At 34.1% G+C, this 72,089-nt stretch overlaps 2 protein-coding genes across 4 annotated transcripts; both read left to right on the forward strand.

The window, feature by feature from the left end:
• The first annotated feature begins 21,559 nt into the window (after nucleotides 1–21,559).
• Nucleotides 21,560–28,211, forward strand: LOC137398864 (uncharacterized). 3 transcript variants are annotated; one of them, XM_068085036.1, is made up of 5 exons: nucleotides 21,560–21,602; nucleotides 22,542–22,592; nucleotides 22,930–22,977; nucleotides 23,231–23,311; nucleotides 27,657–28,211. In XM_068085036.1, exons 2-5 carry the CDS (start codon nucleotides 22,574–22,576, stop codon nucleotides 28,121–28,123), a joined length of 615 nt encoding a protein of 204 aa, XP_067941137.1. In that variant the 5' UTR covers nucleotides 21,560–21,602; nucleotides 22,542–22,573; the 3' UTR covers nucleotides 28,124–28,211. The 3 variants fall into 3 exon arrangements, with proteins under 3 accessions (XP_067941137.1, XP_067941139.1, XP_067941138.1); XM_068085038.1 differs by having other exon boundaries at nucleotides 23,237–23,311; XM_068085037.1 differs by having other exon boundaries at nucleotides 21,582–21,602; nucleotides 22,933–22,977.
• Nucleotides 28,212–40,948: 12,737 nt separating this feature from the next.
• Nucleotides 40,949–44,696, forward strand: LOC137398304 (uncharacterized). Its single transcript, XM_068084412.1, has 4 exons — nucleotides 40,949–40,971; nucleotides 41,534–41,584; nucleotides 42,504–42,578; nucleotides 44,230–44,696. The coding sequence occupies exons 2-4, from the start codon at nucleotides 41,569–41,571 to the stop codon at nucleotides 44,694–44,696; spliced, it is 558 nt and encodes a 185-aa protein (XP_067940513.1). The 5' UTR covers nucleotides 40,949–40,971; nucleotides 41,534–41,568.
• Nucleotides 44,697–72,089: the final 27,393 nt, after the last annotated feature.

Genomic DNA, 72,089 nt, shown 5'->3' on the forward strand with positions numbered 1-72,089 from the left:
ACACTCACACACCTACCCCCCAAACTTTCCATCAGACAACACCATTCTCCGAGGTTCTCGGGCTAAAATGTACCCAAAATCTCACTTTAAGTGCAAACGTGTGTAGATCTGCTTTCTACATACTACTTATGTATGATCAAATAAATCTTGTATGATCAAGAAACATAAGTCTGAGAGCAAGAGTTGGCCGACTTATTTGACAAGATTGTCTTCTTAGCTAATCGTCAATAAGATCACGGACAGTGATAAAAAGAAAACTATGTTAATTGCTGGGATTGATGGAGAAACCATCAAACTTTTGGTTAACTTATGCTGACCTGATAACACAATAGATGATGCAGATAACTGCTGAGAGTTTATAAGGCAACAGGTAGAATTGCATGTACATCACAACAAGCGTGTTGTCTTATGAAATCTGGTGCACTTTGAAACCTGCTGGTTGATCATATACTGTAATCAACTCTGATCCCTTTTCAGAACATGAATGTTTATTAGCAAGATTAATAGCCAGCTACAGGAAATGAACTTCAACAACATCTAAAAGTCTAAAATAAAATATAGTTGTTATGCACACATAGGTAAATCTATTCAACTAATGCTGCCTTTTTAAAATTAAAATTGGACTTTGAAAGCAACCTAACATTAAACAAAGATTGAGGTCAGTTTAGATTATGAGGAACAAAGCTAATATTAGCTGCTGGTTTGCTTGAAAAAATTCATTCATCATGTATTTGTAAAATCAAACTTCTTAAAAAAATTAGAGAAGAATTTTTGAGACAACAAAGTTTAAATCATAGATAAACATTAAAACTGCACTTTATACATGACAATAATAATGAAGCATCATAGCTAAATTAGCTCAATTGGTAGTTAATTTAATTGCAGATCAACAAACATTGTCAAATGAAGTTTTTGCAATAGAGCTAGCTGCATTAGTAAATTAAAACATTACAAGATACTACAGAAACAAACAAGAAACCAAAGATGGTGGTAGAGGTAACTCTTTCACTGTTATCCAGCATAATCATGCTTTTGAGCATGTTAATCCTAGATGGGGTTGACTCGCTCACAAACGAACGTTAGTTCACTTTTGCATGATTAATCATTTAGAAAAGTGGCTCGGCTAGGTTCTGAATTTTGGATAAGACTCACACACGCTCCATCTCCGCTTGGCTGACCTTTGCTCCAATATTCTTCATCAATCGGCTTTGTCTTTTGTCCGGTCCACATCCATTTACCATTGGATTTTTCTCCACCAATCCAAAAGTGCGGTGTCTGAGTTTGCTCTAAAAATATACCATAGTAAATATTTTTTAGGCTACTTATAAGACTCAGTAACTAATTTCATTTACCTCATTTAGTGAAATCATAAAAATCTAATGTTGTGGTGTGCTTCTTGCCTTTGTAAAGTCACTCCACAGCAAATTTATAATTTTATAACAAATTTTTGCTTGAAAACTTGACTTATGCTGTGTATTTAACAATCCAACAATTTGGCTGGCAACATCAATCGTGTAACCTGATGAACAGGAGCGAAACCTTTTTGGCATCACATGGTGACGATCTATTCACCGCCCTTGGCAGTAAAAAGTGTTAATCACCACATCACTAATACCCCTTGTAAACATTAGGAAATGACACCATATTAACATAGAACTTTTAACTATGTGATCATTAGTATAAGCAGATACCTAGATGTATGGGAAGGTAGGAAAACATCCAGAGTAAAGCTTCCAAGTTTTGGAAAGTAAGCAGTTCTTCTTCATCTTCTGAACGAATCATTTTGGCATCGTCCCATGTTGCCTTTTCACTAACTAGTCTAATACAGGTCTCAGAGTACGGATTATAGAAATAATCTTGTGGACACTCAGAGCAGACTAAAAATAAACACAATAAATTTAGTAATAAAAAAACAAAAATAAAATGTAAAGCTTTAAGAATATTTTGAAGCAAACTAATTATGAATGCGGAAAGCTTGTTTTGAATAAAACTAGCACCAGACTTTATGTGTATGGAGTATATTTATATTCACGCTTTTGTACCAGGAAATCGGTAAATTTTTTCTATTTACTCATGTCACAACATCTTGCTAATAGAAGGCTTTGTATTACTAGTAGAAACATCAATTGATTAGTAACTTTCAAGGTTCCCATATTCTTCAGAAAGTCCTAATGATTGATTTTTTAGGAAGATGACCAAACTTTAGAACCTGATCTCCAAACTTTAGCCAGGTCAATACATTAAATGATGTAGCAACATAAACTGCTTACCTACAGCATTTTGTTATTATTTGCAATTAAATAGGAAAGTACCTGCCATCTTAGAACCTGTCCTCAGACTATCACTATATCAATAATAATGCACTCAGAATACTTATAAACTCATATGCCTGCTGAAGTTCAGAGAACTAAAAATATCATTAATATATTATAAATAATTACATGTTTTGATATCGATAACTATAATGTATTATATAGCAAAATTATTTATTATTTTATAATATATTACATACTATAGTTATGTATTATATAAACATAATAAATATAATATAAGTTACAAATTTTCAGATACCAGAGAAAAGTATTTTAGACGCTATCTATCTAACCATTGTATTGACTTGATTGACTAACTATCTTATTTATGATTCTTTCATGGCATGTTTTGGAAATAATTTCTGCCGGAAATGAAACCATATCCGATGAAACAACCACACAACCAAGCAATTCCTTTAGTTCCGGAACATTTCCATTATTGGTGTTTCATTTCTAAGAGTTTGATGGGCACAGCTGGGTGATGATTTACATGTAAAATAGATGGTTATTTGAACCCCACTATACAATTTTTATGGTTCCAAATTTAAAGGTATCCAGTTCTCAATTCTCTAGCAAACTTTGCACAAATTTTCATTTAACTGTATTTTTACAGAAACATTGTCTGAAATGGTCACTTCATACAATCAATTTGTCTTAGTCATGAGCTAATTAAACGAGCTCATGACTAAGATGATTTGATTGTATGGAGTGACCGTACAATGTCATGAGCCATCTTGTCATGATAGATGACCACATTTCAGGCAGGCCAGTATATCAAACGATATCGCACAATATACTTCTACCCTAATTTTATATTACCTTCATAGATTAACGTTGTTGCCAGCACTTCATTGTCGTTCTGATTGGCTACAAGAGAAGCCGCATACAGTTTACAAAGATTCTCCTGGTTATCATATTTATATGCTTTGCAGTCTCCTTTCTTTGATGTCACACAGAGACCGGCACAACGGATTGAGGAACTTGTCCCATACTCAGCAATGGAAGCAGATCTACGTTGAAGGGCTTTTCGATGCAGAAACAGTCTCCCTTGCACCAACAAGCTACAAATACAGTGAAACATGGATAACTCATACTTCGCGAGACCGAGCGAAAGTGTTTGAGTTATCCGAGCGTTCAAATTATCAGAGCACAGTCACAAGTGAATGTATTTATCAGTAGATACATATACAAACTACATGTGTATATAAAACTAAAGTATATGTTGTTTGTTGTAAGTTAAAGGGCATCTGTTGTAGAGTTTTAAAGTATTTATCAGAAAGTATAGATATTTTTATACACATGAGATTTGTGTGTTGTTTTAGGTGATGTGACTGCCAGAACTTTTTCAGATTAAAATTGGCAAAACCTAATCGCGGTTAAAACGCTATGAAGACATTTTTTTTTCTGAGTGTTTCACTCGAGATCAATTTTGCCAATTTTAATTTTAAAACGTCTTGTCAGTCACATCACCTAATTTTGCAAACAAATCTCAGCCCAATACAAAAATATCTATTCTTTTTGATAATTTTTAAGACTGGACACAGGTAAACATTTATGACCAATGCAAAAAAGCATGCTTTGTACTACTACTAGTACACTACGTACTTGTCAAAACCAAGTCAATAATACACCATCCAAATCGTCGTGCGACGTTGAACGATCTCTTAGCCTTGATGAATTTTGGTCACATAACGATCTTATTCTTTCTTTTTGTTTAATCCATGTTGACACTGTACTTTTTGGGAGATTTTATCTTTCTGATAATGCTGATAGCTTTTGTCCTGCTTCGATTTCCTCGAGTATTTTAAGTTTGTCAGAAGGTTTCTATGCTTTTCTTTGCTCGCGTGATGCCATCGTAAAGCGGATGTCTGTTGTAGTGGACGCCAAGCCACGAGCCTACTCGTGACATTTTATCTTTATGTATCCGCATATAATCACTGTTATAATATGTATTTTGCATGCTGTGTCTATCTTTATTAAATTTTTTTCGCTAATACCTTCCAATGTTTATAGCTTGGCCGTAACTAAGCGAACGTCTTAGCGACCCTATTAATCATTTTTATACGATTTCTTTTTCGGTTCCATTATGCGGTACGAGGGAAATTATATGTACACTATACGCGTATAAAAAGCGCTTTCGTTAAGAAAGCAGAGCAGTCTCAGCTCCGCGACTAGTGGAAACTCTTTCGAAATAAATTGAACGGAAACCACGTTTGTGAATTCGGCAAAAAACTGTTCGAGTCAACGGTGCCGAGGTCGAGTTATATAAAGCCATTTATCATTGGGTGGGAACGGACCAAGCAAATCCATTCGAGTTAACCATGTGTTTGATATATCCGAGGGCGAGTTATCCATGTTTCACTGTAGTATATGTAAAAATTTAGAGTAAAAACAACAAAGTGAAACTCAATTTTGAATTTTCTTTTGCAAATAAGAAAAAGGTTGTTACCAGAATCTTCATTGAAAAGTTTTGGAAGCAGTTTTACTTTGCTCAAAAATCTGTTGATCTCCCCAAATGTCTTCCTTGATACGTAGTGGACAAAAATAATTTAAACTCACTATGTAACAATTTTAAACTGGATTTTCTATATCATGGACAGTGGTTGGTCAAAAAGTAGGTTAACTAGTAACTATTTACCACAATTGTATAAAAAAATAAAGTTTTGTATTAATCTCACTTGAAGATAAAATACCAAAAAGATCCAAAATCTGAGAAGCATGCTGACGAGACAAATACCCAGCAAAAAATACCAACGATACAAGCTCAGATGCAGTTCGCCTCAGTCGTTGGAAACGTAACCTTATAACAATTGATTAATCTAAAAGGCACGGATTCAAGCCAGTGCTGCATCGTTAGTTGATAACATTTTATTAATTTGTACTGTAGCTAGACTATATACAGTAAAACTAATTTTTTGTAAATGAAAATAAATTGAATGAACTGACAGAAATAGTAGTTGTAAAATAGTTGGTCTAGATCTCATGTTGCTCACATCGACGCAAGTTTTCAATCCGCCCTTTGTTTCTAATCTTTGCATTTTCAAATTAATTATTGTTTGTAATACGCGTAAATCTATTTTCGTCTGGCAAAATAAACTGGTCATTTAACTTTCAAAGATTTCAATCAAACGCTCACTAGTTCTTTGAAATATGAAAAACTTATATAACTTTTCTTTTCATATTCCTTTCAAACAACATACTCTAGGTCACTTATGTATTCGCGGCATCTAACTTTCGCGTTTTTGTGGCAACAGCCTCTCGCGAAAATTTCATGAGCGAAACTAAACTATCATAACGAACGAGCGAAAACGCGAAAATAAATGGCTTTCTTCATTGATATTCACAATAGAATCATCATATTAGAAATGCAGGCAATTTTCGTGTGTAGTTGGCTCATTGGGCAAGTTTTTATAAACTCATTATAGCTAATACACCGACTGAGCAGCTTGGCAAAACAAATTAAGATAATAAGTTTTTTTTGGAAAAGCCTAGACAAATGAAGAAGATGATGATATTAGTTTAGTCATTGAATTTGTAGCTGATGAGGATGAAAGTCTGGTAGGGAAAGTCATAAAATTGAATAATAATTATTGTGGTGATGAAGTTTATTACCAACCAAAAACAATAACAACCCGGGACCATGGCCACCGCGGCACCGCGTGCTATTGTGTTGGTTTCCGTGACCAACACGTAGAGGCGACTAGGTCGGCTTACTCTACCGGTCAAGCATTAACCACTTCCCAGGAGGTTGTGTGCTGGTTCCTTGTGACCAACACGTAGAGGCGACTAGGTCGGCTTACTCTACCGGTCAAGCATTAACCACTTCACACAAGAGATTGCACAAGAGGGTTTGCACTAGGTTGGCAGGGTCGACAGGGTCGACAGGGGTCGACAGGGGTTGACAGTGGTCGACAGCGTTTTTAAGAGTCTTTTCCAACAGCACAGTCCATAGACCAAATCTTTGGAGATAGCTATATGCCGTGGTGATCCTTATGTTGCTAAAATAGCAGAAGGAGTGTGATTCAATCGCAATGACTGTATTGAATGAACAAAAAGGGCCGAGACCCTATCTTATATACACGAAGTTATGTAAATTAGGTATAATAAGCCATCCTCCCTCAGGGCGTGGCTAAGCAATTATAAAAGAAAGAGAGCATAACCCTTTTAGAAAAGTATCATAACTATTCAAGAGAGGTGGAAGTTATGTTTTCCACCACACTATAAATACTTGAATTCTAATATTGGTACAACATCAGTCACTGTGGCAGGGACCTTGACGTCATTGATAGTCCAGGAGACAAACTGCAGCAAGCGATCAAATTGCATTATTGATCTCGCCTACACATTTCTACCTGCGGTTCACAAATACAAACTACCATACTTTTGGGACGATTAGCCGCTACTTTTTTCTGATGATTTGAGCCATGCGGCTTATAGGTAGGCCTACAAGGGTGCGGCTAATCACTGTGGCTTATTCTGTGGCTTTGTCTTTCACCGCTAGGGCGCACTAACGGGAATCTCCAATTAGTGCACTTCTAGCTGTGAAAGAAAATACGAAACAATGCCTCACGGTACTGTCCCGTTAGGCACTAAGTTAGAAGCGTCGGATAATACGAAACTGTGCCGTTCTGGACTGTTCCGTTTTAAATGGCAAAGTTGCTGCCGCGTTTAAAAGCACAGTCCTTAGTTCTGCGGCCTATAGTAAGGTGCGGCTTATGTATTGTTTTATTATCGTTTTTGGAAAATAAAGCACATGCAACTTATATAGAGGTGCGGTTTATAGTCCAAACAGTACGATAGTCCCAAATTGAAAAATATTTCGTACCAGTGAACTGGACCTGAGGAATATAATGTTTGTTCCACTGCATTTATTTTCACATCACTATATTTTCGCACTCATCAGAGCTGCGAAATTAAGTTCTAGCGAAATTTTACTCTGTATGCTACTCACGAAACTAAATACTAGCGAAATATAAGTGTCCTAGGGTATTTGAATAGAGCTGAAACTGATTATGAAGGTTTACTCTCACATTCTAATCAGTTTTGAGTTCAACAATCTATTGATTATGTCTGGGTATCACAAATATTAGATGTCTGAAAAAACACACACAGATCATCAACATCTTCTATATCCCTTACCATCACTTTTACTTGCGAGTTCAAATGATGCAGGTCGATGAATAAGTTGTCATTTATTGACCAGTGCTTGTTTCCGATCTACAAAATATAAGACGATACTTTACTATGTTAGTCACTTAGTCTGTTACTAGCAGATATATTTATTTGTGTCAAGTGATAAACATAGCAAAACATGAAATGTTTAGTAAAAAGCAGGCATTTCACTAAATGCTTCAAAACAGACTAAAATAATTATTATGTTTTTACCAATCAGCTAATGTACAAAAACAATCTGTATCTCTTTGATTTCTCAAATCGTGACTAATTTATATTAGTGCTTGTAATCATGTATTATACTAATATTTAAAACAGGTACTTGTGCCTCCTATTGAATAACCTTGAAGACTGATGCAAACCACATCATGTGTCAGACTGTTGGTGACTAAACTGGCAACAACAGCTGTAAGCCGGGAGTGAATTTGAGCGGCTTTCATAGCGAAGTCAATACCCAAAGTTGAGTCTGACTGGACTTCCCAGAAAGTTTGTGGTGCCCATACTCAAAGGCAGCAATAGGTAAAATTAACTTCTGTTAGCTGCTGCAGTTAGTTCACACTGTGGTGCTCCCTCTCTTGCACCTAATGAAAAGTCAGCTAGGAAGCAAATTGAAAAGTGACAAGTCACCTTAAACGTTGCAGAGTAAAATGTAAAGACACTTCTTCTCAAAGATCACTTATAAAAATACCAACCTAAATGATTAATTTCACTAGTGGAGCAATTTCAGAGATGCTTGGTTGATATCTTATAGCTCTGCCATACCTATTTAGTGATCTCAAGGAATGTGGTGGAAAGTGGCTACAGTAGCTAAAATTCGCTTTTCTATAAGAAATGACAAAGAAAAATAACAAGGTCTAATTGCAGTGATTGATAAGATCATGACTCTGCGCTTTCTACTAAAGTAGAATGCATCATTGTTTATTATAAGCATCTATTTCAAAACTATGACTAATTTTAACAGAGATAAAGGTACTGTTACCATCAGTTGATATGTGTCATAAAAAATCATTTGCAGAGATGGGTTGCTCATTGTAGGTGACTTCAGTGCAAGGGTTGCACACAATCACCAGAGTTGGAAAAGAATTACCGAGTATCAAAGTTTAGAAAAATGTAACTCTAACGGAAAACTTTTACTGGTTTTTTGCTCAGAGCATAACCTCATCATCACAAACGACATCCTCAAAAACAATGATCATTATAAGACAATATGAATGCATCCAAGATTTGGGTATGCATGGATACTTGCAGTGTAGACTATGTAATTACAAAACAAGTGGACAAAATTGATGCTTTGTATTCTTATAGAACATTTTCTTATACAGAAAAATAAAATGTTTAAATCAAGCCAACAGCTATCAGCCCTTTTCCATTGTTCCGAACTAACCTCAACCTCAGTTAAAACCTAAACTCTGTTTTTCATGACTTCATTTTAATTAAAAATATGCATTATTGGTTGACTAGATTTAGTCATGTGTACACAACAACTAACTACTGCCTTAAACTTGTATACATTGTCAAAAGCTATTGTCCGTGCTGACCATTCATCTTACAAATAAATGTTTAGGTATTCAAAAATAGTTGGTGTTGACTGTATGTATCTACAATTAATCAACTCTCTAAACCCTATTTCACATTTGTTTATTAGGCAGGTTTAAAGTGCAGCTCATTTTAATTTACCACAGAATTCAAAATCCAGCTGATTTATAAATGCGGTGGACTTTCAGACACAAAATGAGCACACACTTCCATTGCTAATTCAAATTAATTTTTTCTACTTCTGTCCCACAGCAGGACTTGTGGACAAAAAAGTGGAAAATTTTGCTTATATCTAAAAAAAGTAGAAAAAAAGTATGTCTTGCTGTAACAATAGTGGTGTTTGTCTGTATGTTTGTCTATTCCAGGATAGAAGGATGGAAGCTGGGGATAAGCGATTGCATTCAATAAGATTCAAACTCGTAACATTCAGTTAGACAGTCCACCATTCTAACTCCTGCACCAATGGACCTCTTTTTTTCTGCAGCGATTTACTCTCTGTGATATATTGGCAACTCACTAGGGGAAAACTGTTGACCTTTCCTCAGTATATATAGCGCTTGTTTTAAGTGTTCAAACTTGCCAAGTACTCACGTGTATTATCATAGTTTACAAAGTAGTAATCTCTTTTGTGAGAAGAGTGAATAGTCAGTTACATAACTGTAACATCAAAACTCAAAGTTTGTCATGTGCAAGAGAACATGTTGCTTTGAGAGTATTAATTTTGATCTTTATAAAAGTTCTTTAGCGAGCAGAGACAGCGCTCCAAAGGGTAGCGTAAACTTATATGTGTATATAACTCTCAATGTTTGTTTGTATTTTGTTAGTCTGTCTGCTCATATGTCCAATTACAGCAATAAAGATTTAGGAATGAAAATTCCTTGTGCACAGGATGTGAACTCGGAACCTCCAGTTTTGCAGACTAACCACTCTGCTGAACTGTCCACCTGGCTATAGTATAGAAGAAAATGTGTACATACTTCTTACATCCGCCAATCTTTTCTGGCTTCACACCTAACACTTCACCTAGCAGCATATGTGAAGTGAAACCAGACATAAATTATTTGTCAATACATCAACAAAAATGTCTAAAACAAGTCTATTGTAATCAGTATAGAACTTTAGTCAACACGGCAGCTAATACAGCATGAATTACACAGAAATAAACACGTTACAAAAGAATGAGCAAACACATTCTTTTAAAAGTTTGGAACGGGAAAGGTTTTAAGAAGAGATAAATGTAAGTAGATGAAAAACTTTCACTGCAAAAACTTTGTTACTACCAGTGCATTGTCAGCATTCACCTAGTATTACCTACATGTTGAAGTCAATTACAAAACAAATCGGTAAGAAGAATGATAACTGCAACAAAGTTACGATATGAAATGCCATAGATGTATACGTGAAATAAAGTAAAGCCACAATTTCTACTAATTATATTTACTTATGTCAGTGCAATTTTATGTCCTGCTGGCACACCGGTCAAAGCTGGAGAAAACATCATTAATTAAGGCGTTACTGAATCTAGGAGTCACAGTCTAGCGCTACCTCACCCAACTAAAAATGTAACTGAACCCAGCCGATACTTAGGGCTATGGTCGATGCTGTGGGGCTGATACTCAAAGCAGTAGACATTCTGCTGTATTTCCAAACTATTTGGTCTATATTATTTCTTTGACGACATTATCATCTTCTTTAGTGGTTGAAATTCTAGCTCTTTGATTGGTAGAAAAATTTCAGAGACTAACTAGACTCTAGTTTTCCTGTTTTTGCACAAAAAATATATAATAATATAAAAACTATTACAATACATAATATATAAATAGATGAGTTACTACAAAAGTTAAGTATAAATTCACAGTGACCTTGTTGTTATTTGGCATCTGCCATTAGGAAGTTCTGCTGTACTTTTCTTGATTGATATGGTTGGGGTATCTACAACAGCCAACTTTTCCGTTTGACTTACACAAGAGTTATTGTTTACTTCACATATACATAACATACATACTACAAAACATTAAAATATATACAACATTATGAATACATGTAATATATTTAGCATAATATAATATTAATCCTAATAAAAAGGAAAGTCTAAAGAAATAATGACCATCCCAACAAGGCTGACCACAAACTTGGCAACATTCCAGTGTCTGCTCACTAAAGTCATAGCGCCTAGCGCAATGAGGGAGGTCAGTGCAGCAAGCTACAGCTGTACTTTATCCAGCAGGTTAAGTGTACAATAAATAAGAACATCTGTTTGTAATTTCACTACACCAACTAGGAGACTATATATATTAATTCAATCTAATATTTATTTGTACATGATCAGGCAGCATTTCATTGTGTTCTCATGCATAAACTAAACTATTCCTAGAATATTTTATCATGGCAAAGAAAGTAGAATAATGTCTAAACTTATAAAATTTCGGTAACACACTTTAGGGTTCCAAAAGTGTAAATATATTTTTAAAATAGTTAATTGTTTGTTTTTTTGTACATTAGTTGATTTGCTGACAAGTTTACTTATATTATTCTGTTTTGAAGCATGGAAATATCTGCATTTCACTAAATATTTAAACTCTCGCTAGATTTATCATGTAACATAAACTAATGGGCTACATTTGTTAGTGACAGACTAAGTGACTAACAGACAGAGTGACCAGCATAGCAAAGTATCCACATAAAACTGGTGAGCTGTAAAAAAACATTGGTAAATAAATTACCACATAGTAATCGACCAACAACATCTGAACTACTGTGTAAAGGTGAGGGGTGAAGGATTCAAAGGGTGTACACTGTGTGAGTGTCTGTTTCAAAACTCTAAAAGATGTGATACCCAGACATGATCAATAGCTTATAGAACTCAAACCTTATTACAAAGTGAGACTAAGTTTTGATGATCATTTTCAGCTCTACTCAAAAACACTGTTTGAAAGAAACCAGAAAGAAAATTGGTGGAACTTAAAATTGGTGAACTGCAAACAAACACTGGTCAATAGCAAACGCGAGTCATCGCCCAGCATCATTTGAACTTGTAAGTAAAGCTGAGTTGTATAGAATTCAAAAGATGCACCAAATGTGTGTGTTTGTTCCGGAACTCTAAGAGATGTGATATCTAGACATAATCAATAGATTATTGAACTCAAAACTGATTAGAATGTGAGAGTAAATCTTTGTTATCGTTTTCAGCTGTATTCAAAGCACTTGTTTGAAAGAGCCCAAAAGTAATCTATGTTAATGCATATTTTAAAGAACTAGTGAATCTCTGATGGAAAGGAGTAAAAGCTGAGCAGAAACACAAATGTAATCTTGTGACTTTGACTGTAAATTATTTTGTGCTGAAGGCAAACCAGTTTAGTTTAGGCTGGAGAAAGAACTGATACAGAGGGCCCTACCAGTTTCAATACCTAAAGTCCATAGTTGTTGCTCTAGGAGGATTACACCGTAAACTAACCGACACGCAAGACTAGTATGTGAGAGTATAATGATGCATCACAAAGCAAGCATGTTCTAATGAAAATCTGCTACTTAAATGTTTTTGTTGATGGCATTATTTTGATCTCTTTTGTCTTCAACTACATTAATTACTAGCAATTTAATTGGTGAGCATTGTGTGCAAAGTAAAATCAAGTTTTTATCAAAATCCTAAAATAAAATATCCCAGCACTGGGAAAAGACTCATAACAATTACAAAGTTCATACAAGTTTTAGATATTTTAAACAACACTTCTGAACCTAAAACTGAATATGATAAACAGCCTCTTCATTTCTGCAGTGTATTTTCCCTCATGCACCGTCAATATCAATAAATACCATGAATTGCTTCTTCTATGCTTTCCTCTATAAATACTTCCTCCCCACAATATCCTATATAGTCCCTCGACCCTTTGGAGGGCCAGCCATTTCACAAGAGTTGTGTTCACCTTCACTTGGTGAAAATAAAGATTACTGATGGAATCATTGAAAAATATTGAATCATTTATCACATCATTCTGGAAAATATAAATGTTAGGTTTTTAGTAGGTTCAATTTGGTTTATTTGACTATATGCCACCATTTTACAATTTTTAATAACATTTCTTTCAGTCAAATGTACAGCTTGTAGCTAAATTATTTGTTTGACTTTGTTGACTCTGTCCTAGAAGATGCACAACCAAGGCATTGTCTGAGGCTCACTTTTGCACTGCAGGCTATGGTTTTGCATTCATTGGCTCTAAAACTAGAATGACAGAAATCAACACTTGGTTAATTTTCGTTTTGTTCTAAATTTAGCTGTTAATGATGAAGTTTACAAACAATCGGTGGCCATTTGATTACAGAAACTGATCTTGTTTACATTTACATTGTGTCTATTGGTAGTATCAAAAAACTCAAGTCTGAGACCGACAGTTGGCCAACTTATTTGACAAGAGTGTTTTCTTGGCTAATCATCAATAAGATCGCAGACAATGATAAAAAGAAAGTTATGTTGATTGCTGTGATTGGTGGAGAAACAATCAAACTTTTGGTTAACTTGTGCGGACCTGATAACACAATAGATGATGCAAAAAACTGCTGAAAGTTTATAAGGCAACCAGTAGAATGACATGTACATCACAACAAATCAGTTGTCTTATTAAATCTGGTACATTTTGAAACCTACTGGTTGAGCATATACTGTAACATACTCTAATACTTTTTCAGAACATGAATGTTTATTAGCAAGATAAATAGTCAGCTACAGAAAATAAACTTCAACAACATCTAAAAGTCTAAGATAAAATATAGATGTTGTGCACACATAGGTAAATCTATTCGACCAACGCTGCTTTTTGTAAAATGAAAATTGGACTTTGTAAAACAAAATAACATTAAACAAAGGGCACAACAACATTGAACAGGGCTGATAGCTGCTGGTTTGATTGAAAAAGTTCATTCATCCTATGGTTGTAAAATCAAACTTCTTAAACAAACTAAAGATGAAGTTTTGAGACATTGAAGTTTAAATAATAGATAAACATTAAAACTGCACTTTATACATGACAGTAATAATGATGCATCATAGCTAAATTAGCTCAATTGGTAGTTAATTTCATTGTGGATCAACTGATTTTTTCAAAAGACGTTTTTGTAATAGAAATAGCTGCATCAGTATATTAAAACATCACAAGATACTACAAAAACAAACAAGAAACCAAAGATGGTGGTAGAGGTGACTCTCTCACTGTTATCCAGCATAATCATGCTTTTGAGCATGTTAATCATAGAGGTTGTGGTTGACTCGCTCACAAAAGAACTTTAGTTCAGTTATGCAAGATGCATCATTTAGAAAAGTGACTCTGATAGGTTTTGATTTTGGACCAGACTCACACATGTTCCATCTTCGCTTGGCTGACCTTTGCTTCAATATTCTTCATCAATCAGCTTAATTCTTTGTCCGGTCCACATCCAATCACCATTGGATTTTTCTCCACCAATCCAAAAGCGCGGTGTCAGAGTTGGCTCTAAAAATATACAACAGTCAATATTTTTAGGCTATTTATAAGACTCAGTAACTAGTTTCATTAACCTCATTTAATGAAATAAAAATCTAATGCTGTGGTGCGCTTCCTGTCTTCGTAAGGTCGCTCCACTGCAGAATTTTAAAATTTTAGCAAAAATTTGTCTTAAAACTCAATTTATGCTGTGTAACCAAACAAATCACCAATCAATCCTTCTGGCAACATCACTCGTGTAGCATTTAACCCTTTTACTGCCAATCATGTACAAGCTATGGGAAGCTACGATCGATTGGAAGCTAAAACAATCCTCTATAATGTTCCTTACTCTTACAAGATTATTGCTTTAACCACTATCAGAGACAGTGCTGCTGCTTTAATTATCTGTATAATCACAAAAATTTGCATCTGAATGGCCTATAATGTCATCTAAATAACTAATTACCTGTTTTCTAACTCACACGCGGTAATTCATGAACTCACAAAAAAAGTGTTCGTTTTTAACTTAGAAATTCTCAAACAAAAGTTTAAACTTGCTTCGTTATTTTAAACTAATTTTGTAGACAAATCTTCAGACAACAATGTCAATTTTAAAAAAAGTCGTAAAGATCGTGGGTTATGTTTTCAACGAATAATAAACTTAGGTAACTACGCAATTGCTGGTCCCACAAAAATGCATTTATGTGTCTACGACAGAGAAAGAGTAAAACAAATTTTTTTTTATTGCCTGGTGATAATCTATCCACCACGCTAGGCAGTTAAAAGTGTTAACCACTACACCACCGATGCCCCTTACACAATTTTTTAATGCAAGATCTGATTTTAAACATTAAGAAATGACAACATATTAACATAAACATTTTAACCCTCTGATTACTAATATAAGCAGATACCTAGACGTATGGGAAAGTAGGAAGACATCCAGAGCAAAGCTTCAAAGCTCCGAAATGCCAGTAGTTCTTCGTCATTTTCCAAACAACTGCTTTTGGCATCGTCCCATGTCGCCTCTTTATCAACCAATCTAATACAAGTCTCAGAGTATGGATTATAGAAATAATCCTGTGGACACTCAGAGTAGACTAAAAATGAACAACACATTTAGCAATGAAGACGCAATACTAAAATGTAAAGCTTTAAGAATATCTTGAAGCAAATTAATTATGATTGCAGAAAGCTTGTCTTAAATAAAATTTTGCACCAGATTTTATGTTTGCAGAATATATTTATGTTTGTAATTGTGGTCTTAGCAACCTGTTTCAGACTATCACTGTAGCAACGATGATGCACTCAGATTTATTGTAAACTCATATGCCTACTGAGGCTCCAATAATTTAAAAAGTTATAAATATATAACAAATAATTGTAATCATATAAAAATAATTATGTATATGTATGTAATTACGTATATGATTGTACAATGTATATACATGTAATGTTGTGGAATGTGATCCACAGAGACATGAGCCTAGGGCTAAGCTAAGCCAAGCCTGGCTGTGTTCAGTCATGCGGAATAATAAGATGAAGAGAGCTAAACCAATCAGAGTCGATCCAAGTGAAACGGGAAGAAGGCCTCCTGCTATATAAGAGCGCAATTTTCAAATGAGAAGGCGCCCATTTGAGGAGCACACGCTCTGATGAGAAAGCGGAGTTGATCTGCGCCTATTGTACATCTGTTGCATGCTATTCCTTGTAACCATTGTAAACAAAGCAAATAAAATATACAGATGAAGTCTTGGACTGAGTCTTGCACATTGGAGCAGTACAGGGCAGCACACAAAATTTTTTACAATTCTATGCAATATAATTATATAAAATGATAGATTATATTGCATATTACAATTATATGTTGTAATAACGCAGTAAATACAACCTAAAAATATACAGATACTAGAAAATAGTATTTTATACATTATCTACCTAAACATTGATCTTATTGGCTTGACTAACTATCACCTTTGTTTATGATTCTGTCACAGATTTTTTTTGGAATTTATTTATGTTGGAAATGAAATCATATCTAATAAAACGACCCTACAGCTAAACAACTCCTTTAAATCCATAAGTTTTAGATCATTGTTGTTTTATTTCTATTAGTTTGATGGGCACAGCTAAGTTAGAGTTTAAATTACAAAATTAATTGAACGGCATGACTTAGCTTTTTATGGTTCGAAGTTCAAAAGAATTTGTCCCTCTATTATCTCCCAACTTTAAACTAATTTTCAGTGAAGTTGTGTCTTCATAAAAACATTTTCTGAAATGGTCAATTCATACAATTAACTTGTCTTTGTCATGGTCTAATTACATCAATAATTACCAGTTACTTTTATGTTACCTTTATAGATTAGAGCAGTTGTCAGCACTTCATAGTGATTCTGATTGGCTACAAGAGGAGCAGCGTACAGCTTACAGACATTCCCTGATCATCATACTCATATGCCTTGCAGTCTCCTTTCTTCGTTGTTGCACCGAAGCCTGCACAACGCACTGAGGAACTTGTGCTATACTCGGCAATGGAAGCAGCTCCACGTTGCAGGGTCTTTCGGTGAAGGAACTTAGTCTCATTTGCGCCAACAAGCTAAAAATAATATATTTTCAAGCGTAGAATACAAACAAGGTGACAACACATTTAAAATAGCAAAGTGAGCTTTAAAAAGCCGGTGTGATAAATTTCTTTAATTGATAGTATTGGAAGCAGCTTCAATTTGATAAAAATTATTTTCAAACTTCTCAAATCATTACCATAACACGTAGTTGACAAAATATTTCAACTCAAAATGTGGCAAAACAGATGGATTTTTCAAATTGCAAACAATGGGTGCTCAAAAACAAAACCCTTCATACTTATCTACCACTTTTGTATAAAATAGATAAAGTTATGTATTATCTCACTTGAAGATAGACGAGAAACACGAAGCAAAGCCGAACGAACATGCTGACACGACAAATACCCAGCAGAGAATGTAAAAGGTGTGAACTCAGATGCAGTCAGCGTTAGCAACTGTAACACAGCTTTACAGTAAGTAATTTATTTAAAAGGAAGGGATGTAAGCCAATATTATATTGTTAGTTGATAAAAATTTATTTATCTTTACTGTTCATGGACTAAGTTCGATAACACTAATTTTTATTCTAAATATAAACAAAACGAATGAACTAGCAGCAATAATAGTTGTAAAAGAGTCAACTTAGATATCTGGGCATCTCTCATGGGTGCGTGTTTTCAATCCACTCTTTGTTTTTAATCTTTACACTTACAAAAGATTTATTCTTTGGGATACGTGTGAATCTTCCTTTAATCTGAGAATTACATTTGTATTTATGCTGAGCTTTACACCTTTCCATCAAATATTCACTAGTTCTTTGAAGTATGCATTAACATAGATTACTTTCTTTCTGGTTTCTTTCTAACAATGTCTTTGAGTACAGCTGAAAATGATCACCAAAACTTAGACTCATGTTGTAATAAGTTTTTAGTTCAATAAGTTATTGATTATGTCTGGGTATCACATCTCTTAGAGTTCTGGAACAAACACTCACATTATGTACCACTCACTCTTACTTACAAGTTCAAATGATGCTGGTCGATTACTATGTGGTAATTTATTGATCAATGCTTGTTTATAGCTCGCCAGTTCTATGTGGATACTTTACTATGTTGATTTACTTTACCCCGTATGTTGGTCACTTAGTCTGTTACTAGCAGATATATTTATTCATGCTACATGATAAATCTAGCAAGTGTTCAAATGTTTAATGAAAGGATGGAGTTTCACTAAAAGCTTAAAATCAGAAGAATATACACAACGAGATAACTGTTAATATAGTTTTTTAGCTTCGTAAACTAAAAACTCTAACCTACACACCCTAATTCTACCAAATCTAATTCTACCATTTTTAGACAGGCAGACAGACCAACATCAATTTTAGTATATTAACAATAACACTGCCTATTGCCAGTACCATAACTATTAGTGTCGGGCCACTAAACTGAATATCAAGAGAGCGAGTCTCCTGTAATGTTCTATTTCTAATTTTTAATTCTAATTTTTTACTCCATCTTTGGGAGAACCGATGGACACACAGACAGGCACTTTGGACAGACTGACAACTTTAGCGTTGATAAACTAAGCTGGATGTTAGAAGAGACAGTCCTCTGCAGTGCTCCATCCTAGTTTTTAACTCCATAATTGGACAGACAGACGAACAGACGGACAGACAAGACTCTTACTATAGTAAAAACTAGCACACTGTCAGTTATGAGTGCCATAAGATTTTATCCTATGCGCCAGTAAAGCACAGAAAATGAGTATTTGTACAGTAGTTGTAAAACACGGGAAGTTGAATAGTTGGCGCAGATGACGGCTAATACGACTGTCACAAGTTCAAGTTTTGTAGGATGCAATAGTTTTTCTCAATTCCTAAACGAAGTTCAAAATAGACAGACAAGACTCACACTACATTAAATATTATTGTTATAAAGAGAAGTCCAGTAAGTATCCTGTCTTACTTTTGCAGAGTAACCATGATTTTATAATCCAACGTATATAGGCTTATTTGACATACATGTATATTGTTGAAAGAAAATCCTTTCCTTGAACCTTCTCATTATTTCATCTATGCTTAGTTGACAATGAGGTATGTAAGACTGTCTTGCAAGGGGATTCAGCAAAGCAATTAGGGGAGATATATCTCCCCTATATCTTGTACAAGAGATCATATCCTGCTTGGCCTCTAGGTAATCACTCTTCGCTGTCGCTGAAATTTATGAATGTGTTCAGGAGTTGAAATCGGTTTCTTGGCATTACTGAACAAAAACCTGGAGATGCATCTGAATCACCAAGAGCCCAGTAATCCTCAATTTTTGGTTTTGAGGTTACACCCATCAGAACTTGCAAGCTTACATGAGTTTTGATTTCTTCAGTAGTGGTACCTTGCCATTTGTTATATCTTGAATGTTCACCAAAATCCATTAGGCCATCAAGAAACTGGAGAGCATAATTGTTTGTGTGATCAGCTATCATTTCAAAGGTTTCCTTAGGGAATAATTGATAGAAATACTGTACAGGGTGCTTGTCAACAAGGCTAAAAAGCACACCTTGTCTTTTAGATTATTGAGGACACCGCACGAGAAGGTATCGTCCTTTGTGTGGCTGCCAGTTAGGGCTTCCATTACTATCATCAGAAATGTTCGATATTAACGCAACACTACTATTAATTTCATCGTCGTCAGAACTATCTCTTTCATTATCTGCGTAATCACTAAAATCTAAATCTGAACCAGCAATAATGTCTTCAGCATGAGTAATTTTTTTGTATCCTAACTCGGGATGTACTTGCAAAAGCCATAAAGACACTAAATAGTTCGAACGTCAACAAGAAAAATGTCCGTTTTGAAAATAAGTTCTTCAACAAAAATTTTAAATTGGCTCGCTAATTTAGGCTAATTTTTAGATAAATCTTTGGAAAACACTGCCAATCTCATCAGATTAATAAAGGTCGTCGTTGGTTGTGCTGTCAACGGATAATAAAAAATAACTACTACGCAATTGCTGGGAAAATCGCAAAAAAGCGTCTCTGGAAGTCGTCCCACAAAAACGCATTTATGCTTCTACGGCAGTGAAAGGGTTAAAAAGCATGGTGACTCTGCATTACTTTACAACACCATGTTACTAAAGCTTGCTCTCACAGCTTTTATTAGTAAGTTTAGCAGTGCGAATACTAGCTTTCTCAAATTAGCCATTGGAAATGTGCCAGACTAATGGCAAGTGATAGGCATTTACATAACCTGCCACTGTTTATATGCTGTTTGTAATACTCGTGCAATGCTCGGCATTTTTCTAGTATTAAATACAGACAACAAATATCGCTTTCACTGGGGTAATGATAAAAACGTAGAGGTACGCAAAAACTCTAGGTTGCTTTGAAAAGCAACAAATACTCCATATAGACCGTATAATCTGAGATTAAGTCACAAAGTTTTATAGTGGCTGATGGCCTCATATATAATGTTCAATATTTGAATGTAATAATTAGTGAATGCAAAAAATAACTTAACTCTTTAATTCTCTAACCATAATAGGAGTTATCCTATCGCTACAGCTGATATGAGCCTAACGAGTAGACAATTAACCTAAACTCTACTAGGATAAGACAAAGAATCAAGTTGCCAGTATAACAGATAGTTTAAAGTTAGGTTTCCTAGTCGATAGATTCATAATTATGACATCATCACACTCACTTTATTCTTTGATGAACTCTTTTACTTTAATGTGTGAATAAAATTTTACATTATTTCATTAAAATATTTGAAGTTCCATCATTGTTTTTTCTAATTCAATTTAAAAAATTCTCAGCTCTCACAATGTTTTAGTTCACTTCCAGAGCTATTTACTTACATAACATATTATCCTCATATTTTTAAATTCTTCATAGTTAGTGTATTCAAAATGTTCTTTGACTCTCAAATAATAACCACCTTACTAGATATGAAGACATCACATTTTCTTTAAAAGCCTCTGTTACAATTCTGTTTAAGATATTGAAAGAACTATACTGTATTTTGTTGAAATTATTAATTTTCAACTAAAGAGTATGTTTGTATTTATCCAGTCTCTAGACGTTACACAGATTAATAAGATTAATAAATAATTAGTTTTATTCTTAAAACCTCTAAAAATGATGTTATACAGTTTTATAGATAATTAAACATTGAAAGCTTATAAAGCTTATTAAAAGTTTAAAGTTGATATGGTTAGTTTATTCAGAATAATTTGACTCTCAAAAATCACTGCAATAACAAGTGCTACATTAAATGTAAAGTCATAATAATTCTTAAAAGCCTCAGATATCATTATGTTTCAAATATAAAAACAGGTGTAATTTGTTGTAACTATTAATGCAAGATGATATTGGAAGATTTTTGAAAGCTTTCCAAAGCTAAGCATTGCTATACAGATTCCTAAAGAATTAACAGATAAAAGCTATAAAGCTCAGAAAGCTCTTACAAGCATCATATTCAGTACAAAATTAGTTATTTTGTAACCAATTTTATTCCCACATCTAGTCTTGGCTGAGGTGGCAGTCAGAATTATCTTGGAGAAGTCTGGTAAGTTAGTTTTTACTTCAACAAAAATAAATATTCAAGTGGTTACAAGGATAATAGTTAAGCTTCACTCATTGATATTGTGGTGGACGTTGCATTTCCTTTATTTACTCCTATATGCCTTGTACTATCTTGTCTTGTTAAACATCGTGATTCGTCTCCCCTGTCTGTTGTATATGCTTATTTCTTATTACTCTGTACGTTTTTAATCGGCGGCGCCAATAATTATTTAATCATACATATACTTCTTTTTATATTATTATTATTTTCAGTTTCGACCGTGTGCTATGTTTTTACTTGTTTTTGTACATATCCACCTTCCTTTTATGTGGTAGTAAATTCGATGACTTGGCGAGATGGGCCAGGCTCCCTGTGCAGTTGTGAATGCCTCTGTTGTACATTGATTGTGGTGCTTACAGTGAAATACAAACTTATTCACTTGAACTCATACACTCTATCTCTGCCTGAAACAGGGGTGGATTGCAGTAGCCCCTTAGGAGAAGGCGTTTGACCTTAAAAATATTTATATTGACAGTAATGAGGTTTTGCTTGCTATTTGTACATTAACAAAAAGCCCTAAAACTACCATAACTGTAGCGAGTAGACTTATTAAATGGCTTCTGCCTACTTAAAAAACTATAAACTACTAATAATTTACCTGATAAAGTCTAGACAAGTTTGGGTTGAACTAAATTTCAAGCAATGTAAAATCAATCAACAACATTTATTAACATGTTTAATAAATTAATAATCAGTGCAATAGTATCTAGTACTTTAACGCCGTTATCTTGTTGTACAGTTATTAAAGTAAAATCAAGTACTACTTATCTTGGAACTCTGAGAACCTAAGAATTATTTCACCAATAAAAAACAACAGACCATTTGTATGTGCAACAATCCTCTTTGTTCATACTTTGTGTTAAATATTTATATTTATTGTAGTAAATACTATGATTGAATCTGTATAAAGACATATGATGGCTGATAACAACGGTGAGTACACTATTTTCCAGCAAATCAAATATCTTTGCTTTCTGTACCATTTTGTACAACTTTGACAGCTTATGTTTTCTATTTGCTAATTGATTGGCTATAATTGTTCTTACTGCTGGTGTTTGATTTTTGAGCATTTTAATTGTGATCAAGTTTTGTGGATTTCAATCTTGAAACATCCCGGCAGTCAGATCACTTCAAACATAAAAAACAATCACACAAATGATAGAAAAATACCGATACTTTCTGATAAAGTCTACTTAAACTTATGCAGGTTCATTTTAATCTACTTATAACTTAGTACTTTAAGATTTTGGTGTTTCTACATTAATTACAGAAGACTTCCATGAATTTGATGGCCTTGATGAATGGATGCGTGCTGAAGGTAAGATTTGCATATTCTACATATTTACATACGTGTTTGAATCTTTTCTACTTTTTTCTAGAGAAAGCCTAGATAAGTTAGCTTTTAAGTTAGGGGATCAAGTTTTGTAAATTTTAATGTTGAAACATCCTGGCAGTCAGATCACCTCAAACATTAGAAATACTTGTAAATAATAGAAAAATATCGATGCTGCCTGATGGAATCTATCAAAATTTTGGGCAGGCGCATCTTTGGTCTACTTTTAACTTATTAGTTTCAGATTTTGGTTTCTCTACAATCAGTCCGGAAGACATCTTTAACTGTGACGACCCTCGTGAGCGTATGAGTGATAAAGGTATGATTTGCATATTCCACATATCTAGTTACGTGTTTAAATCTTTTGTAAATTTTTTGTAGAGAAAGTCTAAGTAAGTTAGTCTTCTGATTTTAATACTGAAACTATTAGGTCATGTTATACTTTGGAGTTAATAGGTGATTTGGTATTTATTTTCATCAACTAAATTAGTTGAGCAAAAGAACAAAGCTGAAGGAGTGGTGAAGCCCATAATACGCAATAGCATAGCTAGTCGGAGCGTTGGGCTTGTCGTCATCGGGTTTTATTCACATGTCAAAAAAATACAACCTGAGTTCTCTCTTGAAACTAGCCACCTTCTCTATGCCTTTAATAAAATTAGGAAGTTAGTTCCAAAAAATGGCTTGCTAATAATTCACCCTGCGATGGTCTGCGCGGGAAGAAGATTGGGGGAGATTTAGACAGAAATTTGAGAACTGGGTTTAATTAATTGTGTGAGGGATGTAATTACAATGAAATTCTTGATGAGCTAAAAGTATCATGTGATATGAATATAGTGAACTGATAGGTACAGTAGTATGAATGATGATTTGAAAAGAGGTTTGGTGTGGGTGAGACGAGGTTTTATGTGAATGGTCCTTATCATGCATTTTTGAAGTGTTATTAAATTTGTAAGATGGATGGGAGGTGCATTGTCCCATGTCACAACGCAATATGAAAGTTTAAAATTAACCATGGAAGTGTATAACAAAAGCAAGTTTTGTGGGGTAAATATTCAGATGTACGGTAGAGTACGCCTAATAAAGGTCTCAGTTTTCTTTAGTAAATATCTGATGTGTTTTTTCCAAGTGAGATTAGAATAAATGAAAATACCTAAGAATTTAGTGTGATCTGTCTGACAAATTGGTTTGTTGAAGATTAAAAAGGATGAGTGTTAGCTACATAAAATTTATTTTGGTTTTTTTTAATAACATGAAATTAGTCTTACCAACATTTAAGGTGAGTTTGTTAGAAGTGCACCAGTTTTGAATAGCGAGAAGTTCACCTATGTGCTCGTTGATGGTAGAGGAATGGAAAAAGAGATTAGTGTCATCTGCATAGAGCAAAGGTGTGACAAAGTTGATGACATGTGTTAAATCATTTATGTAAACTTTTAAAAAATTGGACCAACGATGGAACCTTGAGGTACACCACATGTTAATTCTAGTATGGAAGATAAAGTGTTACCAATAATAGTGTGTTGTTTACGTCCGGTTAGATAGCTGTTGATCCAGTTAATTGCGGTGATGTTGAAACTAAAATTGTTGAGTTTTTAGTACAATATGATATAGTCTATTGTGTCAAAAGCTTTACTAAAATCTAGAAAGATGCCAAAAACACATTTAAATTTAAGGGTTTTAAAACATTATGGGTCAATTTATTTAGTGCATCCTTGGTGCAGCGCTTTTTCCTAAAGCCATATTGCCCATCGTTATAGGCAGTAAATTATCCTCAAGGTATTCCATAATCTGTTTATTTACATCTTTTTCAATTATCTTACTTAGCACTGTTAGCAAACTAATGGGTCTGTAATTAGAGCAAATTTTATTTGAGCCTTTTTTAAACAAAGGTTTTACTTTAGCTATTTTCATTTTACTTGATACTTGAGAAGTTGTTAGATTGAAGTTTATAATTTCAGTTATTACAGGAGCAATAGCTTCTGCCACATCATTAACTACTTTTGATGAAATGTTATCACATCCGGTTGATTTGGCTGGATTAACCTTTTTTAGATGCTTGGTTACAATAATACAATAATTTGAAAGTTAAACTTTTTATCGATATCCTTTGTGTTAGCTCTACTGGATTATGAATAAACTTTTTAAAATGTTGTGCCAGTGACGGACCAATAGAAGTAAAATAGTTGTTAAAGGTGTTGGCTATGTTGATCTCTGTAGTCAGTTCTTTTTTATCATGTATTATAGAATTTAGGGCTGTTGAGGATGAGTTAGCTTTGCCAATCCCAATATTTAAAATTTGCCAGAGGTGTTTGTGCCCAGAAGCATTTTTTATTCGGGATTAAAAATTGTTTAATTTGGCATTGCAGAGTTTCATGGTTACTTGATTCCTTAATCTTTTGTATCAAAATTTGAACTTGTGGTTAAGTTAGGTGGTGAGTTGAGTGTTTGAGAAGAGAGGTAGTCTCACTTTAAAATGAACTTGTATATACGAGATGAAATTCAAGGTTTTCTGTTAGTTTTGTGATTGGGTGATGAAGGGATATTAATGAAAAGAGCATGTTTGTTGCAAATTGTTTTAAATATGTCTAAGAAAGTGTTATACTTTGTTTCAGTAGAGTTTGTTTCATATATTGAGTGCCAGTTGGTGTTAAAAAGATCAGAAGTAAAAGCTTGTTTGTCTTAGGTTTTGAAAGAGCGATGATACGAATGATTGTCTGAGAATTGTGGTCTGAAGTTGGTGGGGTGCAGAGCAATAAAAGTTGGCAAATGGTCACTTATGTCAGTATGAATGGCACCACTCTGTATGGAAAAATTGTCAAAGTTTATGATTATGTTGTCAAGACAGGCTTTTATGAGAGTAGGAATAGTGACAGTGTGGAGATTGCTGGAATGCGCTAAAATGTTATTATACAATCCACTCGCCTGAGCAGAATTTAAAATGTCAATATTGATATTTCCTAGTACGATCTGTTTTATTCCACTTTCATTTTCAACAAATTTACCCAGTTCATCTGAGAATTCTAATTAAATTTTGTTTGAGGATGGTTGTCGATAGATGATTAACAGAGTAGGGCCAGTTTCAAGTTGCCCGAACATACCGCCATTTAAAGTTATCTGTAAGGCTTCCGAGCCTGTAAATTTGATTTCGCGGCTTTTAATGTTGTCAGCTATGCCATTGCGTATGTAGGCTCCAACTCTTCCAGCTGGGTTGGTTTCTGAACACCTGTAAAAGAATAGTTAGGTAGGTGAAAATAAGGTGTTTCATTATCATAAATACAAGTTTCAGTTAGACATAAAACATTAAAGGGTTTGGGGAGTAGAGAATTCATAGTGTCCAATTTTTGAAATTTCTTCTGTAAACTTTGTGCATCAATGCAAATTGGGTCCAACATAATATGGTCCAATTAATCAATCACGTAGTTTGCACATGTGATACTTGGATTCATAATATCCAGAGAGTTATCTAATCAACGACTTTTAGGGCATGGTTTATTCTATATGCTTAAGATCGTCTTCACATTTGGTGTGAATCAGGGGAGAACCACTAGTCTTTCTTAGGTATACATTCAGGTTGGCAGTCCAGGCAAACTTGCAGTTATATTCTTTCTTGAATTTTCTGGTTTTGTAGTATAACTTGGCTTGAGCAAGGGTCAAGTAATCATTGATATAAATTTGTTGAATGTGTAGATGTTTGAAACCAAGGCATGAAGTTGATTGAGGGTTTTCTTTTAAAGCTTTCATGAATGACTTCCGTTTGCGTGTATGGATAACTTTGACCATGACGCGTTCAGAGTTTTTTATTCAAAAGACATTATCAATATCGGTTGGCACAATAACATGCGAGATCTTTTGGCCAATGGGATCCAAGGCTCCCATGATATTCTCATTTGGTTTATGTGGTATGGCATTTACTATTACGGTTTTCGCTCTTTCCTGGTGTTCAAATTTGGTTACAGTTTCTGCTTCATTATTAGTGGTTGTAGTTACAGTAGATTTGATGGGGTCTTCCAATTTGCCATTTATAAATTCCAGTGTTTTTTCCAAATCTGATCGCTTTTGGGTTGCTGTATGAAGTCCATTTTCAAGTTTGCATAGGCGCTCATCAAACATCTCCATTCTGTCTAAAATCTGGTCCAGCTTTTCATGGATAGAGACCATATCTTCATCCTTAATTATGTCCTGAAGTATTTCCCTTAAAGATACAGCAATATGGATCTAAATCACACTCAGCTATATCAAAATGTCAAGACCAGCTTAAAAAAACATAAAAACAAAGATAGGTAAGAAGCATCTATTAAAAGGAAGCTGTAAATATATTAAAGAGATTTACATTGAAAGCCAATATATAAACTAATCTAGATATCAAATTCAAATAAATAAAATACGTGTTGAACTTTGGTATTTGATTGATATAGTAGTATTGAGCATTTCAGTATGTCTAACAACATGTTCAGGTGTATTTGAACTACTGAATATGAAAACTAAAAGTAGGCCATAACGTCAATACGGAAATTAATAATAGAACTTGAGGACGCGTGGCTGGGTGAATTAATTGTCAACATGTAGGACAGTTATTGGCAAAGCCATACTACATCCGCTAATTATAATGAATACTTATCTCAATATTTTATATGGTTGTTACCGTAATGAGTCTTTTAACATTTCAGATAAACTATGTTTAAAGCTGAAAGAGTTAGGAAGAAATTTGGCAAAAGAATTCCATGGCTATGGGCAAAGTGCCCATCCAGCTTCAAACAGCAGTCTTTTTAATTCCGTTGCAACCCATTATCGGGATACTAAAATAACTGCTCTCTCCATTTACACAAAGATTAGCGAAGAAGCCAAAAGAATGGCCAAGTACTACGCAGTTTTCCTTCCAAACGCTGAAAGGGATTTGGAGTCTATGATCAGCCAATTTGAAGATGAAGGTGACGGTGATGAGCTTTACTCACATCTAGCAGCAGTGATTGATATTGCTGAAAATGCTCTTGGTAAAGAGATTATAGTGTTGAATGGTAAAGGGGAAATAAAGTCTTTTGGGAGAGAGGAAAAGAAAACCACTAATGAATCAATTGTGATTGTTGATTTTGGTAATGGCTTTGGTGGCACCCACTTATCTCAGCACATCTCTTAGTTACCTTTTCCTGTTCTGATAATCAAACTATAATATACTTGAAACAATCTGATAAGAATAATACTGTATCTGTGTTTACAGTGTTGACAGTTAATATATGGAGCAGGTTTTACTGGTGTCTCATAGTCTGTATTTTAATTAGGAGCTAATATAACAGAAACCAAAGGAATATATGATATAGTCTAGCACACAACCGAACAAATCTTAATTGTAATGAGAGTTGAATTCATCTGTTCATCTGTCTGTTTGTCCGCATGTCTGTCTGTCCAAACCATTAGGAAAAAAGATTGTGCAGCACAAGAATCAAAGTCTGGTTTATGGATTCCTAGCCAAACGTAATAACATCTGCATCACTCAACAACTTTTTCACATCTTAGAATATTTGTGCTCATAATTATTACACATGAGGATTGTTCCTAGAAATAAAAAATAATACTGCATATTGTGCACATCTGCACATCCGAACATTGTGCACATAATAAAATATAGTTATTACCCATGATAATCTCTCATGGCACACAGAACTCCAAAGTACCAGCCATAATAAAATATACTGGCATTAAATAATAATAGAATAATTGGGTACTTAGTTATTACATATGACAATCTCTCGTGGCACACAGAACTCTAGAGTACTCGCCATAATAAAATATACTGGCATTAAATAATAGAATAATTATGCACATATTTATTACATATGACAATCTATCAAGTCACACAGAACTCCAGAGTACTAGCCATAATAAAATATACTGGCATTAAATAATAGTAGAATAATTATGCACATAGTTATTACAAATGACAATCTCTCATGGCACACAGAACTCTAGAGTACCAGCCATAAAAAAATATACTGGCATTAAATAATAATAGAATAATTGTGCACATAGTTATTACACATGATTATCTCTCATGGCACACTGAACTCCAGAGTACTAGCCATAATAAAATATACTGGCATTAAATAATAGAATAATTATGCACATATTTATTACATATGACAATCTATCAAGTCACACAGAACTCCAGAGTATTAGCCATAATAAAATATACTGGCATTAAATAATAATAGAATAATTGGGTACTTAGTTATTACATATGACAATCTCTCGTGGCAAACAGAACTCACGAGTACTGGCCATTATAAAATATACTGACATTAAATAATAATAGAATAATTATACACATAGTTACTACACATGACAATCTCTCATGGCACACAGAACTCCAGAGTACTAGCCATAATAAAATATACTGACATTAAATAATAATAGAATAATTGTGCACATAGTTATTACATATGACAATCTCTCATGGCACACAGAACTCCAGAGTACTGGCCATTATAAAATATACTGGCATTAAATAATAATAGAATAACTATACACATAGTTACTACACATGACAATCTCTCATGGTACACAGAACTCCAGAGTACTAGCAATAATAAAATATACTGGCATTAAATAATAGAATAATTATGCACATATTTATTACATATGACAATCTCTCAAGTCACACAGAACTCCAGAGTATTAGCCATAATAAAATATACTGTCATTAAATAATAATAGAATAATTGTGCACATAGTAATTACATATGACAATCTCTCATGGCACACAGAACTCCAGAGTACTAGCCATAATAAAATATACTCTCACTAAATAATAATAGAATAATTATACACATAGTTATTACACATGACAATCTCTCATGGCACACAGAACTCTAGAGTACTAGCAATAATAAATATACTGGCATTAAATAGTAGAATAATTATGCACATATTTATTACATATGACAATCTCTCAAGTCACACAGAACTCCAGAGTATTAGCCATAATAAAATATACTGTCATTAAATAATAATAGAATAATTGTGCACATAGTTATTACATATGACAATCTCTCATGGCACACAGAACTCTAGAGTACTAGCAATAATAAAATATACTGGCATTAAATAGTAGAATAATTATGCACATATTTATTACATATGACAATCTCTCAAGTCACACAGAACTCCAGAGTATTAGCCATAATAAAATATACTGTCATTAAATAATAATAGAATAATTGTGCACATAGTTATTACACATGACAATCTCTCATGGCACACAGAACTCCAGAGTACTAGCCATAATAAAATATACTGGCATTGAATAATAATAGAATAATTATACACATAGTTATTACACATGACAATCTCTCATGGCACACAGAACTCCAGAGTACTAGCCATAATAAAATATACTGGCATTAAATAATAATAGAATAATTATACACATAGTTATTACACATGACAATCTCTCATGGCACACAGAACTCCAGAGTACTAGCCATAATAAAATATACTGGCATTAAATAATAATAGAATAATTATACACATAGTTATTACACATGACAATCTTTCATGGCACACAGAACTCCAGAGTACTAGCAATAATAAAATATACTGGCATTAAATAATAATAGAATAATTGTGCGCATAGTTATTACGCATGACAATCTCTCATGGCACACAGAACTCTAGAGTACTAGCAATAATAAAATATACTGGCATTAAATAGTAGAATAATTATGCACATATTTATTACATATGACAATCTCTCAAGTCACACAGAACTCCAGAGTATTAGCCATAATAAAATATACTGTCATTAAATAATAATAGAATAATTGTGCACATAGTTATTACATATGACAATCTCTCATGGCACACAGAACTCACGAGTACTCGCCATAATAAAATATACTGGAATTAAATAATAATAGAATAATTGTGCGCATAGTTATTACACATGACAATCTCTCATGGCACACAGAACTCCAGAGTACTAGCCATAATAAAATATACTGGCATTAAATAATAGTAGAATAATTATGCACATAGTTATTACATATGACAATCTCTCATGGCACACAGAAATCCAGAGTATTAGCAATAATAAAATATACTGGCATTAAATAATAATAGAATAAGTGTGCACATAGTTATTACACACGACAATCTCTCATGGTACCCAGAACTCCAGAGTACTAGCAATAATAAAATATACTTACATTAAATAATAGAATAATTATGCACATATTTATTACATATGACAATCTCTCAAATCACACAGAGCTCCAGAGTATTAGCCATAATAAAATATACTGTCATTAAATAATAATAGAATAATTGTGCACATAGTTATTACATATGACAATCTCTCATGGCACACAGAACTCCAGAGTACTAGCAATAATAAAAAATACTGGCATTAAATAATAATAGAATAATTATACACATAGTTATTACACATGACAATCTCTCATGGCACACAGAACTCCAGAGTACTAGCCATAATAAAATATACTGGCATTAAATAATAATAGAATAATTATACACATAGTTATTACACATGACAATCTTTCATGGCACACAGAACTCCAGAGTACTAGCAATAATAAAATATACTGGCATTAAATAATAATAGAATAATTGTGCGCATAGTTATTACGCATGACAATCTCTCATGGCACACAGAACTCTAGAGTACTAGCAATAATAAAATATACTGGCATTAAATAGTAGAATAATTATGCACATATTTATTACATATGACAATCTCTCAAGTCACACAGAACTCCAGAGTATTAGCCATAATAAAATATACTGTCATTAAATAATAATAGAATAATTGTGCACATAGTTATTACATATGACAATCTCTCATGGCACACAGAACTCACGAGTACTCGCCATAATAAAATATACTGGAATTAAATAATAATAGAATAATTGTGCGCATAGTTATTACACATGACAATCTCTCATGGCACACAGAACTCCAGAGTACTAGCCATAATAAAATATACTGGCATTAAATAATAGTAGAATAATTATGCACATAGTTATTACATATGACAATCTCTCATGGCACACAGAAATCCAGAGTATTAGCAATAATAAAATATACTGGCATTAAATAATAATAGAATAAGTGTGCACATAGTTATTACACACGACAATCTCTCATGGTACCCAGAACTCCAGAGTACTAGCAATAATAAAATATACTTACATTAAATAATAGAATAATTATGCACATATTTATTACATATGACAATCTCTCAAATCACACAGAGCTCCAGAGTATTAGCCATAATAAAATATACTGTCATTAAATAATAATAGAATAATTGTGCACATAGTTATTACATATGACAATCTCTCATGGCACACAGAACTCCAGAGTACTAGCAATAATAAAAAATACTGGCATTAAATAATAATAGAATAATTATGCACATAGTTATTACACATGATGATCTCTCATGGCACACAGAACTCCAGAGTACCAGCAATAATAAAATATACTGGCATTAAATAATAATAGAATAATTGTGCACTTAGTTATTACATAAGACAATCTCTCATGGCACACAGAACTCCAGAGTACTAGCAATAATAAAATATACTGTCATTAAATAATAATAGAATAATTCTGCACATGGTTATTACATATGACATTCTTTCATGGTACACAGAACTCCAGAGTACCAGCCATAATAAAATATACTGGCATTAAATAATATTAGAATAATTATGCACATAGTTATTACACCTGACAATCTCTCATGGCACACAGAACTCTAGAGCACTCGCCATAATAAAATATACTGGAATTAAATAATAATAGAATAATTGTGCACATAGTTATTACATATGACAATCTCTCATGGCACACAGAACTCCAGAGTACTAGCAATAATAAAATATACTGGCATTAAATAATAATAGAATAATTATGCACATAGTTATTACACATGATGATCTCTCATGGCACACAGAACTCCAGAGTACTAGCCATAATAAAATATACTGTTATTAAATAATATTAGAATAATTATGCACATAGTTATTACACCTGACAATCTCTCATGGCACACAGAACTCCAGAGTACTAGCAATAATAAAATATACTGGCATTAAATAATAATAGAATAATCGTGCACATAGTTATTACACATGACAATCTCTCATGGCACACAGATCTCCGGAGTACTAGCAATAATAAAATATACTGTCATTAAATAATAATAGAATAATTGTGCACATAGTTATTACACATGATAATCTCTCATGGCACACAGAACTCCAGAGTACCAGCAATAATAAAATATACTGTCATTAAATAATAATAGAATAATTGAGCACATAGTTATTACAAATGAATTGTCTCATGGCACACAGAACTCCAGAGTATCCGTCATAATAAAATATACTGGCTTTAAATAATAATAGAATAATTGTGCACATAGTTATTACACATGATAATCTCTCATGGCACACAGAACTCCAGAGTACTAGCCATAATAAAATATACTGGCATTAAATAATAATGGAATATATGTGCACATAATTATCGCACACAAGGATTTTTCCCAGAAAACTCGACTGTAAGAATATTAGCATAGCATAAAAAGCAAAGTTACCATTGCACATAGATGAAATTCTGTGAACTGAAATGATGTAGGTCATTATCAATTTCTAATCCTATAAAGCAGCTTCTGTCGGCTTTCCTTTATTTTTTTCAAACTTTGAAAAAATAGATTAATTAAACTCTGTAAAAATTTATTTTTTTGTAATCTTATAATATAATCTTATAATATAATATTGTGTAATATTATATATACTATAAGCTATATACATGTATTCGCCATATATATAGTATATATAATATATATATATACTATATATAGTATATACACTATATATAGTATATAAAATATATATAATATATGTATATATACTATATATAATATACATACCATATCTATACTACATACACTACATATAGTATATATCAATGCTATATATATATATTTTAGTATTGACTATAGTATTGAATACTGTATTACTATAATACTATATTATATAAATTGTATGTTTTATGTATATTATATATATATTAGTATATTATACAGCCTATACTATATATTTCCATATATATTTATTTTTAAACATAATATATATATATAGTATACAACCAATATACACTATTTATACAGTATATATGGTGTATAGACTATATATACTACAATCTATATGCACGCAAACACCATACCTACATGTATATATATACTATATATAGTACATATAGTATATACACTATATACAGTACAAACTATACATCTTATATATAGTATACATACTATATCTATACTATATAAACAATAGATATAGTATATATCAATTATACTATGTATATTGTATATATCAATACTATGTATATAGTATATATCAATATTATGTATAGTATATATACTATATAAATAGTATATATACTATATACATAGTATATATATTGTTTAAATAGTATATATACTATATAAATAGTATAGATACTATATAAATAGTATATATACTATATAGGTACATTATATATACTATATGAATAGTATATCTACTATATAGGTATATTATATATACTATATATTTTCATATATATTTTATTAATACAGTGATGCGCCAAGTGTCATAGTTACCTAGGAGCAGCATAAAATAAAATTGAAGTACATACACAACATAAAAAATATGAAGTGACTTGTCACTGCTAAAAAACTAGCCAAAAAAATCTTTAAAAATTATAGGTTTCAAACTTGCTGCTAAAAATTTTTGATCAAACATGACGTCAATTAAAATAACTTATTGGTATTTAGTTGGTTGTAAAAAATTTAAAAGGTTAATTGTGTTCAGCTCTGTCAGCGACGGCAGACTTTCTTTCCAACTAGACTTGTGAAAGCTAAAAACATGCAGCAATAACTTAACTGATTCTGTTGATTAGCAACTAGATATAATCTTTTTGTAATTGACAGGAGAGAAATGTCTCGATCACAGCATTTTGGTTTTTTAACTAGATGAAATTCATAAACAAGAAGGAAAACAGAAAACCATGACAACTGCTGTCACAAGGCTGACAGAGAGATCTTGCTGAGTGGATAAGAGAGATTCATATATCTCAGGTTTTGTTTATCAATGACTATGTATAAGTTGTTTTTTTTTTCAAAACTGCAGATATACTCTGTTTTTTTTCCAATGAATACAAACGCATAAGACAACCTAGGCCAGCGAGAATTTAAAGTTCAGATGTGGGCGCTGCTTACTAAATGATCATAAACTAAATAAAATTCTTTCAAATAAAATAAATTTCAAATTATGCCATGCAACAAGCATGAAACAAAAAAAAACAGCAACAGTTAACCACTAAAATCAAATAAACGGATTGACCAATAAGTTTAAAATGCATTTCTCAGCTAAGAGAACGGAAATTAGGTGGAAGTTTATTAAAGCAGCTATCAATGATATTTTCAAAGTACTTGGTATTGGTTGAATGCAATTTGTTCATATCACGTAAGTTGAAATGAGTTAAGAACTTGTAACTTCTATGTAAAAAATAAAAACACAAACCATGAAAAATTTTGAAACCTATAATTGAAGTAAATTAAACACTTAGCTTAGGTAAAGTAAGAAGATGCAGAGATTTGAAAAGTTTATTTTGCTTGTCATGTATCCAAAACATTCTTACATCATAAGATTTTTTATTTTAAATATGATTAAATTATCATGTTATTAGTACTAGTACGCTAGCAGTTTTATGAGCCGTGGGAGATTTTCAGGTGTAATAAGTATGCGTAAAGCTATTCTACCATGTAGAAAGATGGTCATGTGGTACAGACGATGGTGCACTTGTCCATAGTCAGGCTAGATTCCCATGCGGTGTAATATTTTTCTTACAAAGTAATAGTTTCCGATCTATTTATATTTAAATCTTAAAAACTGTCATTGTTTGCTCAGTTATAACGGTTAAATTTTGTTGAGCCGACTATTTTACCTCGAAACCTTCCGTTCCCAAAGCGAAAAAGTAAATATTTAAGCTACCTTGAAATGCGATGGGTTATTTGGGTAACATGAACCATTATTTGGGTTTAAACACACATAGAAACTCTGCACTACGCACAATACGACAAAGCTTGCTCTCACGACTCTTATTAGTAAGTTTAGCATTAGCATACATGTACTTACTCCAATTAGCCAATGGCAACTACATTACCACTTACCATACTATTACATTGTCACTGTTTATAAGCCATTTTTATTATCCATGCAACGCCGGGCATTCGACTAGTAGATCAAAATACATTAGCTACTAGATAGATGATAAAGTAGAAAACGTCTGCAAGTCCCCAATTTCATTTGACTGCAAAAGTGTTGTTTCTAATTCCCTTTTTGGTTCCATCAGTTGTTTCAATTGCAGCCATCGAATTCATGTATGCATACCAAGATTATATGATCATTTGTGTTTTAAGACCTGTTGTCAGCTTTTACAAAAGTGATAGCTCATGAACAATATTTCCTAGTATTAGATATCTGGAGCATTACGTATTTGATTCTGACTAGACTTGGACACTTGAGTTGACTATTTACTTCGGCAGAGCAATTTTCAAGCCTAAATTCTTTATTTGGTCAAGTTCTTTTTTGCAACAAGGTTTATTTCCCGTTATTAAACCTATATGTTTTTTTAAAGCTGAAAGCTTTTTCTCACAGTTAATATTAATAATTTTTTCATCTTTTAATATTCAATAATTCAAACAATGAAAAAGATTTTCAAGTTTTTTAAAATTTTAAGCTGTAATTAAAAGTTTTTAAAAAGAATGTTTTAATAGTATTATTTCAGTAATAATGTTGAGATATTATTGTTTTTAGTAGCAATATTTAGTAATGAAACTTTAATAATGTTGTTTAAATTTAAATGGCAAATAAAATGACACTTGGGCGTAATGTTAAAATTTTAATATTAAATAATCATTAAACATCTTATTGATGTTTTAATGATTTCATGATGTGACTGTGTTTTAGGTTAAATGTTGACTACATTTTGTACTTCAAAACAAGAAGGGTGTATTATAAATGCATATATTATCTATGTATATCTTAAACTCTGTGTGTAATTCAGTTTGTTCCACTATAACTGCTAAAATCTTGATTTAAAAGCTCACCACACGCCGGATTTCAACTCACATTGATAGCAACTGCAAGGTTGTAACCATGCACTTAACCACTGAGCTACACAGTCCTTAGCGCTATATTGCCATTATTGTGTACCATATACTGTATGCATGCTCGTTCCGTCTAAAAGTACATGCCAAAATTGCATTTTCGCTCATTAACTAATATTACCTTTTACATTTGTTATTTTTCAACATCGCGTGAAAACTATTTTTTTGTTTCTATCACCTACTTTTTTCATTTGTAATTTTTAAATGTGCCATTTCAATTTATAATGCGTAACAGTTACATTTCCAATTTTATGTAAGGTTTGATTGCTAAATCTCTAAAGGTAAATACTTTTGCACTAGTCACTGGCAATGTGCCAGGCTAATGGCAACTACCCTAGGACACTTATGTATTCGCGGCATCTAACTTTCGCATTTTCGCGGTGTCATCCTCTCGCGAAAATTTCATTAGCGAAACTAAACTATCATAACGAACGAGCGAAAACGCGAAGTTAAATAGCTTTGTACGTTGATATCCACAATAAAATCGTCATATTAGAAATGCAGGCAATTTTCGTCTGTGGTTGAGCTCAATGGGAAATTTCTGGTAAACTCATTATAGCTAATACACTGACTGAGCAGCATGGCAAAGCAAATTAGGATGATACCAGTTTAGTCACCGAATTTGTAACTGATGAGGATAAAAGTCTAGTAGGAGAAGTCATAAAATTGAAGAATAATTATTGTAGTGATGAATTTTATTAACAACCAAAAACAATATCAACCCTTATCAGGTCCAACCACATTATCTCTTTCACTGCCAACCATGTACAAATTCGCTATCGGCCTAGTGCCAGCTATTTTACTGAAATTGCCGATATTGCTTCATGATATGTATACAGTATTTTTTCAAGTTCAATCTCTACTTAGAACATTTTTGTTACATATTTTATTTTTGCCAACATTTCAACCATTATTGCTATGCAAAAATTCAATGTATCTCTACTTGTGCGCGATGATAAAGCTATGTGAAGCTACGATCGACCCGAAGCTAAAACAATCCTCCACAATGTTCCTCACTCTTACAAAACTATTACTTTCACTACTGTCAGAGACAGTGCTGCTACTTTAATTATCTGTATAATCATGAAAATCTAAATCTTAATTGGCTATAATGTCATCATCAACTAGTTACACGTTTTATGACTCGCGCGCGGTAGTTAATAAACTCACACAAAAATGTTTGTTTTTAGATTAGAAATTCTCAAACAAACACTTAAAATTGCTTCGTTGTTTTGGGGTGATTTTATAGAGAAATCTTCGGACAACACTGTCAATTTCATAAAAGTCTTAAAGACCGTGGGTTATGTGGTCAACGAATAATAAAATCAGGTTACTACGCAATTGCTGAGAAAGTCCAAATATGCGTTTATGGCAGCGAAAGGGTTGTACATGTACAGTTTTGGTTGTGAAGTTGGTTGTTACTTATCTATTTCCTTCTTCTTGGGACTCGAATGTGAAAGTCACGGCGGGAGGGACCTATACGCCATTGATAGTCCAAGAAACAAATGGCAGCAAGTGATCAAATTGAATTATCGATCTCACCCACACATTTCAACGTGCGGTTGACAAATACGAACTAGTCCTAAATTGAATTTTTTTCTTATTAGCGAACTGGACCTGAGTAATGTAATCTGTTTTTTCCACTGCATTTATTTTCACATCACTATATTTTTGCACTCATCAGAACTGTGAAATTAAGTTGCAGCGAAATTTTACTTTGTGTGCTACTCACGAAACTAAATACTAGCGAAATAAAAGTGTCCTAGGGTAGTAGAAAACTACATTACCTGCCACTGTTTATAATACCCATGCAATGCTGGGCATTCCACTAGTCTATATATACATTTCTCAAAGTCCGAAATAAAGTCGTAAATCCGGCTATAGATCTTAAAATCTTGAAACAATTATTAAGTACCGACAAGGATTCGATCTCGCACCAAGCCGATCACAGGTCTTACGTCTTGCCCACTGGACTATGGAAGTAGAAGTTGCCGCCGAAGGAATATAAGGGATTATATCAGAGCTATACCTAACTGCTTTACGTTTGACGCGGGTCATAGCAAACGTCACAAGAAGCTGTTCGCTCACATTATTAAGCTGCCTGATGGCCCTAATAGCAAAACTCTCACTACTTCTCATTGTTTATAAGACAAAAAACTTTTCTCACGATATGTAGCTTGAAAGTTAGAATGGCAAATGTTGTTATATGTTAAAAACAAATCAATTTTCTGTCCAAATACTCTTCTATTACACGGGCAACGCCGGGTGGCACAGCTAGCATTGTATATATACAACAAATATCGCTTTCACTGTAAAAATGATAACAATGTACAGGTATGCAAAAACACTAAGTCGCCTTGAAATGCAACAAACTTTGCCTAATAGACCTCATAATCTGATATTAGTTAGCAAAATTTTATAGTGGCTGATGATTTTAGTTCACCTTATGAGCTGTTTAATTATGTGTTATACTACCCTCATATCTTTAAAGTCCTTATAGTTAGTTTATTCAGAATGTTTCTGACTCTCAAAAACCACTGCAATAACAAGTCCTCCGCTAAGCATGAAGTCAGAATAATTCTTAAAAGCCTCAGATACCATTGCGTTCCAGATATTAAAATAGTTGTATTTTGTTGTAATTATTTATGTTGTAACTGCAATAGAAGATTTTTTCTTAAAGGTTGACTTGCAACAAAATTCACATCACAGTTATTTGATATCAAAATACTCACCATGTCTTACTCTGCTGTGTTGTAGGTGCAAAATATGTGGGAATGTGATTACAAGCTCTTAGAAGCTAAAAAAACGAACAGTTAATTGCAGCCACACGAGACTGCCGCAGTTTGGATTCTCTTTCCAAAACGGCTCAAATGTGACGTAGCAGTGGGAGATGGTTTTCGTTTACACTTTTATGCAACCTTATTCGTCGAAATAATTTCACAAATATACTTCACGCATTCAATAAAGCCATGTCTATTGTTCTTACGCGTCTGTTTTATCGTCATTGTAATGCTGTCACTTTTAGCAGTGATATCTTATATCTTACCGTAAAAATTCGTTTCAAGTTTTTAACCTTACTTCGAAGGAATACATATCGTTGTCTGGTAATCAAGACAAGCCTGTTGGCCACCTGTTATGATCGAAAAGTGCTGCAAAAATTATTTGCGAAGTATTGGGTCACATGATCAAATTACGACCAGACGATTAGATCAAGGCAAAACAATTTTGTAAAGTAGCGAGCATAGATATTCGATACGGGGTCTTCGGTAAAACCCGAAGTGTTTGTCATAAACTAGTGCTACGATAAGTGTTATAATGAGCTTTTTATTGGCTTTTCAATTCACGTGAGAACATCACATGACAAGACAATAACCAAACTGTCACGACTACGTCAGAGAAATAAAGAGATTCCAATCTACGGCTTTTCGTTTTTGAGCTTTTAGGAGCTTGTAATCACATTTCTACATATTTGGCACTTACAACACAGCAGAGTAAGACATGGTGAATCTTTTGACACCAAATAACTGTAATGTGAATTTTGTTGCAAGTCATCTTTTAAAGCTTCGAAAAGCCACGCATTGCTATACATCTTTTAAAAGTGTCTAGCAGTTGAAAGCTATAAAGCTCAATAAGCCCTCACAATCATGATAATTCTGCATGAAGTTGATTATTTTGTAATAAATTTTAATTCCGTCTCTAGTCTTGACTGAGGTGGGAGTCAAAAAGTTCCTGGAGAAGTCTGGTAAGTTACTGTTTTTACTTCAACAAAAATAAGTCTTCAAGAGGTTACAAAGATATTAGTTTCGCTTCACAAACTAGTATTTATATTGACAATATTAGGTTTTGCTTGTCATTTGTACATCAATGAAAACTCTACAAAACTACAGTAACTATAGCAAGTAGCTTTATTAAAGGATTTCTATTTATTTAGAAAACTAAGAACCAATATCATTTAATTGAAAAATTCTAGGCAAGTTTAGATTGAACTAAGTTTCAAGCAAAGTACAGTTAATCAGGAACATTCTTTATTAAAATGTTTAGTAAACAAGCAATCAGTGCAATAGTATCAAGTACTTCTACACCATTACTTCTACACCATCTTGTTATACAGTTATTAAAGTAAACTTAATGACTACTTATCTTGGAACTAAAAGAAACCCACTCAAATCAATAACTATTTCTCTTGGAACTATGAGAACCTGAGAATCTGAGAATTTTTTCATCAATGAAAAATGGCTGACCATTCACATGTGCAAAAATCCTTTGCGTTCAAATTTTGTATTAAATATTTATTTTTGTTGTAGTAAATACTATGATGGAATATCAATAGAGACACACGATGGCTGATGACAAAGGTTAGTACACTAGTTTTTAGCAAATCAAAGATCTTAGCGTTTTGTACAACTTTGACAACTTATGTTGTTCTATTTGCTGATCGATTGACTATAGTTAGTTTTACTGCTGGCTGTTTGCTGTCTGAGTGTTTTAACTGAGATGAAGTTTTTGTTGATTTTAATCTTGAATTACAAACTTACTTAAGCACTGCACTGGAGCACTGTACTAGGCACTGCACAGACTCACTTAAACTCTGCACTGGAGCACTGTACTAGGCACTGCACAGACTCACTTAAACTCTGCACTGGAGCACTGTACTAGGCACTGCACAGACTCACTTAAACTCTGCACTGGAGCACTGTACTAGGCACTGCACAGACTCACTTAAACTCTGCACTGGAGCACTGTACTAGGCACTGCACAGACTCACTTAAGCACTGCACTGGAGCACTGTACTAGGCACTGCACAGACTCACTTAAGCACTGCACTGGAGCACTGTACTAGGTACTGCACAGACTCACTTAAGCACTGCACTGGAGCACTGCACTAGGCACTGCACAGACTCACTTAAGCACTGCACTGGAGCACTGTACTAGGCACTGCACAGACTCACTTAAGCACTGCACTGGAGCACTGTACTAAGCACTGCACAGACTCACTTTTTAAGCACTGCACTGGAGCACTGTACTAGGCACTGCACAGACTCACTTAAACACTGCACTGGAGCACTGTACTAAGCACTGCACATACTCACTTTTTAAACACTGTAATGAAGATAAATTTGTGTTGATTTTAATTTTGAAACATCCTGGCAGTCATATCACCTCAAACATTAGAAATGCTTGTAAATAATAGAAAAATATCAATACTGTCTGATAAAATCTACTAAAATTTTGGGCAGGTTCATCTTCAATCTACTTACAACTTATTACTTTCAGATTTTGGCTTTTCTACGATCAGTCCCGAAGACATCCTTGAATGTGACGACTCTGATGGGCATATGAGTGATGAAGGTATGATTTGCATATTCTAAATATTTAGTTACGTGTTTGAATCTTTTCTACTTTTTCTGAAGAGAAAGCCTAAGTAAGCTAATCTTTTGTCTTGTAATATCAAAGATATTAAAACACAAATTATATTCGTACTTTTACCATATATTTCAGTGCTTCAGAATCTTGGCTTTCAAATGAGCCTATATTCAATACACAAAGAATAATAGAACTATGAAAAAACAGGGTGTCAAAAGTATGTCCTGCAATCAAAAACACTTGGTTGTGGTTCCCACAATGCGATGTCATAATTATCATTTAGACTTAGGTAGGCGATCTCTTTCACTGCCATTAAGGCTGCGATTTTTTGTGACAATCGGTGCTCTTAAACCCAGTGAGCGCTAATAATAAACTAAGGTTCTAGATAATCAACAATGCCCGGGGATCAAACTAACGCCCGACCAATACAAACACATCTTTTAGATTAATAGATTTTGAGTGATTGTTAGAGTTTGCTTTTTCATCCTTTCGTTCATTTTAAACATTTATAGTAATTATTATCACATAATTTTATATATATGATTCTAAATGCTTTCTAAATATGATTACGCTTCAATAAATATACTGTCGTTGATAAAGGTAATGAAATCACATCGATTAAATTGTGACCTGCAGTGGCGTGGCCCTAGGACTATATGTAAATTGTATTTTCGCGAGATCATGCAATGCTTGAAATTAATTAGCCTCAGCCGTGGCCCTCAACATCACAATAAAAATAGAGAGCCAGTGCATAATATCATCGGGAAAACATGGTATGGTGCTTGAAGTTTGAGCTATTTATCATAGAAATAGTTTGTACATGGAGAGCTAATGACACTGATTCCTTTGTCATCCTCATTGGTTCTCTGGAGTTTTCTTACCTTCGCCTGCCACCAGTGTTATTATTGTAGTCGATAAATAGGCGGTAAGAGCCCACAACACCAAATATGAAAATTGTGATGTCATAATTTCCGAGCCTATACCATTGAAAATTTCTGCAGTAGTTCTTTGGGGAATCCTATAAACACCAACCGATGTCTGTCTCACCATGTCAAACAATGACTCATTTGAAAGCCAAGATATCGAAGAACCTGAATAAGCTATAACAGTACTTATGTAATTGATATACTTTAACTTATGTTATATGTTAGGGTTAATATGTGTTGAAGTATTTCCTTTGAATGTACAGCAATATGTATCGAAATCACACTCAGCTATATATTAAAATCAAAGTTAGCAGAATATTTAAAAACAAAGATAGGCTACTGAAAGATATCTACTGAAAGAAAGCTGAAAAATATATTTAAAAGTTTTACTTTGGAGCTACATGTTGAACTGCAATATTTAATTGTTATAAAAGTTTCAAAATTTTTATAACAATTAAATTATTATAAAAGCATTTAGCTAAGTCTACTAACTGGTTCAGTAGTAGTTGACTTACTGAATATGAAAACAACAAGTGGGACATAGCATCAATACGGAAAGTAATTATAGAACTAAAGAACACTTGGCTGGTTATATCAAGTGTCAGCATGTAGGACAGTTATTGGCAAAGCCATACGACATCATTATAACAAATCTTATCTCAATATTATATATAGTTGTCAGAGACCGTAATGAGTTTTCAACATTTCAGATAAACTATCTTTAAACCTGAAAGAGCTAGGAAGAATTTTAACAGAAGAATGCAATGGGTATGGGCGTGAGGCTCATCCAGCTTCAAAGAACTGTTTTCTTGGTTCAATTGCAACCCATTATCAAGATCCTGAAATAACTGCGTTCACCATTTATACAAAGATCAGCAAAGAAGCCAGAAAAATGGCCAAATACTACGGAGTTTTCCTTCCAAATGGTAAAAGGGATTTAGAGTCTATGATCAGTAGATTTGAAGATGAAAGGGACTATGAAGAGCTTTACTCACATCTAGCAGCAGTGATTGATATTGCTGAAAATGCTCTTGGTAAAGACATTTTAGTGTTGAATGGTGAAGGTGAAATAAACTCTTTTGGGAGAGAAGAGAAGAAAATCAATAATGAGTCAATTGTGATCGTTGATTTTGGTAGAGATTTTTGTGGCACTCATGTAGCTCATTATATTGCCTAGTTGCTTTCCCATGTTCTGATAATCAATAATCAATAATCAAGCTATAATATACCTCAAGCAATCTGATAAGAATTATATTGTATCTGTGTTTACAGTATAGACAGTTAATATATGAAGCAGTCTTTACTGGCGTCTCGTCATAGTCTGTATTTTAATTAAGAGCTAATACAACAGAAACTAAAGAAATGTATGATAAAGTTTAGCACACTGCTGAACAAATATTTAAAGTAATAAGAGCTAGGTTCGTCTGTCTGTCCGTTCGTCTGTCCAAATCATTAAGAAAAAAAGTTTTGCCACAAAAGAATCTAACCCCGGTTTATGGATTCTCCGCTAAGTGTGCTGACCCCTGCACCACTCGACAACCTTTCCACATCTAAGTATACTTGTGCCCATAGTTATTACACATGATGATGTCTCGCAGCACATCAGACTGTAGGGGTATTAGCATAGCATAGAGAGCGAGCTTATCATTACATATAGATTAAATCCTGTGAAAACGTTTTTTATTACCAATTTCTAATTCTAAAAAGCTTTTTGGAGGATTCCTCTTAATTCTTTGCTATACCATTCAGAAATAAACTAATTGAATTCTGCATAAACCTATTTCTTTGTAAATCTGTTACAATGTACATCAGAAAGATAGATTTTATAAAACTAAAAAACCTTTTACCATACATTTATTATTTCTGGTAATGTACACCAGGGCAGAAAGCGCAGGAAGAGAACTTACAGATGCGAATGTAGATTAAATGTGATCTTAATTGTGGTTCATTAATCAACAAGTGTTTATATAATCAAATATTTCTATAAATCCTAAATCTATATACATGTATATGTTTCTCAAAGTATGTCGGTTTTCCGAGTATAGATCTTAAAATCTTGGAATAAATATTCTGTACCGAAGAAGATTTGATCTCAGACCAAGCCGTTCACCAGTCTGACGCTTTGACCACAAGATTACTGAAGTCAAACCGCTAGCCTGCCAATATAAGTCATTATACGAGAGCAAAACCTAACTGTTTTGTGTATGACGCGGGTCATAGCATAACGTCATGAGAAGGTGTTCGCTCACATTATTAAACTGGCTAATAGCAAAAACTCTCACTATTCCTCATTGTTCATAAGACAAAAACTTTTCCATGATATGTATTTTGAAAGTTAGAATGTCAAATGTTGTTATATGTTAAATACAAAGCAATTTTCTGTTCAAATACTCTTCCATTACACGGGCAACGCCGGGTGGCACAGCTAGTATTTCTATATTTCTGTAAAATAAGGATTGGAAGCTTTAAAATTTGAAAAATTCTGTCAGATGTTTGTGGTATATAATCAATCAATTTTTTAATTATTCTTCAAGCCCTAAAAATTACATCCTAATATTTAAAAGGCTTGGTAAACAGTTGGTCTTGTTTCAAAGTAAAAGCAATATATACTGTTTGGAATATTAACCTATTTAACTTTTTGGGAAGTTAAATCAAAACCATTTAAAAACAATGCAAATATAAATATAGATTTTGACTATCAAAGCAGGAATTGTGAAATTTCACCCGAAAAAACTAAGTTTTAGTAATTAGTTTTATCAAGAGTTCTATGGACTTGCAATAAATCACAGGTCTAATCTTTTCTGCTGTTTTGATAATTTCTATCTGAAGTTAAATTTTCCTTTATTTCAATTTTTTCATGATACAGATCAGTAAACTTATTCTGATATATTAGGTATCATGGAGTTCCACAAAACTAAGTATTTATTATTAGTGAATAATCAACTTTAATGTTATTTATTACTAGTTATAATGCAAGATTTTAATAAAAATTAAACTGTAATTCCAACACATGTAATTCGTTTTCGCTCGCAGAATCATCTGAAAGTATACTCTGTAGAAATGTCTACAACACTCTTTAATTAGCTGAAAAATAAAGTTATTTTATTGGTATATAATTGGTTAATAATCTAAATTATTTGAACGTATTATATTTCAGCACTTTTCAGTCTGCCAACATTGTAAAGTTCTGCTGTCTGTTAAATTTCCTAATTTGATAGTGCACTGCAATATCTAGTCACCCTGTGTGATTCACTGTTCCTGCCCAGAGCGAATGCCAGTTGATCTGTTGATCTTGGGTGGTCTAATGATCTTGTGTGGTCTGTCTGACTTGCCACAGTGCCATACGTTTGATTAGGTGTCATTGTTTTATCAGCCTTTGAGCCAACAACATGTAGTTTTTAAGCCTCATTTTTTGATGCTGATACTTTCTTCTATCTGTATTAAGTTTCATCATTACACCAATATCTATCGCATACACATATAATCAAGAGTTAAACAGAAGGAGAATCACATACTATTTAGCAATCTCCTGGATGTGTTATTAAGGTAAATATTATATCTTTCATTTTATGTGTTTTATTTTATGTTTCTAAATGGCTTTGCAGATGACTACCTGTATAATTAGCATACTTTCAATAACCTTTATTGACAATCGAGTTATTATTTTATTGTAGTTTCACGGTGTTGACAAGCATATATAATAAACTTTTAATAGAATATACACTATGCCTCATCACCCGTATGTGACAATATAACTACGAACCAGGGGATTCGCTACAAACATCAAATGCTATAAACTTGGATGTTAATACAAAATGATATCTGCACGAGTCTCTTTCAGACTCAACTTCAAAACAGTATACATTAAGATGAATCTAGCAAGTAGTCATATTGTGCAGCAGAGCAAAGTGTATAACTTTTTAGTGTCAATGATATGCTGGAATTTTTATAGATACTCTGATGATTCGGTTGTTTAATATCTTTTCATCTTTGGCCTGTGTCAATTTGGGCATTTCCTTTGCTACAAAATGTTTTAGGAAATTAAAACATTGTTTTGAGTTAGTATACTTATTTAATATATGTAGAATATATTATATTCTACATCCCAGTGTTAGTTTTTGTTGAACATCCTATGTCTAGTAATATTAATTAAAAGCTAACAATGAAAAATCTGTATCACAGAGGATTTGATCTTGGAACTCGCCGTTCCCAAAGTGACAACTCAACCTATTAGACTACACAGGATAAAATGGATTCATTGAGCAGATAACCATCATCTGGGTTAAAATATGCATAGCAACTATGCGCTACACGCAACGTCTCTAAAGCTTGTTCTCACGGATCTTATTAGTAAGCTTAGCAGTATGTATACTAGCTTACTCAAATTAGTCAATAGCAACTGCATAACCCGCCACTGCTTATAAGCTGTTTTTGATGATCTATGCAATGGCGGCCATTTGGCTAGTCAGCCGATATACGCTAGCTACTAAGTAAGATGACAAAGTAAAGTAGTAGTCCCTGACTTCATTTTGCTGTAAAGGTGTTGTTTCTAATGCCCCTTTTGGTTTCATCAGATGTTTCACTCGCTATCATAAAATATATATCTGTATGCATACCAAGATTATATGGTATCACTTGCGTTTTAAGACTTGTTATAATCTATTTCTATAATCTATAACAAATATTTTTTGGTGTTAGATATCAGGGGTATCAGATTCGATAATATTTGAGACAGACGGACAGACGCAGTTCTTATTACAGTAAAGAGTGCTTTGTTCCGCAAAACCTAATTTACTTTTATCGGCAATTGCCAATGAAATAAGGTTACTATAAAAGAAATATTTACAGTAATAGAAAACTGTTTTTACTTACTGTTCTGAAAATTTTTTAAAAACTTTGGCTTTCCTATTTGAAATAATGTTGACGAGCTTGGTATCTTTTTAATCTTCATTTTAATATGGAGAACTCACAATTGCAAAATATTCACGCTGTTAGGCTACGAGGTTTGAGCGCATCCGCAGCTCACTTGAAGCATATTTTTGTTATAATGGATGCTACAGATGCGAACAAAGTGATCATGTTTGTGCCTTTAGTAAACTTACTAGCAGCAGAAGTGGTTGGAGTGAATGGAGATGCTATATTCGTTATGAAATTGAGGACAGTACATACTAACAGGCAAGTTGGAAAGATAACTCCAGCTCATATTGATGGTTTTTCAAATGAAGTGACTCTACTCGACATGACAAATGAGCCTCCAGCTAGTTGTATGGTAATAGACCGCATACCGACATTTCTTCCATGTGAATCTTATAGCTTTTTAAATGTTTCAAAATTTATTGTGGGCAAGCTAAGGAATGAGATCTGTCCAGGGACAGTTGAAATATAAATTAACAAGTAACTTACAATTGCGCAATGATTACTAGTTCTAGGATCAGTGATCAAAATTGGTTGTGATATTCATATGAATCATTGCTTGTCCATTCCGGATATAATACAGATCAGCAAAGCCACAGAAAATTCTCCACAACCATCCTACCAGATAGAAAAAAAGGCCTCAAAGTTTTAAAAGTCATCAACCAATATGAAAGAATTTCTTATTCACGCTGCAGGTTACTCCTCAAAAAAGAGAAAGATATTTTTTGATATCTTTGATAACGCAACAAAAAAGATTTCTTCTGTTTGTGAGTTTGATCCGGGTCATGAAAAATCTGTTGTGATTAATAGAGACAATGAATATTTCATATAACTCTATATTTCTACGGATTACAGAGCCGCATATATACGGCTCTGTGATCAGTAGAAATAAAGATGGAATGACTGCGTTCATTGTTTACGGAGTTCTTAGCAACGACGAGCTAAACATCTTGAGTGAAACTGACCAATTCTTTGGAACAATCAATGGCACAGCGTAGGGTAATGCAGCTAATAAAGTAGGCATTAATACCATAAAAAGATTAAAAGAAGCAACAAGTTACTAAGCAAAAAAATCCTAACTGTTGAAATATACGATGATGATTCTGGTAGATATGCTGTAATATCTCCTTGTAAATGTGCTGTGGAGCTACATATTCATCAGCAATCATCATTTTGGGCAAAACTATACATGCTTGTCATCGCGTTGACAACATCCATAAAAAACGTTTTGTTTTCATACTAAACCTTTACCAGATATTTGATATTTTTACTCCCAGCAAACAGAAGAATGTGCCAATGTTTTACAAAACTTTCACATCTCTACATAATGGTCATTAAGAGCTCGACAAACTTTTACAAATTAAAGCATTTATATATAACTTTTAGAAGCAATACAAAAAAAGTTAATTATATATTACAATAAGATTATTACATAACAATTTATATACTAAAGCTAGCAACAATTCAAATCAATGTTGATGAAAGAATAAATAATCATATTTAAAGAATTTTAAATCTTTGTATAATGCAGTGACTAGTTAGTGATATTTTGTGAGTTAACTTAATATGAATAAAAGCAAAAAATTGCTAATGCGAAAAGCTGATATGCACCCATTAACTACACTCAAAATGGTCAAATTTAAATTCAAGTTTAAAGGGATTTAAGTTATTTAAATCCATTCTTCAAATAAATGGAATTTAATATTTTATTCTGGAAATCATTATTTTAATATATGTTTTAGCACTATGAACAGTGCTGTATTTTCACGGGGTATGAGTTAGTAATGGGAAAATCATATATAAACTTTAAACAATTTAATAAATGTTCAAGCTGTTGTCAAATTTAAATTAAGTCATTCTTAGTCGATCATGATGATCGTTTCAAATGTACATAATGTCAGCTAAAGACTGGTAAACTCTGGCTTGTGGTTGGTCGGAGTTGTCTTCTCTGTGACTATTTGTAGACTGAATGATGGCATCATCAGGGTTATGCAGTTATAGTTTGGGACAAATTGCAACTATTGAAATTAGCTGATATTATGCAGTTTGTGCTATGCACATCACTTCTGAGATGATGCTTGGCTTTTGCAGATTGAATGATCTATAGTTGAAAAAAGACCGACAAAATAAAGACACATAACGTTGGAAATTGAACGCAATAGCTGATATCAACTACAGTAATACTTCAACTTACGAGTGCTCCAACGTACGAGAAACTTGAGATACGAGCCAGCTTTTAAGCAAGTTTTAGCACTAACATACGAGCCATATTTGAGATACGAGCAAGTGAGTCAGTTGCCAAGTATGCCGGAGGTGTTTTATGACAACAGCATCAATCTGTATTTTTCAACTGCGCAGGTTATACTTTTGTACCGTGTTTTTGAGCATGCTTTTTAGTGCAGAATTATGTGAATTAAAAGTACTGTGCGTAGACCGAAAGTTTGCCAGTAGAATGAAAAATAATGCAAAGAAAAAGCAAATGATATTAATTGATATTAAACGGAAAATTATTGAAAAATATGCGAAATGTGTATGCATGATTGAGCTAGCTCAACAATAGGACAGAAATACATCCACAATTATCAAACAGAAGGATTATATTCAGGGCATTTAGCTCGCAAAAGTACTAACCGTAGTTTCTAAACGGCGCGGCGATCTTCACCACCGCTGATGGAGAGACCGCTCAGGCATTGGATATAAGATAAACAATTGGCCGGTGACAGCGTAACTGAAACAAAGCTATTTGAAAAGGCCGTTGCTATCTATCAAAACTATAAAAATTGACATTCGGACAAGTTGGATAGTGGTCGCGCATTAAACGACGTGACGACACCTGTGACGACACCTGTGTTCGTCCTAATTGCGACATGTTAAAAGGGCGACAAAGGCAAACGTCCTTAGATAGGTTCATCTTAAAACGGCCGGCTAGTCGTGAAAGCGAAAAAAAGGAAAAATTAGCTAACTAGCGAGAAACTTCAAGCTATGAACGCCGAAGAAATTTTAATTACGTCAAGTTAAAAATAAAAGTTTGCTTTTAGATTTGCTTCTAAGTTTGTCTTTTAAGACATTGATAAAATCTAAATTTATCAGTCAAATGTTGTAATGAAGGATAACTTATATATCTCTCTCTGGCAAATGCTAGCGTTAGCTGCTATTGTATGTATTTAATTTTACATTTTAATTTAACACATTTCCTTGCATTATTTTTTATTTGTTGCTTTTTGAAAGCAAATGCTAAGTTAGGACAATAACCAACATGTTCTTTCTGTTACAATATCTTGTTTTGAGTGTTTTATTTGCATTTTACAGAGTATGGAAACCAATAAATATATATTCAATTGTTCTATATATAAATAAATTGCACCAACACGCGAGTAAATTGACATACGAGCTCAGTCTCCGAACGCATTAAGCTCGTAAGTTGAAGTATGACTGTATAGCAATGATAGTAACTAGTAACCACCTTTGCGCAAACTATTTTAGTTGTTTGAATTGCGATCAAGTTTAGCTGATTTAATCTTGAAACATCGTGACAGTGAGATCACTAACAACCATTATCAATAATCACAAAAGATAAAAAAATCCCGTTACTTTCTGATAAAATCTACAAAAGTTTTTGTTTGGTGTCAGTTCATCTCTAAGTAAGGTCACTTATATAACCATTAGGTACTAATGAGTAATTTTTAGTCAATCATTTTATTTGTTTTTTTTAATTCAATAACATTTTGTTTGTACCTGGAAAGCTAAAATTAACATGTTTTAATACATTTTAAAATTTTACTCGCGGCATTTACTACATGTTAATGTTACTACTACTTAATTACTACATGTTAATTTTACTTTACGATCTCTCACGGCGATCTCTCACCTGACAATCTCTCGAGAGATCGCTAGGTGTATTAACCAACCGCACAATCTATATAAATCTCAAAGTTTGTTCTCCGCTTTGATATAGCAATTAAAATCTAACAATGGAAAATCTTCAATGCATATTCTTTGATCTTGGAACCTGCCGGTGAGCAGACCAGCGAGCTATACCACCACACTACGATAGCCAAGCCGTAGCTACTCAAGTTTATTGAGTAATTGTTTTATTACCTGTACAGTGCCTGGCATTAAGCTGGTAACGAGGTAGTATCAAATGGTGCAGTTAGTAGTGAGCCACTCTGTAAAGACGATCATTCGAGTTCGATGCTTACAAAATGCTATCATTTTTTCTAACGACATCAGTCAAACGGGCGGACGAGCGAACACAGTTTTATTATAGGAACGACTAACACACTAGCAGTCCCGTGTGCAGTGAAAGATCAGAACCTGAGTGCCTAAACACCTTGTCACAGGCTAAAAGAGACACATGTTATATGCGTCTCTTTTAGCCTGTGAGAAAACCTATTATTATAGGTGTGTTTTTTAGACTGTGAGAAAATGTTTAGGCACTCAGGTTTGAGAAAAAAAGAACAGCTTCAATGACTACTTATTCCGCGACTGCATACTTGGGCTCTCTTTCTCTTGCGTCTGCAAAGCAACTTTTCCTTGCTTGTAGATCTTCCTTCACTATCATCATCTGAGCCCTTTCTCCTTCAGTCTATTTATGGACTGTCATACCAGTTTGGCTGTTGAGACTCACAGCCGTACGGGACGAAGCAAACAATCTTGAACAACCGCTTAAAGATCTAATTTCTATTAGCTGCGTTAACTTTTTGTCATTAATATTACTGTTTTAGAATTTTGTTAGTTGTTTACTTTAATTGTCAGACTTGTGGAATAAAGAAACATAGTTCAATGCTAAATATCAGTATTGCTTACAATAACTTAACACCTTCACTAGTACCTGAGCCAGTAATAATCATTTTAGTTCTAACAAGCTAAGCAAAAGTCAACAAACTAAACATAGTCAAAATAGAATAAGATGACAAAGCAAATTTGGCACTGAGAAATGTATAGATTCTGATTGTACAGGTATTACATAACTTTTTCCTAACTACTCGTAGCAGTCTCACTATGTAGTATATAGCAAAATTTAAAATTTTAATCAATATCAATGTCTTCCGTTGTTGGCTGCTTAAAACAAGCAGTTTTAGTGGCCTGTTTACCGAGTTTTAGTTTCAATAAGGATTAGCCAATCAATATTTATCAAAAGAATTCAGCAAACAAATGCGCGAGTTTATTCTGGCTTCTCTTACGCCACTAAGCTCAGGTTTCATGAAATCAAAAATAAATTAATATTTGCCATAGTATACTGTGAAATGTATTCCATTATTCCTTGGCAGCAAATGTGTCATTTTATTCCTTTCCAAACAGACCGACTACACGGGGATTCCCCAAATCTAAGCATACTTTTCCCAAATTCTGATTGCTTCATTTCTTTTTAAATGTACTTGTTTTGCTCCAGCAAAAGCCAAGTTATACGCCACATTAAACAAATCATCATTTAGCTGGTTGCGTTGAAGTTTACTGCAAGAGCTGTTGGCTAAAGATTCTTCTGAGGTATGTTCTGCCTACGTACCTCCTGTGATAATCATAAATTATTAAGGCATTTAGTGGTTGTATGAAGTTTTGTTGCTCAACAACAGCTGGTTATAATTAGGTCCTAAATTAAGCTGAAGCTCTCTTTTTGATCATTCATCCAGTGAAAAACTGTTGGATTTATATTTTACTGGGATTAGATCAGTTAGCAAACAATAAATTTTTAGAAAACAGTCGTTTGGGGCTTGTTATGTTGTGACTATCTAATTCTAGGGTGTCAGGGTGGCTTAGTGGTATCATATTTTACTGTCAACCATAGGGTTGGTGGTTCAATCCCTGCTTAATGCCAATCTGACAAAAAGCTCTCAGCAAGCTTTCAACCTTAAATTGCTGGGTCTTTCGGATCTAGACTTTAACTTGGAGGCCCCGTGTACCACACTGACAATGTGGGTACGTTAAAGATCCACCTCTGTCCTTAGCACGTTGGACAAGTGAAATGGCTACCTGGCTCTGTCAGACTAAACGTTTAGCAAAATGTATCCCTTCAGGTTAATCTGACAGTTCCAGAAGAAGCCCTTGATAAGTGTTAGGATCACCCAAGGTAGCTTATAAAAACCTAGTCCTGGCGGTGTGTTTCTCTACTAGAGAACTCTACCAAGCATTGTCACTACATGACAGAAGCATGCCATTATTTTATCTAATTCTAAATTTTGGGAGTATTAAAAATAGCCTTTTTCAACATTAAAATGAGTTTCTGCATTACTTATCTAGCAGATTGTAATAGGTCTTTGCAAGCTTTTAAATAATGCATATACCAACCTATATGCTAATATTTATAACACCTGAACGGTTAAACAGATCATGTGTATTTGAAATAGCACTCATTATAACTGTTGCATTCTGGGTGTTTTCTTGATCATTAGTGCTTGACACAACGGTAACCTGTTCCTATGTGTCAATTAAGCATCTCAAGTACCTGTTTTTGTTAAGTTCCTTAGCGCTAGTACCTTTCCTTATACAAACCAACATGTCATTTTGACATATCCTACACAATTAAATCGCTAAAAATAAAATGCTGTGGAACAGAAATGCATTTGAAAGCCATGTTGAAATAATTTGTTTCAGATGGGCATTACAAAAATATTGCTACTATACCGCCATGCGACTAATTGTACACCTATAGTTTTCTAATAAATAGTGTGTACATTATACAAGTATATATATACATGTATAATTTATACTGTATATATAGTATATATACTGTATATATACACAGTATATATATTGTATAGATACAGTATACTAGAGAATGCCGGGCATTGCACGGGTACCAAAACAGCCTATAGACAGTAGCAGATAATACAGCCGCCATAGGCTGAGTTTACTAATTAGCTAGTGACAAAAGTAGCAAAGTGGCTAATTTTAATAACTTAAGCTAGTAACTTAAGCTTGCTTATGTTGCTAAAGTTACTGTAATAATAGTGCCTGTGACATTACGCGTCACACAATGTCATTATGCATATTTTAAGCGATGTAATCAGTATGTGTACACATATTCCATTGTATTGCAAGTAGGCCCTTTGGCTTAGCTTATTAGCTCCTCTGTCTGCAGAACTGGAGTTTGCAAGTCCAAATCCAGTGAGAGGAAAATTTTTCATCCTTAAAAATCTCATCCATATTCTTCTGAAAAGAAGAAGAAACTCTCAAAGCTATTCAACTTGTTCACATGTAACTTTGTCATTGTCTTTCCTTTGATTTTCCCCTTCTCTCACTTTGAACACAACATTTGCATGAACCATGTTACTGACTGACATTAAATGTGTCTCACATTCAGTGTTATTATCACAATAAAGCTTTGTCATTTTTATTTTCGGAACATCCTGGCAGTCAAATCACCTTAAACATTGGAAACAATCACAAATGATAAGAAAACAGCAATGCTTTCTGATAAAGTTTATTAAAAGTCTGTTTAAGTCGTTTGGAAGTGATTGGTTCAATCATGATCTAGAATGCTAAAAATGAGATCACCCAAAAAATATCTGAAATTATGTTAATATACCCATGCGGCTGCTGTTTGCGTGCTTTAGTTAAATCATGAAAGCATCACAATGCTATCAACTTGGGGGTCCTACCACAAAAAGTTGTCATCAGAATAGTCACATTTAAAATCCCTGTCATCGGAACCGTCACCTTTTTTGTAGATAACCAAAGCAATCTCTTTTTTCACATTTGTTATTCTAATACAAATATCCATTCTGATGGCACTGGGTTGCGTTAAAAACCTGAAACTTGCTCAGCTTGAACTTCTGCTAATCAAAAGCATGGTTCAACCAGCAAGCTTCACAAATTTATGAGTGATGTTTTGGAGCGTTGCTGATTACTCCGCGAAGAGTGACAGGCGTTTTAGGCTCTTAGGGCTACACTTCCTGTACTGAAAATGACTGAGATTGTCTTTAATAATCCCTGTCAGTCACATACTCTGAAACGAATTTGCTGTCAGTGTATTGTGGTGTTTCATTGCTGTTTACATAAATTACCTGTCAGTCTATGAATGCTGAGTCAGATGCTACAACCCGAAACTAGTGAAGTTTGTTTGATCGTATTGATTTATTGACAAATAATAAGGCAGTTAGTAATCCTACTTACACAATCATCGTCACCTGCATGTTCAACGTCACCTAGAGTGATAAATGGTTGTCTCATCTGTCACTTTTCAATTATCCCTGTCATCAAGTCGTCAAAATTGCCATAAAACATAGTGGGTTCCCAACTTCAGACAGTAGCAAGATTCCACAAGCCTTCATTTTATCATATACTGACAATCTTGCATGACAAACTACTACTCTAGTAATACATTGTCACACTACAAGTGAAAGCTGAAGTGTTATCTTTCTACATAAAATGCTGGCAACAGATGAAATCAATTTATCACGAGTCCATCAGTGAGGTTCCAATTGCTGATGCAATTCATGTCATAGACATGACAAGTATGCAGTGTAACTCTATGAACTTCTCTAAACTACAATAAACTATTATTAGTTTATCTTATCAATATACTTATCAATGTACATTCTATGAGTACAAACAGAGACAAGCCGTGCAACACTTTTAAGTCTAGTTTAGCCTGGGATTTTCTTCGTACAGTGAGTTTATCCGCTACTTGGTTTATTTTTATAGATTTACATGGTAATTACTTAAAGGTACTTGAAATGTTCTTGAAAATTAGATAATATCTCTTTTTGAGAAATAGTTGTGAAAAAACACAAGAGTACATATGTTACTTGGTTTATTTTAATAGAGTTATTCAGTAATCACCTGTTATTAGTTGAATCTTTTTAGAATGCAGATAAAATATCTCTTTCCTAACTAAATAAAGGAAAGCAACAGCTTCAAGTCACAGTTTACCTCATGTTGTTGCGAGTGTATCTTTAGCTAAATCTTTAGATTTTTCATAATTTGAAATTTCTTTCGTAATAATACGAAGCAACATTTTTGCAAAGATCAGATCGTAATCTGAAATTTATGCATGCAGAGGGTCCACTGTAAGCCTTCATACAAATAAGGCATAGGAAGACTGCATCAAACAACTCTCTAGTGCCCTTTATTTAGTTTATAAACTTCTATTTAACTAACTGATGAATTTCTCTAAACTGCCAAAGAACCTCGCATAGAGTATTGTTTGACAGAAGCTCAAGAGGAGACGATTTCTACATAAGCCACCTTTCGCCTGCACATAAACACCACTTGATTGCTGTGTTTTATTAATAGCTGACTCATCCTTTGACCTTGACTCAAGATGGCTGCTAAAGGTCCAAACTGTGGCTACTGTATGCTGGAATTGAAGAGCATGGTAGATCCAAGATGTCTGCCATGCGACCATATCTTCTGTTTTGGATGCCTTCAGGGTGACTTCTCAGCTGGTGGGATGGACACCAAGTGCAACCTGTGTGGGTAGGTGCATAAAAACTAAGTTCTGGTCCAGGATGAAGCCATTGTAAAAAGAATCATTCCACGTGAAGTGACTGTGAGAATAGACTCAGTTCCAACATTTCCTGATCTGATGACACTGATAGAATAAGTTCTTTTTAATATGAAATAGTTGTGAGCATAGACTCAGGTCCAACATTTTCTGTTCTGACTATAGACTAAATTCTTATACAATATGGAATAGTTGTGAGAATAGACTCAGTTCAAATATTTTCAGATTTGATGGTACACATAGACTAAGTTCCTGTTTAGCATAGAATGTAACAACTGGGTGTGTTTGTTTTTGATTTGCTTTCTTTCTTTCTTGCATCTTAAAAAAATTGTGCTAAATAAATACCCCCTTTTAATGATCATATGATAGTTTAACATGTGAAACTGCTTAAACAAGAGACGCTTGTTTTAATTGCCAATTAGACAGGAAGTAAAGTCAAAATCATAGCCTTTGGCTTTGCACAAATACTCATGAAGTTTATGTTATTGTAAAAAGTACAAACATGAAGCTTGTACTTTTAAACATCTAGTTTTTTTTAAACATCAAGTTTGTACATTTTCATAATCAACTGTGAATCTTATAGGAAATTACACAGCGGTCGTGCCTTAAATGAACTTCCTACAGTAAAGGAAGGAGAAGAAAACTCTGATACAGGAGAAAGCAAACTCTCACCCATAGCCTGCTCTAAAAACTGTGAGAATAAGGCTATCAGCTTCTGTGAAGACTGCAGCGTTAAGATGTGTGAGGAGCACAAACAGGTAAACTGCTGATCAACATGCCATTTTATGACTAGTATTAGTGAAACCACTTTGTTTCTTTCTCGGTGTACTAACAACAATTTGTTGACAGTTATAATAAAGATAGTCACTCAGTTAATTTAAATTCAACAATCTATTTAAACAGTTTAGATCTGTTTATCAAAATATAAACAGAGCACCAACTACTAATAACCACTAAATCTAATAAAGAAAAAGTAAATGTCTATTATTATATACACCTTCATTTGAGTAATTTATGTCAGCAGAGTTCAAATCTTGTATGTTGCAATATTTTTTCAACCTCCAACTTTGGCTTTCTTTGCCTTTATTATGGCAAAGATTCTTTATTTTGAAAGTTTTTAAAAATTCTATGAACAAGTCATAATTTTGATTTCTTAGAACTTACAAAAAAAAATATAAAATTTAAAATGACTCAATTTTGTTGTGTGCTACATATGTCATGCTCTTCTCCAATTGCTTGGATTGCTTTTGATCTCGTTTCTCATGCAATTTAAGTTTTTGAATTATTTTTGCAAGTTTTTGTGCAAAACATTATTAATGCTCTATATAATTACATAAAATATGTAAAGATGGTTTTTGATTTTTAAATCAAATTGCACTAAGTACAATGTATTAATCTATATACATATTTTTAAAAGTTTATCTGTGGATCTGTGTATGTCATTTCGGCTATAGCGCACGCTGATTATTTTACCAATGCGGCTACGTGTTACGATGCTTATATTAAGAAATGTTTTTCATAAGGTTCAATTCCTATATTTAAGGTCAAGGCCAATTCTTCTCACCAGGACAATTATATCGTCTCCGTGTCGTCGCATTCATAGTTTTAATAGATATTTTCTGGTGGAACAGGAACATTTTTCATACACAGACCCTTCTACGCAAGAATTGTTATTATTAATACCAGATATTCAGGATTGTCATTTTGTTTTCTCAGTTCGTATAAATTGTATCATTACCGCATCATCTTTTATTGTAATTATAGAATAACCGACTTGATTTACCTATTACTTGCTAATTATTTCACATGTACATCTAAACCTTTTATAATCGTTTTATTTCTTTTAATTTATTGAGCCTGCACGAAACATTTTTTATGTTATGAAGTTTAAAAGTTGTTTGACAAAGTTTCAAAACTTTTTCAGTTGTTTTTATTTTCTCACCTAATTTATTTCAACTACGCAAAACATTTCTTGCATGATATGTAGTTTGAAAGTTAGAATGGTAAATGTTGTTTATGTTACATGTATAATATTAATGTTTTTTGTTTCATTCAAAATCTGAAGGCATGATTTCATTTTAAAACTACATTTTATAAAAGACTTTATAATATATTATATTATAAATATATATATGTTTAACAAAGCATCATTAAAGCTCATTGCACTCATTGATATGTTTTCTATGGTTTGCAGCAAAAACTGGTTTTTATTTGCAATCAAAAATGAGTTATAAGCGTCAATCTATTGTAAGCCGAGTTCAGATTACCGCAATGATGATATCAAATAATGTGCTAAAAAACCTGCAAGTTTCTAAGTTGTATAATAATAATTTATCAAATGCTACAATAATATCTCCAAGAGCAAGTGACATAAACTAGCTATACTCATAACTAAAAAACTAACATTCTTGAAACCTAAATATTTGCATTATTTGCTGGGAAAGTTGGGTTCTGATTGTTGCTTTTGGTAGAACAAACATCTTTTTGTTGTACAATATCTTCTACAGGCCTCAACTCTTCTGCACTTCTGAACTAGTTCATATTAGCATTATTAATTTTTAGCAGAGCAAAACTTTGACACGCTACCATTTAAAATAAAGACTTTTAGAGTATATAAAGAGAAACTTATAGCTACTTGCGCAGGCATGATAGACACAAATCATAGCCTCAAAATATTACTGCAATTTCTACCATAATTACTCAAAGCAATAACTAGTTGTTGTAATACAAATTCACCAAGAAATATAAGGGTTTTAAAAAAGTCAACCAAATGGCCATTGCTTGACTTTCTACACGCAATTTGTTTAAATGGTTTTTGACCAGCAATAAGTGAAACAAGAGAAACAACTAGGTTAATTTAGTCAATTGAAATTGCATCATAGCATTATTCTTGCATTAAGTACTGATTTGTAGTCCATCAATAATAATTATTTGTTTAATAATATGTTATTGTGTACATTTCTTATTAATAAACTATTACATCATGAAAAATCTATAGCAATCATCGTATGATAATTTTTATTATTTTTAAGCCCAAATCATCTTTTTTCCCAGAAAGCCAATCATTGAGCTATTTTCTGTACATGAAGAATAAAGAGTTGTTTACTCATGGCAGCACTCTGTTACTTGCTATTTGTAGGATCATGATAACTTTCTGACTGATCACAAGTATGTACCATTTCTTGAGTATAGGAAACTTCCCAAAAGGTATGACAGGCCAATTTGTAACAGCCACAACAAAGGGTTGTCTCTAGCCTGTGAAACCTGTGATATGGTTGTCTGCGAAGAATGTGACCTCACTTCTATGTGTGATCAAGGTGAGTGTAAAATTTTGTAGGGTGCAATTTCATAGGCCACTGTAAATTTTATTTTTACTCGTACCCTGGTAGTCTGGTGTGATCAAGTGTGTTAACTAATTGTACAATTATTCTATATGTAGTAGCAAGCTGGTCAATCGGTGCAGGTGATGGAGTGTTGGTGTACCAAGTGGAAAGTCGTGAGATCAAATCCTGTTGAGAGTGATCTTTTGTCGATTTAAAAAGCTTTTTAATTGCAAATTGTAATCTCAAAACAGCCTGGCAATCAGATTCCTTCAAACATTAAAAACAATCTCAAATGATAGAAAAATACTTATACTTTTTAATAACATTTACTAGAATTTTGTCCAAGTTCAGCTTTAAAGGTTGACTAGCAACAAAATTCATATTACAGTTATTTGGTATCAAAAGCTTCACCATGTTCTATCTGCTGTGTTCTAGGTGTAAAATATGTGGAAAGGTGATTACATGCTCTTAAAGCTCAAAAATGCACAGGTAATTGCCGCTATCACAAAACTGCCGTATTGTTAATATCAATTCTCTCGGCAAGTATCGGCAATCGCGGTCATAGAAGTACAGACCGCAAGCCGATGAATTGGCTAATCAATAGGGTTTCACTTTTCCTTTCAATACAAAGCCTACCCATTAGCTAGACCAATCAAATTTTGTCTCCAAGAAAACAACTTTGTTGCCAATCACGTGCAACTAATCGAAAATCTTTTTGTTAAGCAATGCATTTTCTACTAATTTTTCAAAGTGAGAAAACCAGATCGCTACTGTTTTGGCAATAAAAAGTTCACCGGGTTTGCTCAATGCAAATGAAGCATCAGACATTGTGCGACAGTGGGATGTTTTCAGTACCCATCTTGTAGAAAATTTTATTCTGAACGAGATGCATTTACAGTAAAGCAATATCTGCATTGATTCTCAAGATATTGCATAAATACTAGCGTTATATCGAATTTTCGAAAATCTGTTTGAATTAATTAGGTCAGAATGCCGAGTTTAGCGCAGTAGTAAAACAGGTAAGAGCCACTTTGTTAATCAACAAGCCTGCCGAAACGACTATAGCTATTTTGTGAAGCCATTTCTTATGAACCCTGACTCACAACTCATTGTCCTCTGAAGTTCAACTGTTGACTGAGTCGCTGAGCGCAAATATATTTTCCACTCCTGGCCTTATGTAGTGTAGGATTCTTAAAATTCTGACAAAACCAACAAAAAGGAAGTAACAGAAGGTAAAAGTAAAAGAACAGACAAGTTTGTCTTCACTCAAGCGTTTCTGGGTTTAGTACAATAGCCTTTTTTTCCTAGATTGTATCATATCATACTATGCCATATTTATGTCAGACTCTAACAAGGCCACAAATTTGTTTGAATAAATTTGTCAAGCGATTTGATAGCTAGGTGGTTGCGTGTGCACGAATTTGTCAAACTGAATTCTGTCATTCATCCACGTGTATTCAATACGTTTGACTGTATGTTTTTACTAAGGAACTAGTTTTGTTAATTTGAGCGGTTAAAGATTAATAATGACCTACACAAAGTTTTAGCAGATTTTATCAGAAAGTATCAGTATTGTTCTATCATTTGTGATTGTTTTTGATGGATGAAATAATCTGGCTGCCGGAATGTTTCAAGATAAAAATTGGCAAAACCTGATCGCAATTAAACCGCTTTGATCAGGTGGAGGTTGGATCATGACATCAATAGTTGCAAAAATACTGAATGAATAGGGACGCATAATGTTAATATAATGTGACATCAACTAGTGATGTCGTTTCACACATATTTTTCATTTGAGAGTAGTTTTAACAAAAGTCACAAAATATCAACAACAAAAAATGAAATTGAAAATTCGAAGCTATTTATAAAACCCATGCAAACCTTGTCTCAAAAACTATAACTAAGTTGGCACACTTTTTTGTATAGGCCGCAAGCAAAGGTTTCGCTACAACAATCTGTATACTTTATTCCTGTAGAAAAACAGCACAAGTTTCGTTCATTGGCTAAATCTATGAAGCAGTTTGCCTCTGACTACGGTAAGCTGATAGCATCGGTTTCAGAGCATCACTCAACTTTCACTAAAAAGCAAAAAGAGACTGAGGCTAAGTTTGAGGAGCTGGTTGTGAACTACAGCTTGGAGGAGAAGCTAGCAGCTGTAGACTTGGTTGCTGAGCAGCAGGTAAGTGAGGTGTTGATGTGTTCCATGTCTATATTACCTGCAACAAAATAAAAGTTTATTTCCATCCAAATGACAATGTACAATTTTTTTTCATGGTCTTAGGTAAATCATTGGCGAATGCTTAACTCTTTTGTTACCAAATTTAGTTTTTTACTGGAATTAAATATTCTGTAAGAAAAACTGACATGTTTTTTACTGTACCATAAGAATCCAGACCATTGAGTGCTAGGCAATAAGAAACATTTGACAATATATATAAGCATACAAGAGATTCCAAGTGTGTGTGTACAATGAACAGCATGCGAGATACTGCTAGGGATCTCTGCTCGTCTGCACTTCAGGCGCTTCTTTTACACTTTTTCATTGTTGATTGGCTCCGCCTCATCAATAGCTTGGTAGCATGTCAGTCTATGCAGCTGACTTTTAGCCGGCCAGAAGTCTCACCAGCAGTAATGTTTTCTGCGCTGAGCTAGGGCTCAGCTCGGTTGTGAACTCAGCCCTGAAGTTGACTAGGCTGCCGGCCATGGCCACAGCAATCTTCTGCTACACTCTTTCCTTCAGTGGAGGCTTTGGGGGCTGTCCACTCAGCATTGAGAGGAAAGATTAGCCGAAACCAGAGCCACTGCTGTCACACTCTATACTCTAGGCGCCGGACCTCGGTTTTTGCAAACGCCTGGTATTCTACTGAGAGCCTCTTGACCTGTATCAGGTTGGTCGTCCAAAGAGCAAATTTTTGCTAGCAGTCGCTTGTTATCAAGCAGCTGGCAGGCTCTTTCCTTTTTAGAATAGCAAGACTCAACTACTGTCAGCCTTCTTAGTTGTTGAACTAGTCGCTTGGCATGTGACCCAGTTGGTGTCGTGCTCTCTTTGGCATAGTCTTTGCATTCAGAAAGTGTGCTGTTGATCTGTTTCTCATTCCCTTTTCTTCTACTTGCAGGTCAACTGTCAGCTCGTGGCTCGGTCAACTTTGGCTACCTAATTTGTGGAGTTGCAACCCGTGATCGCCAAGTCAGCTTTAGCTTGAGCAACTCAGTTTGTTGTTTACTTCGGCCTCTCTTAAGTACATACCTGTCTACACTGATAATCTTACCTGCAGGCTCTTTGGGGATCAATCAGCCGCAGTCAGTGTGGAGTACACAGCTGCATCGGGAGTTCAGTTAACCATCTTCTTGACTGCTAGTATTCAGACCACTTGGCTTCGGCTCTCGTATCGCCTCAGTGACCGTTGACCAGGTAGTGTCACTGACACAACGCTCTGTTTTAATGATCTTCTTTTTGGCTGGCTTGACAAGCAACTCCTGAAGTTTCACTTGTAGCGGTTGTAGCCGGATTGGTGGTCGTTTCGATGCCAGTTCTCCAGTCAGACACGACCAACAGCTCCTTGCCGATACCACAGTAATTTTTTCTGCTGGTGTCAGGGTCTTGCTGAAAAAAGCAATGATTCTTTTGGTGCCATGTTGTATTTGTGATAGCACTGCACCCACTCCACAGCCGCTGGATTTTGTATGCAGAATGTAAGCTGGCTCAAAGCAAGGCAGCCCAGCACAGGTGCCAAGGACAGGTACTACAAGCTACTCAATGGCTGTCTGCTCCTTGTCTCATGGTCACTTTTCTCCTTTTCCTGTCAGCTGGTATAGAGGCTGTATTGTGGTAGTGAAGCTAGAGATATTTTACTTGTAGTGGCCTACTATGCCCAGGAAGCCTTGCAGCTCCCTTAAGCTCCCTGAGAGTTGGTCATTTATTGACTGCCTTAATTTTCTTCAGTTCGCAAGATACACTTTCAGCGCTAAGCACATGGCCCGTGTAACGGTCCTGTTACCAGAGTAGCTCGCACTTAGACAGTTTCAGCTTCCATTTTGCTCTTTTTCTTTTGGCTCAGACTGGTTCAAGTTTGTAGCCCGTGGAGGCTCCTGAGCATCCCTCTATTAACTACAACGGTCAGTAGTTCCTTGCAATTTTCCGACATGTAACTGCCATCTCGGTCTGGGCCAGTACCACCGTACCTCACAGTATAGCATTTTGTTGAGGAGAAGCGGTTCATGTCTTTCTGTACAGGTCAAGGGCTGACTGTCGACAGAAACCACGAGCTGCTGAACTCTATAGTGTGCTGTGTGCTATGAATAAAGGCATCTCTAGAATAACATCCTCACTAATGTTGCTCGTGCCAAAGATCTCCTTGGTTTTACATTGCGGATCTATATAGGCAAATGCACAACTTCATATAATGGTCAGTCGGGTTGCAAAGACCATGAGACCGTCACTGTCACTTTCTCAAGCAAGGCTTCCGCGCTTTTATGGAGTTTGTCAAACATTTGCATGCTCAGCAAATTTGTGGTACATCCAGTGTCGCTCAGCAACTGTATGGGCTGCCTTTCCAGCTTTTGAAAGAGAAAGTAGCTCATAGAGTGGATCCAGAGCTTGTGCTTTCATCGGTTCTGCACCACTTTTGCTTTGCGAGTCACGCTCCTTGAGGCCAGACTTCTAAATGTTCCGAAGCAGCCTTCTGAAGGGTTTTGTAAGTCTGAAAAAGGGCGAAGTTGCATAGCGAGTTGACCTTTAAAGCAGGCTTTACACTGTGCATCGACCTGTGTCCTTTAAACTTGGTATAACAGGTAACTTTGTGGGAACATTTTTGGGGCAAGCTTATGGTGTGTTGGTCAACTTAGAAAGAAAGCGTAACGCACTCAGCTCTGCCGTTTTCAAGGCAGGCTTCCAATAGTGCGCCTTCAGCCAGGGTTTTTCTGACTGACTACTGAGCTAACTCCCGGTGACACAGCCTGGTGTTGCTCAATCAGGTTCAAAGCATGTTGTCATTTCAGCTGTCCTTCAGGCATCTGGGTTTCAGCTCTTATTTTAGTTTACCTAGGCCCTGTGGTAATTCAGGAGAGCTATGACCAGAGTCTCTTTCATCACTATCTCTATCAGTGTGGTCAGGGCAGACCTATCATACTGCCTCATCTGCCTCATCTCTCCATTACTTTTTTGCCCATCTAAGCTAGAGTCCCTACTGGCAGAACATATTTAGTGTGCTTTTTGCTGGAGTGAAACTGGTTCAATGCTCTAGTGCAACCAGTAGTAGGCACCAATGGTGCAGTCTTTTGCCATTTCCCAGGTTCTGTGGCTTCTGACTGGAGCAGTGCTTGCATATGTGTGTCTGTATTCTGCATTCACGGCATTACAGAGGCTTTTTTAGGTATATTCTTGGGGGCAGTTTTTTCTGCTGTGGCTGCTTGACTATTTACATCACCTGCTTCCTCTTTTATGAGCGATGCTAGTTGGCTGACAGTTTGATCTTAGACTACATTAGTCTAGGATTTGAGGGCTATGATTTTTTGGCCTCCCTTAGGATTACCTTGAAGAACTCTATCCTGGTTTGGACTGCCTCGTTCTACGGGAAGTTGGCACTGCCAACATAGGCTGATGTAGTCTCTGGTGCTTCACGGTGCCGCAGTAGCTCCTTAGCCATGTCAGCCCTATAGACCTTAGGCAAGTTTCCTTAGGCCACCTAGACTGGTCACTCCAATAGGTAAACATGTTTTTGGAGGGTTGCTCCAGGAAATGGTCTGTACTTCGGTTCACAATCTGAGTGCATCTGACGTTCATCTTTATAACTCTTACGAGAGCAGATCATAGGAGACGGGTTTCCTTTTGAGCAGTTAAGGCTCTCCATGATCAAAAAGTGGTCTCACCTCGGATCACTCTTTTTTCTGGTGCTTTTCCCTCACTATCACTCAGATAGCCTCAGTTAAAGCATCCAGAGGTCCACCGCTCTTTATGGAGTCACAATCCGTGATCCTACAGATGCTACCAGTGTAAAGGAAATCACTTTGTTTCCTTTTTTGCTTCACAAAAATCTAAACCACTGAATGCAAGGCGATAAGAAATATGTATTTGACAAAATATCCAATCATACAAGCAACTCAAACTGTACATGTACAATGAACAGCATGCAAAAGACAACCGGGGATCTCTGCTCGTTACCACTTCAGGCGCTCCTTTTATACTTTTTGGTCTTTGATTGGCTCCTTCCCATCGGTAGCATTTCAGGCTCAGCAGCCGACCTTTGGGCAACCAGAAGTCTCATCAGATGTCGTGTTTTCTGCCAAACCGGGATTCGGCTCAGTTGTGACATAGGTCCTGAAATCGTTTATACAGCCAGTCCTGATGTCATCTCTACAATTTGGTAAAACCAAATATTCAACAATCAGTTAAAATAAGTTTTCATAACTTTTGAAAATCATGATCTATAAAAAATATTTTATTGGCAAATTAATCAGAATACATAATTTACATCAGCTGCTGCCATACAAAATTACAAATATTTGTATTTGTAGTCCAAACAGTCCAAATTGTTGGACAATTTTGACAATTATTGCTACTGTTAGCATGTTCTGAGTCGAAGGAGATGTCAATGTTATATATATACAGTCAAACATGGAAAACTCACCCTCGGATAGCTCTAACACATGGTTAACTTGAAAGGTTTTTTGTCCATTCCCACGTAATGATAAGTTGCTTTAGATAACTCGACCTCAACTCTGTTAACTCAAACAGTTTTTTGCCCAATGGCTACCGAAACGGTTGTTGTTGCTTTAAAAAATTTTTATTCCAAGCCATGGAGGTGAACTTCAATTTTTCGTAGTTCATAGGCATTGTTATTACCATCATCGGCAAGATATTTTTGTCAACAAATTTTCTAAAGGTTTGGTGAAATTTGATTTTTACCAATTATCCGCTTTGCTATGGCCTTTCGGAAGCAAGGAAAAGTGAAGTAACCTTCGCATAAACTTCAAGAAAAATTGGCAATAATGATCTTGGTTAAAACGCTCAAAAGAAAAAGATGTATTTTTTTCTGAACATTTCAACAGCGATCAAGTTTTGCCAATTTTAATTTAAAAAATGTCCTGGCAATAACATCACCTCAAGCAACAAACCAATCTCAAGTGATAAAAAAATTTCTATACTTTTTGATAAAAAACTTTTAAACTTTACATTAGAAGCATTTAATTTGAAACAAACCATTTATGCTTTTGATTTGTACTATAGTTTGTATATGTACATGTATCTACTAATGTATAAATGCATGGACTTATGACAGTTCTCTAAAAACTTTAACGCTTTGATAACTCGAACACTTTCGCTCGGTCCCGTGAAGTTTGAGTTATCCATGTTTGACTGTATATATATATATATGTTTATATATATACATATATTTATATATGTATATATATATATTTATATAGATTCAAAAGTCTGTATGTGTGTAGTTCAGTTTGGCCAGCTGTAGCTATTAAAACATTGCAATGATGAATCTTTATCGCGGAAGGTTTAATCTCAGAACTTCTCATTTGCCAGGCAAATGCCTAACCAATTTAGCTATGCGAGATCGATAAAGTAGTTAGGCAATATATGTCGTGATGTGAGTGATAATACGCTCTCGCTCTTCATGACAGCACAATGTATTTTTATGTGTGTTTTTTTATAATTTGTTAATGATGGTTGTTGATGAGTTTACCACCAGGATGCTTCAAGACTAAATCGGCAAAGCTTGATTGCATTTCAAATGACCAAAACAATATGTGCGATAGATGTCACTATGTATCATGAGTAAATAACTCCTAATACATTTGATACTGACCTGTGTCATTATGTGTGTGGAGGCATGACAAATGACTATAAATTTTACAATGAGAAAATAACTTTCAACTCTTTTGTTACTGACCTATGCTACTACCCTCTGAAAGTATGACAATACAAAATTGTATCATGAAAAAATAACTCCCAATTCCTTTAATACTGACCTGTGCTATTACTCGTATGGAAGCATGCCAAGTGATTATAATATGCACCATGAAAAAACAACTCCTGATTGAACTAAAGTTATCCATCAGCTATTGTTTTGTGTTTAGTAGAATTTATGCTGCTGCAAATTAGATATGTGAGATTGATGAATTCTTTGGGCAATATATGGGTGAAAATATTTTACCGGTTTCTGTTACGGTGCAACATAATTTTATGCTCCCTCTTCTGTGAGAGCAAGTAGTTAGCTCTTATTAGTAAGCTTACTCAAATTAGCCATTGGCAATGTGCGAGGCTAATAGCAAGTGGCAGGAAACTACAATATCTCTCATTGTTTATAAGCTGAATTTTAATATCTGTGCAATGCTGGGCATTCTTCAAGTAGATATATTACTAGATATAACAAGATCATTGGAATAGGTTAATGTTACTTATATTTTCTCAGGTTGACTGCTTATCTATTATTTTCATTCATTTATATGTATATACATATAAAATATATTAAGAACTGAAAACCTTTAAAACTGTTTACTACTTAAAGTTTCACGGTTGTTACCATTCATCAGGTAAAATTAAAATGATCTCACTTCGAGATGAGATAAAATTAAAATGAGATCATTTTAATTTTACCTGATGAATGGGAACAACCATGAAACTTTAAGTAGTAAACAGTTTAAAAGTTTTCAGTTGTTAATATATTTTCTATAAATGCTCTATTTTACTATTGAGCACTCTCTTCTAGTGAACTGCAACCTTTTGTTTCGTCAGTATATATATACATATATATATTATTAGTCAAAAATTATCTACAAAAAATACTAATACTGACAAAATGGCTTGTGATTTCCTATTGATCATTTTTATGCATAGGTTATTAAGACCAAACAAATGTTTTTTTAAGTTATTGCCCAAACAATGAACGTCATGATATGATTGAATAATTACAGAATTTTAACCCTGAACTCAAGGTTACAACATTGGTCAATAATAGAAACGGCACTTTTGATTTATCATCTTATTATGAAAATATAGAAAATAGTCAAATCTTTTGAATAATGCCGCAAGGGTTTAATCAAAATATCAAACATGTGGGATTGTTACAGATTGCTGAAATCAGACGTCGTGCCGAGGTTAAAAAGAAGGAAATAAGAGAGTTTCCTGTGAAGATGGACACAGAAGTGACGGCATACAGTGAAGGACTTGTTAAAAAAGAGCAGCAACTAGATGACCTTGAAAAGATATTGGGCAAGAATATGCGAGAGCTGCATATCGTTGAGAACATCAGACAGAACAAAGTGTATCGAAAAAACATTTCCTCGGCTCAGGCTTTGCAAACGGGCGACTGTGGCATTCTTCGTAAAATGGTGGTTGCGCCAATGGGTGAGTGAAATATGAGATTATCGGCTTTGAATCACTTGTTTTTATATCTAAGTAACACCAAAACTACCGAGGACAGTGACCTTTATGGCCGCCCATGTTTGGCATCCTCCTTTTGTCAGAGTGACAGTAATGTCGCATATGTGTGTATTTCTTTTAAAACTGGTTTCCATAATTGGCTTCAAAGCGTTCAACTGAGTTAAACAAAATAATGTTTTAAGCAAAACATATTAGACTAATAGAGTTACTACTTAGTTTAGTCATGTTACTTTCTAAGTTTTGATAATGGACCAAAATACCTTTGAGTTAGATTAGAAAACACACTATTACATGCACTGTGTAACAATGACGTCATTTGCTGCTGCAGAGTATTTTAATCGTTCATCTACTATTTTAAATTCTTCAAGTCAGGTTGAAAACACGTTTTGGATGAATCTAAAACAATGTGTCTGATTTAGACGGGTGTGGCTTGAAATCAGAGTGTAGTTCTGATTATTTTGATGATGATTTTCTCCTGCACACTAGTCACTAAAACCGTGGCACCATTTTTTCTGAACCTTTTAACCATGACCAGGTTTGGCCGATTTGATTTTTAGATTATTTTGTCAGTCAGATCACCTCAAACACCAAAAACAATAACAAATGGTAAAGAAATACAGTGAAACCCGAATGCTTTGGTTCTTGACCAACTCAGTTTGCGACCAAAAATTTTGAGATTTTTTTTGTCTCTGATCTCAAATATTAATTAGGTTGCCGACCAAACTGAAGCAGGCGCATTGGATTAAACGTACGGAACAGCTCCGGAAACCGCATGGAAACATCTGTTAAGAAAATGAAAAGCAAGTTACACTTCATAAACTTTTTTTACAAAAAGGAAGGAGCTGTCTGGGACGACGCTGTCTCTTCACCCGAAGATATTTGTTAGAGAGACAACTCATCTAGTCAAGTTACTCTAAATTGTTTTGGGGAAGATTCTCTTTCAAAGATGTGAAGTGAATGTGCCATTGATGTTTATATTTTATAGTTTATATTCTGGTATCAAATCTTAAACTTTAATCTTTTTGATGTTTTCAAAGAGCAAAGCATGCAAAATGTTTACTTTGTGTTTTCTCCTTTTCATCATCATAAATAGAAAACATTTTATTAATATTAACCACGATCTATATCTACTCGTTTTTATTCATGGTATGCAGTATAATGTACGGTTTATGTTGTAAAATGTTATAAAAATACTTTACCGAAATCGTTTTCTAGATTTGGAACGGGTTAAAATTAACATACATTAGTTCTAATAAACATGATTGTTTCGGATCTCGAACAACTCGGTTCCTGAACGTCCTTTTGGAATGGATTATGTTCAAAAACCGAGGTTCCACTGTACTGATACTCTTTGATAAAATCAACTAGAATATTGTTTTTTCATTTTTATTATTCCCTGGTGAATTTTATATCTGATCAAGTCATTAGACTAACATCTTTGTTCCAGCTTAAAATTACTTACTATAAATGTTAAATTGATCTCATTGATTATTC

The sequence above is a fragment of the Watersipora subatra genome, chromosome 6, assembly GCF_963576615.1.
Source record: "Watersipora subatra chromosome 6, tzWatSuba1.1, whole genome shotgun sequence".
NCBI lineage: Eukaryota > Metazoa > Bryozoa > Gymnolaemata > Cheilostomatida > Watersiporidae > Watersipora > Watersipora subatra.

Bases quoted from the DNA above. Each gene is read 5' to 3' on its own strand.
- LOC137398864 (XM_068085036.1), top strand. The intron at 22,978-23,230 runs GTAAGATTTGCA...TTAACTTATTAG, and splicing joins TGAATGGATGCGTGCTGAAG to TTTCAGATTTTGGTTTCTCT. The intron at 23,312-27,656 runs GTATGATTTGCA...TTAACATTTCAG, and splicing joins TGAGCGTATGAGTGATAAAG to ATAAACTATGTTTAAAGCTG.
- LOC137398304 (XM_068084412.1), top strand. The intron at 42,579-44,229 runs GTATGATTTGCA...TCAACATTTCAG, and splicing joins TGGGCATATGAGTGATGAAG to ATAAACTATCTTTAAACCTG.